The sequence below is a fragment of the Poecile atricapillus genome, chromosome 3 (genome assembly GCF_030490865.1).
Source record: "Poecile atricapillus isolate bPoeAtr1 chromosome 3, bPoeAtr1.hap1, whole genome shotgun sequence".
Taxonomy (NCBI): Eukaryota; Metazoa; Chordata; class Aves; order Passeriformes; family Paridae; genus Poecile; species Poecile atricapillus.
This window is the reverse complement of record NC_081251.1, coordinates 3446323-3516140: the sequence shown is the minus strand read 5'-3', so window position 1 is coordinate 3516140 and position 69818 is coordinate 3446323. Positions and strand designations below refer to the sequence as shown.

At 49.1% G+C, this 69818-nt stretch overlaps 3 protein-coding genes across 4 annotated transcripts; 1 reads left to right on the top strand and 2 right to left on the bottom strand.

Moving 5' to 3' along the window:
• Positions 1-14809: 14809 nt before the first annotated feature.
• On the bottom strand, positions 14810-34589 carry MTMR9 (myotubularin related protein 9). 2 transcript variants are annotated; one of them, XM_058835646.1, is made up of 10 exons: positions 33929-34583; positions 32330-32438; positions 31895-32020; positions 26749-26922; positions 24902-25119; positions 23839-24000; positions 21943-22084; positions 20573-20793; positions 18982-19133; positions 14810-18538 (listed from the first exon to the last, which is right to left on the bottom strand). In XM_058835646.1, exons 1-10 carry the CDS (start codon positions 34111-34113, stop codon positions 18375-18377), a joined length of 1653 nt encoding a protein of 550 aa, XP_058691629.1. In that variant the 5' UTR covers positions 34114-34583; the 3' UTR covers positions 14810-18374. The 2 variants fall into 2 exon arrangements, with proteins under 2 accessions (XP_058691629.1, XP_058691630.1); XM_058835647.1 differs by lacking the exon at positions 18982-19133 and having other exon boundaries at positions 33929-34589.
• Positions 34590-57763: 23174 nt separating this feature from the next.
• On the bottom strand, positions 57764-58371 carry LOC131577629 (small basic protein 1-like). Its single transcript, XM_058835650.1, has 2 exons — positions 58314-58371; positions 57764-57894 (listed from the first exon to the last, which is right to left on the bottom strand). The coding sequence occupies exons 1-2, from the start codon at positions 58369-58371 to the stop codon at positions 57764-57766; spliced, it is 189 nt and encodes a 62-aa protein (XP_058691633.1).
• Positions 58372-67679: 9308 nt separating this feature from the next.
• LOC131577630 (small basic protein 1-like) lies at positions 67680-68345 on the top strand. Its single transcript, XM_058835651.1, has 2 exons — positions 67680-67746; positions 68193-68345. Exons 1-2 carry the CDS (start codon positions 67689-67691, stop codon positions 68318-68320), a joined length of 186 nt encoding a protein of 61 aa, XP_058691634.1. The 5' UTR covers positions 67680-67688; the 3' UTR covers positions 68321-68345.
• The last annotated feature ends 1473 nt before the right edge of the window (positions 68346-69818 follow it).

Here is a 69818-nt window from a genome sequence, read left to right as displayed (position 1 = left end):
CTGCTGCTGGAAACAAAGGAGCAGGATTAGGAGAATCTCGCCTTGATTTGCTGGGGTTGCTTTTATGTTCTGAATTGGGTTCCCTGAGTGATGATCAATTCCTGCCTCAGCACAGCAAGGAGCAGAGGAGGAGCTCAGCAAACCAACCACTCTCTATAAAAATGCTGGTTTTCAAGGCCATTTATTATAAGCAGGGCATTGAGCCATGAGGCAGCCAAGTGCAGTAATTATATTTGTGAAGCACGGGTCATTTCTGTTTGCTGGACCCATTTGATTGTTATTCACACAATGGAGTCATTTTTATGTGGTGTTCAGCTTATCAGCCTCTATTTTAAAAACTACTTGCACTTGAGTCATATTTACCCTCCCTCTGAGCAGTACTCTGTATTTGAAGGTGCTGCTGAAGGTAAACAAACCTCCTCCTTTGACATGGAGTTTGCATTTAAACATATTTTTTGGAACACTGCTTATCTTTTCTGAAGACTGTTGAATTTCACGGTGTTCTGCAGATAATGGTGTTTCCATCTTGCCTAATTTCTGCCCATAAACAGGTCTTAAACTGTTCACAGTGGGGAAGACAGGAGCTAAAACACCTTCCAGATTTTGCTTTTTCATCTTCCTCCACATAAAAAGGCAAATATCCAATACTTTGTTTATTCTTGAGGGGATGTCTTCCCTGTCTCTGTCTGCAGGGAGGACTCGGAGCAGGGATCAGTTCTATTATCCAGCAATAGGATGAAAGGAATGGGCAGGAACTGATGCCCAGCAAGTTCCACCTGGACATGAGGAAGATCTTTTTCCCTGTGCAGTGACCGAGCCCTGAGCAGATTGTCCAGAGAGGCAGTGGAGTCTCCTCACTGGAGATATTCCAGAATGATCTGGACACAACCCTGTGCCCTGGGATGGCCCTGCTGGAGCTGGGAGGTGGGACCTGATGACCTCCAGTGGTCCTTTCCAGCCTGACCCAACCTGGGATTCTGGGATGGGCTGCAGTCCTGACCAGGAACACGGATACTGCACAGCAGCCCTCGAGCACACGGACTGAACCAGACATGAGAAACAGAGAGAACAGCTGGAGGTTTCCTGCAGGAACCACTTCCAGGCCACACAGGAAAGGTGGCAGCAGATAATTCCTGGAGCAGATCCCTCGCTTGGGTAAACCTAGAGAGCCCCACGGAGCTGCAGTCACTTGAGAAGGGCAGGGATCCAGCACCATTCTTAGAACCATGGAATGGTTTAGCTGGGAAGGGACTTAAAAGCTCATCTTGTTCCACCCCTTCCACAGGTTTGGACATCTTCCACTATTCCAGGCTGCTCCAAGCCCCATCCAACCTGGCCTTGGACACTTCCAGGGATCCAGGGGCAGCCAAGGCTTCTCTGGACAACCTGTGCTGGGACCTCACCACCCTCACAGGGAAGAATTTTGTCCATATATCTCACCTATATTTTTCTTCTTTCAATTTGACCCCATTACTCCTTGTCTTACCACTACAGTTCCCGAAGGAGAACCCCCTCTCCACCTTTCCCATTGCAAGGGGGGCCTACAAATCTATACCAGGTCATTTTCCCATGGTTTTTCCACAAGCCTTTGCTGCTGCTCAGAGATAGATTAGTAAGGAAGTGGAATTTTGCCTGGATTTTGTGTGGCTCTCTGTCGCCCAGACCCGAGCAAAGTTTCAGTTCCTGAAAGGATCTCCTGCTGTGTCCACATGTGCCACAGCAGCCCCAAAGAGTCACCAAGGAGAACACTGAGCTGGGCCTTGGTGACAGCTCAGCCACACAGGATGTGAAAAGAAGAAACATTTTCTCCCTGTGGTGCTGAACTGGTTTGACCCTGACGCTCATCATGCCCAGAAGATGTGACACGGGCTGTGCCCGGGCACAGGGAGGTGTCACATCGTGTTGGCAGCACAGGACAAGCTCACACTGATCACAGTCAGGTCTCATCTTCCCTCTGTGAGTGAAAGCGTCATTTTTGCACCCAAACGTGTGTCACACTGCATTGCTGCCTGCTTGGAGAAGGAAAAAAGGGAAGATTTTATTTAGAAATCGTTCTTTTTTATTAAAAGGATGCACTGGATAATCTTTGTTTCAATTAGATTTGCCTTGTCTTCTTATTTCATTTATTTATATATATTTTTTTAATGAAAGGTGAAATCACAGTGTGAGCCACAGATGCCTTGTTTTTCAACACATTCTCTGGCCTCACTCCCCTCCCTGTGAGCTCCTGCAAAGGGAAAACACAGGTGTTCCCCCTCCAGGTAGGCTGTGAGGGAGGGAAGTCTTTGCTTGTGGCATCTTCCACCTGGCTCTTCCACACTGGGTGTGAGATCCCTGTCTGAAAGGAGCCTCTCTTCAGGGCTAATTCCCACTCACAGCTCGGGGACAGCGCTGGCTGCAGCCACATTTCCTTGTGCAAAGGGACCTTGTGGCATCCTGCACTGCAATGGACCAGGATCAAACCCTCAGTGCCCCCCAGATGCTGCTGTGCTGCTTTCTTAAAATTAGCATTTCTTCTGTGACCATGGGGCAGCAATCCTGCAAGGATCTGCAATAATCTGCACCCCAATACTGCTCATGCACTGATGGCAGATAAAGGATCTGGTTTCCTTTACATCCACAGTTTTAACTTCCTCATGGTGATTGGTTTTGCACTCACAGAATCATTAAGGTTGGAAAAGACCTTCAAGAACACCGAGTCCAAGCTGTGACCAATCCCCACCTTGTCAATGAGACCAGGGCACGTCCAGGTGTTGAAGACAGATGAAACACAATTAAGGACAGCCCACAGCAACAAGAGTTATCAAAAAAAAAAAAAAAAAAAAAATAAAGGGAAAAGGTGGAGAAAACAGACCTGTGAAGAGCAGAGGGGGACAAGAGGCCAATCTCACAGCATGAAGCACCATCAAAAGAAGAAAACCTCCAAATAAATCAATCTTGAAGGCATGTGCTCCAATAGTAGCCAGATTAGTCCTTGGGACAAACCTCTAGCTGTAAGGAAGTCCCAGAAAAGATCACCCTGGGGAGGGAGAAGTTTGTGTTGCTGAGAGATTTAGGAGCAGGTTAGGTAAGAACCATCAGCAGAGATGTGTGTTCAGTGGATCCTGTGTCAGGGCAGAGACAGAGGCTCACAAACCTCCCCTCTTCACATTCAGCACCTGAATCTCTCCCCTTTGCTTGCTGCCTCTCCAGTAAAGACATAAAATAACGAGTTGTTTTTCCTGGGAATATAAAAAAAGGTCAGGGATACAAGTTCTGAGGTTACATAATCCTCAAGAAGCCTCAGCCTGCAGAGCAACCAGCCAGGAGGAATTCCTAGACAGATATATTGTTATTTTGGGGAAGGAAACAGCTCCCTTTGCTCCCTGAAGGCTTTCCTGGACTTACCCATCCATCCACTGCCTTGCAGCCTCACATCTCAGCAAACAGGATGGATGGAGGGTGTGTCACAAATATAACAATGGTTTGAGATGGGTGACAGAAAGGAGGGATTTTTGAGGAAAAAATCAGGCCCTGTGTCTTACCCTTCATGAACATCTGCCTGCAGAGAGGCCCTGATGCTGCTGAAGAAAATGCAGCAGCTGTCACTTGCCCTTGAGCAGGAATTTCACACCTTGGAGTGGATGCAGAGAGCTCACAAGGGACAGTGCTGTAGTTTAAAATGACTTTCAGTTTTCTTTTGCTGATAAGGCCAGGTTGGACGAGGCTGTGAGCAGCCTGGAAGGTGTCCCTGCCCACGGCAGGGGATGGAACTGGATGAGCTTTAAGGTTTTTCCAACCCAAACCCGTCTGTGACCATTTCCCAGTTTTCCAGTGGGGCTCCTGCAGCACATTGGGAAAACCACCTGGAAGTCTCTCAGCAGAAACAACCCAAGAAATCTTTCTGCCTTTCACAGCTTGGTCATCAAAAGCTGAAACCGTTCACCCTGAAACAAACATGAGTAACCACAGGCAGAAACAAAGGCAGAAGGGCAGTGTTATAAACCCTCAGCAGCTGCTATTGCAGAGCTGGATTCACTAAGGGTGTCTGGAGTGTAAACAGAATCCATTTTTCCTCCTTCCTTACTGGCCCTGGCAGCACAAGTTTCCACACAGGGATTCATTTCAAGCAGGCTGTGGGAAGAAGATGCATAATTAGTGCAGCTAATGACAAGGATGAGTTACCAGAGTAAGCAGGAGCAGCACATCAAACACTGTCGGGCAGGCAGAAGAGAGATCGCTCACTGTAAGCCTTCCCTGCCCACTGAATCCTGGCCTGCTTTCCCAAAGGTCTGTGTCCTTCAGAGCAACACAAACCCGTGTGGAAACAAGATCAGTCAGGGCTCTGAGGTGAGCAGATATAAAATAAGGGCTAAGGAATGTACTCTGTGAAAACCAAACTGTTCAAAAATCCAGACAAAGCCTCACACCAAGTTTATCGCACACCACAAAGAGCAATGGAAGATCACCGCCCTCCTTTGGAAGTGGAGTTCAAGGATCCTTGTGGGATATTCTGTGGTTCAGCTCCATCTGTCCAAGAGATGGAAACCCATAGAACACCAGGAATCAGTCTTGGAACACTGAATACTCAGAAAAGAGTTCACAGGGAAATGGAGGTGATGATCATCGGATGTGGGAACCCCAAGCACAGAAAGTTCTCAAAATCCTGTAAATACAAGCTCAGACACAGACGTGAACACAAGGTTTAAGACCTTGGAGAAGGCTTCCAGATTTAGAATTATAAGTAAGAATGTGAGTTTAGATAGAAAGACATTAAGCTAAGTAGTGGAAAGTTTTAAAGTTAAGCTATAGATGTAGTTATAAAGGTAATAAGAAGTTTAAGGTAGAACAAGTAGTTTTATGTGTCATTTTATGATTGGTTAAGAATGTCCGCACTGCGGCAAAGATGCATAAAACAAAATAATTAACTATTGGTGTGAAAGTAGAAACATTCTTTGGTGGCATTAGTTTATTGGCTAATTAACCTTTAAAAACCTCTGTAACCTGTGGTGCTGTGACCACTGAATAAGAACATCTGGTGAATAAGGTGAAGATGCTCTCATTCCTTTATGAGACTGTGGACGAGGAATAACAAATCATGCTTTAAAATGTCTTTAAGTGGTCCTGTATCTCTCACAAAATCCCCACAATCAGGGTCATTTTCTGCCAGGAACAAGGTGGAAAAAAACCCTGTGACCAGTGATAAACCACTTTCTCTCTTCTCTTTACTGAGCACATTTGTTAATGAGACTTTGGAGAGTAAATAGTTTATGAAGAGGACTCAGGTTTCACCTGATAATGTTACATAAAGCTTCTCTGTCAGGGGCTCAGTCCCTTTGAAATGTGGGAATAGAGACACAGCTGCTCAGTGGGGAATCCCAGAATGATTTGGGTTTGGAGAGACCTTAAAACCCATCCAGCTCCACCCCCTGCCATGGGCAGGGACACCTTCCACTATCCCAGGTTGCTCCAAGCCTCATCAAACCTGGCCTTGAATATTTCCAGGGATGGGGCAGCCACAGCTTCCTTGAGAAACCTGTGCCAGGGCCTCACAGCCAGGACATTTTCCCCCAGTATCTCATCTAAATCTCCCTTCTTTCATTTTAAGATCATTCCCCCTTGTGGTACCACTCCATGCCCTTGTAAAAGTCCCTCCCCTGCCTTGGAGCCCCCTTCAGGCACTGGAAGCTTGTAATTCCAGGGAAACACCGGATTTCATTTGGCTTGAAGAATGCAATGACCCAACCTGAGAAAAGCTTGCAAAAAACATATCCATGCATTCCATGAAATCTGCGAGGTCTCACAGACCCAAACCTCTCATTCCCCAAGTGCTTTGTTCAATTAACCTCAAAAAACCACTCTAAAATAAAGCTGACTTTTGGCCAAAGACCTCAGGGGGAGACTTTGGGACAGAGAAGTTGAGATGAATTTAAAATTAAATCTAAACTGGCCACCTCTGAAAAACAGAGCTGCTACCACCGCTGTAAAGTCGTTTATCAAGGGCTGGGAGCATTCTGGATGCCTCCAGGAACAGGCAGCACCTTTCCCACAGCCTCCCCAGCCTCTCACAGCTGTGCAGGAGCAGAGCAGCCACAGCAGGACTGAAAAATCAGCTTAAGAATTCCTTGCCTTTGCTGGAGGGAATAAGGCATCGTGTTACGAGCCAGGGAGAGGCAAAGGCTTTGGAGAATTCCATTTTCCATCCAGTGTTATTAGATAATCACTGCAATTTAGCGTGATGAGGCTGCAGACTTTGCTCTTGAAGTTTAACAGTCCTCTGCTTGAAATAAAGGCAGGTTATTTACTCCTTCTCACACGGCATTTCTCAGACAGTGGGTGCTGCAGGTCAGCTTTTCTGGATCTTTCTTCATTTCATAGAATCATTCAGGTTGGAAAAGACCTTTGAGACCATTGAGTCCAACCTGTGCCCAATCCCCACCTTGTCACCAGCCCAGAGCACTGAGTGCCACATCCAGACATTCCTTGTGCACCTCCAGAGATGGGGACTCCAAACCTCCCTGGGCAGCGCCTTCCAATGCCTGACAGCCCTTTCCATGGAAAAATTCTTCCTGAATTTACAGGGAAGTGTCCTGTAGGGCAGGTGAGAGAACTGGAATCGTATTTTATTAAATTTTGCTGCCATATTTCCACAGACTGAACTGTAATGGACATTTTTCCACCCACCCCCTGCTGGCAACATGAGGACTGTTGGAATGGGGAAGGGAAATGCCTTCAGCTCCCGATTTATCCACAGTTTTTGTTGGAGCAGGATATAAACACACATCAGCATCTGCTTTAGCTGAAAACCAGAGCTTGCCAACTCACACGGGTTGGGAATTTTCCATCTGCAAAAAGAGCAATCTCAGCAAATTAAAAATTGTCCTTGGGGACAAAAAGGGGGTTTTGCCTAAATAATTCCGTCTTAAATCAAAATCAGAAGTTGCTGGAGTCTGGGAAATCCCTGGAATCCTGGAATGGTTTGGCTTGGAAAGGACTTTAAAGCTCACCTCGTTCCACCCCCATGGGCAGGGACACCTCCCACCAGACCAGGTTGCTCTGGTCCCATTCCCTACATTTTCTCCTTTATTATCCATGGATTGTGGATGCTGGAGACCAAGCATGGAGGTGCTGGCACCTTTGCTCTGACCAGCCTGGTCCTCTTTCCACATCTGCATGAAGCCAGCTCAGCTCAGTGTGCCCTGGAAGCTCTTGAGAAGGAGCCCAGAGCATGAAATTGTGACACGTAAAATATCCCAGGCCCCTGAGAGCACACAGCTCAGTGAGCTGGAACCTTTAGCTCAGCAGCCCAAAAAGGAATCCTGAAATATTAAAATGCTTTTGTTAAAAGCACAGGAAACACTCGGAGGAGCTTAACTAAATCAAGGAAAAAAAAAAAAAAAAGTCATCCAAAAAAAATAGATATATTTAGGTCATCATTTTCATTCAGGACAAAGATGAACATTAAAGCAATTTCCTGAGAGGGGAAAACCTTTCCCAGAGCTCTGCTAAGCAAAATCCAACTCTGCAGTGCACACACAGAGATATCCCCGGCCTTGGAGATCAGAGGCAGAGCCAACCACGTCTGACAGCGATTAATCCCATCCCTCCCGCCTGGCTGGGCAGGAGGAGACCCTACAAAAACCCCTCTGCCCTGAGATGCACCTCCACAGAGGGGAAAGAAACACTCTCAGGTTTCACCATTTCAAATGCAAGAATGGTTTTGTTCTCAAGCCTAAAAAAAAATTTATATATATATATAATTATAATATATATAATTATTATATATTATATAATTATTATATTATATTATATTATATTATATTATATTATATTATATTATATTATATTATATTATATTATATTATATTATATTATATTATATTATATTATATTATATTATATTATAGTATATTATATTATATTATAGTATATTATAGTATAGTATATTATATTATAGTATATTATAGTATAGTATAGTATATATATATTTATTATATATAAATAAATCCCTGTTATTTGTTGTGGATCTAAGATTTGACTCAGTTCAGGGTGGGGGCAGAGACTGATTATTTGGGTTTTTTTAGTTTTATTTTTCTCCCTCTTCAAAAGCACCGAATGCAATTGTTCAGAGGGCAAACAAAGCAGGAATGGCCATTTTTTGCAAGCATTCCAGACTAAGGAATGGCCAGTTATTAAAAAGTCTTGGAAAATCCTGGTGTTACAGGAGCTGGCTGGGGAAGCTGCGCAGCTCCTGCCTCTCGAGTGCCTAATTGGGTTTGAAAGGCCTGTTAAGTACCATTGACCAGAGCAGATGTCTCTCTTGAAAAGAGGGAAAGCTCCAGGAGAAAAAGAAACACAAAGAACCCTCTTGTTCCACTGCAGGGCCTGGGAAAAAAAAATACTCAAAGTCCCTGGGGAGGCAAAGATGTGGGAGAGTCAGCAGAACTGATCCACCTGCTGCAGACTGAGCAGGAGCTTCCAAAAGGTCAAATTTAAGGGTCATTAAATCCCATCTCAAAGCCACCAGCAGCCAGGCTGGACTACATGGGATCATGGAAAGGTTTGGGCTGGAATGGACCTTGAAGCTCATCTCATCCCACCTGCCATGGGCAGGGACACCTCCCACTGTCCCAGGCTGCTCCAAGCCCTGTCCAGCCCAGCCTTGGACACTTCCAGGGATCCAGGAGCAGCCACAGCTTCTCTGGGCACCCTGTGCCAGGGCCTCCCCACCCTCATAGGGAAGAATTTCTTACAGTGAAATGATCTCTGTGGTCATTTCCAAGCTTACCCATGCTGTGATTCCATGCCAGTTACCTTAGACCTGAATCATGGCACGTCCTCAGCAATCCCTGCTCCAGCCTGAGGAGTCTGCACCAAATGGAAGGAAAGCAGGAGCCTCCAGCACAGCTCCATGGCTGCTCTCACCAGGGCACTGTGGATCCAGCCTTGCAGGGAGGGCAAACAGAGCTTGTTGGAGTCTGAGATACAGAGGGTGTGCCCTTGTTTCTGATACTTAGTTCTAGGATTCAAAGAAACACTGAATTTCATATAACATGAAATTCATGAGCGTGTTTTCATGGTGATACATGAAAACAAATGTTAAAGTTAAATAGGAAAAGTGTAAGTCTGTAGATTAGAAAGTTTCTTAAATCACTGGGTGAAAAAGTTAGTTTAGAGAACAAAAGATGGAGGATTTAGGGTGTTGTCTCTTGTCTCTTTTTCTTCCTTCTTCATGTTCTTCTCCTAGAGGTTTTTAGGTAATAGCAAGTGATTGGGTAAAAAATGCTGCAGTGCAGTGCACAGGTGTTGGGTCATTGGGTCACTAAGAAAAATAATTTAGTTGGCATCTGTTAATTGGGTAAATGGACATATAAAAGACCTTGAAAAGGATCTTTGTTAGCCATTTTACCCCTTTCTATCATAGTGCACATAGCTCCTTGTACCTTGTAAGGCTGGTAAGAAAAGAATAAACAACTGAGACTGAATAAGAGAAAACTGCCTCCATCTCATCAATCTTCAGTTCAAAGGGAGAAAGAACCTAAACCAAAGGTCCCTAACGAGACAAGGGCTCACCTGGAATTCTGCAGAGGGAACAAGAGAAGATCCTGTTGTTCCCAGAGCACTGATGATGAGCAGTTGAGCAAAAGGGATTTTTCTGCTCAGGAAAGGGAGTGCATGGAGCACTGGTGGTTTCACTGTATCTGATCACTTGACTCAGTGTAAATTACAGAATTATTTAGGCTTGAAAAGAGATCCAGAATCATCAGGTCCAACCTGTGGCCCATCCCCACCTTGTCTCCAGCCCTGAGCACTGAGTGCCACATCCAGTCACTCCTTGGACAGCTTCAGGGATGGGGGCTCCAAACCTCCCTGGGCAGCCCATTCCAATGCCTGACCACCCTTTCCATGGAGAAATTCCTCCTGATGTCCAACCTGAGCCTCCCCTGGCACAGCTTGAGGCCAATTCCCCTTGTCCTGTCCCTGTTCCCTGGGAGCAGAGCCCGACCCCCCCGGCTGTCCCCTCCTGTCAGGGAGTTGTGCAGAGCCAGAAGGGCCCCCCTGAACCTCCTTTTCTCCAGGCTGAGCCCCTTTCCCAGCTCCCTCAGCTGCTCCTGGTGCTCCAGCCCCTTTCCCAGCTCCGTTCCCTTCCCTGGACACAAAGTAAAGCTCTCTCCCAGACCCAGATCACTCCAGGCTGGCAGAGCCCCCAGACTGACAGGGAAGCAGGAGTGATTCCATAAACCAGCTCCCTCCTCCAGCACTGAGCCAAACACCTGGAGCACCAAACTGGCACAAAATCTGCAAAATGGAACTTCCAGCAAAGCTGCCCCTGAACTGCCTGATCCTCCAGGTTCAGCTGCAATCCAAGGCCTCCCAGATACAGCCCAGCTGGAAAACCCTCCTCCCTGAGCCCAGGAGGCTGCCAGCCTGTGAGAAAGAGCACAGAGCCCTCTGAGATAAGCAAGGTAAAACCGAGGACAGAGGCTGGATTGTCAGGATGTGATAGACAGCAGCTCAAGAGGAAAAACATCAATGTGGGAAAGCAGAAAATCCAAAAGGGGAGAAGGCTGCATCCCAGTGGGATGATGGCATCTGAGCAGTGTGGAATGCCAAGAGCTGAAGCTGACACTCCCACCTTATGAACCCCCCTTGGGCAGCACAGACACCTTGGGTGTCTTTCTCTGTGGGCAGCACAGACTTGCAGCTCACTAGGTCAGGTTGGACAGAGCTTGGAGAAGCCTGGGATAGTGGAAAGTGTCCCTGTCCATGGCAGAGGGTGGAATCAGATGATCTTTATTGTCTTTTCCCGCCCAATTTGTGATTCTGTGACAGTCCTCGCCTGTGTGTGTCCTCAAATTATTTAAATTGGAAAAGCCCTTAAGATCATCAAGTCCAACCATTCCCCAGCACTGCCAAATCCACCACTAAACCATGTGTCACATCCACACACCTTTGGAATACTTCCAAGGGTAATAATTCCACTGACTCCTTGGGCAGCCTGTTCCAGTCCTGCTCACAGAACCTCCATGTGTGTCAACAGATGCCCCCAAGAATGCTCCAGGGGGAGAGGGAGGGGCACAGGCTACCGAGGAGTTTGTATGTTCTATATTTTCCATGTTATCTGGATTTTAAGGTTTTGTGGGTTGGTTTGTTGCCTGATCTATGACATTTTTTAAATATAGATCCCTGTCCAAACAAGACAGAGGTCCATGTCTGCAAACATGAAAAGCCAGCCTGAGGTTCAGAGACAGACAAATGGGTGAATATTGGAAATATAAACCAAGGGGAGGGAAGCAGAAGACATTCCAACATCCTTTCTCTCAGAGGCAGCGCGGTGCCATGGCTCCAGGGGCTCCACGAGTGCTCTTCTCACTCTCCCCACTCTCCACCACTGCCTCCTTTCTCTCCCTTGCCATGCAGAAGCGCTGCTCCTTCAAAGCTTTCTGCAGCAGCCCCTCCCAGAGCCTGGGGCTTGATGTCCCTCCCATCCCTTCCCACACGCGGGGGTTTTGTGGTCTCCTCCTCTGCCCTCTGCCCTGCTGAACCTGCAAACCCTCACCACCCACTGTGCTTGGAGAGCTCAGGGCAAGGAGCTCTTCCCAGTGGAGACACATCAGGGATGTGCTGTCCCTTTGGTTCCCTGCTCTGCAGGGGACAAGGCTCTGCCCACGGAGTGGGATTGGTGCAGAGCAGCTGCCTTTGGTCCCTCTGACAGTGCCAGAGGTGCTGAGTGCAGGGTTCCTGTAACCCTGAGTGCAGGGTTCCTGTAACGTGGCAGTGGGGAAAGGATCAAGGTGTGTTTGCTCTCCTTCTAGCTCACAGCTTCTCTGGGCACCCTGTGCCAGGGCCTGCCCACCCTCACAGGGAACAATTCCTTCCCAATATCCCATCCATCCCTGCCCTCTGGCAGTGGGAAGCCATTCCCTGTGTCCTGTCCCTCCATCCCTTGTCCCCAGTCCCTCTCCAGCTCTCCTGGAGCCCCTTTAGGCCCTGCAAGGGGCTCTGAGCTCTCCCTGGATCCTTCTCTTCTCCAGGTGAGCACCCCCAGCTCTCCCAGCCTGGCTCCAGAGCAGAGGGGCTCCAGCCCTTGGAACATCTCCATGGCCTCCTCTGGACTCTCTCCAGCAGCTCCACATGGGTTTTCACCTTACAAATCCATCCTGTGACTTAATTTACTCCGAGCATCGATGCCACGTTTAACACCCCCAATGCTGACTCAGCCTGCAGGGCTCTTCCCTCCTGGCTGTGTCAGCTCCAGACATTTCTCCAATCCCCTGTGCCACGTGGAATCAGAAAGAGCTGGACCAGCACAAGGCAGGAGGGAAAAAGGAGGCGGAGGAGACCAGAACAGAGCTTTAATTCAGGATTGCCTCAGCCTTCCCCATTGTGAAATGACAGCATTGCCAACTGCTGGCAGCACAGCCAGGACACTCCGTGTGCTTGACGTTGCACAAGTGGCTTTTAAGGATCTCTGGAAGAAAATCTTTTTCCCAGCAAGGCACAGGTTTGTGGGTTTTTTGGTTTTATTCCCTAACTGAGGGAAATGTAGACACCAGAGACCTGTACTTACCCCACTGTAGTACAAATTGCTGCTTTGTCCCCAAAACAACTGATGGATGTGTCTGCCCCATCCCTAGAAGTGTTCGAGCTGGACCCCAAAAAAATGGAGCACAGTACAAAGAAGCTAAGTAGTTCTCTGTTAAAAAAACAAACAAAAAACAAAACCAAAAATACCCCAAAAATGAACCAACTCAAACTCTGGAACAACTTTTATTCCTGCCATAAATGTTTTATTTTGTTCTGCCAAGTACTTAGAAGCCAAACCCAGAAGAATCCCTGTAGAAATGCTGCACTTACCTTGCTGGGGCATCCCAACAATTGGTTTCCATGTTAGGAAAGAATAGCAGGAAGCAGATTTCCTTTATCTCTTGTACATTTGAATGAGCCACTTGCCAAAAGAGCCTTTTTCCTTCACACAGTGACCACAGACTCCACCTTTCAAACCTGAAACCATCCCCCAAGCAGAACCAGAACCAACTGGGATGTGCAAACTGCTCATGTCAATGGTTCCAACCAACTGCCCAAGCTATAAAAAACACTATTTTAGTGACTACACTGGGGTTTTCAGTGGTTTAACATCTGTGCAGTTCCCAGGTTGTCTGCCAGTATTTTAAGATCCTGAGGGAGCGGATTTGGAGCTTTAAGAGCAAACCCTCCATGAGCTGACCTGCAGCATCAGATAAAGCACCCAAAGCCATCAGCAACACCCTCCCTAGAGAACATTGGAGGCTCATCAGCTCAGCTCGGCAATACAAACACCAGGGGCTCCTGGTGACATTTCCAGGGCAGGGGAAGCTGCGAGCAGCCCAGCACAGCCCAGGATCTCGAGTTCCAGCCAGTGCAATGGGAATTCCTCCTCATTGTTTCCCCTCTCACTGTTCAGAGGAAAATGGGCAGCATGGAAGAGATTCCTACAGTGGCACTGAGCAAAACCACCTGGGATTTTCAAGAGAAAAATCCAACAGACTCCAGAAAAAGTTAAAGAAATATTTCAGCACTTGCTCGGATGGATTCCCCAGCCCTGGAAGTGTCCAAGGTCAGGCTGGATAGGCTTGGAGCAGCCTGGGATAGTGGAAGCTGTCCCTGCCCATGGCAGGGGGTGGGACAGGATGAGCTTTAAGGTCCCTTCCAACACAACCCACTCAGTGATTTTTTAGTTATTCACCCCCCCCCCCCCCCCCCAAAAATCAAGTTTAACCCAAATCAGACTGCCTGATCATTGCTGAAAATATTTTAAAACTGACCTATTCTGTTTCAGCTGTGACTTTTTGCACAAATAGTAGCTGGATATCAATCTTTTCACATCAAAACCTTCAGCACCCATCCCTGTGTTATCTCAGGGGCTGCACAGGCTGCAGGGCAGCACAAACACCCCCAGCCTCCATCTGCTCCAACCCCAAAAGCCACAAAAACTCATCACCTTCCCCAGGAGCTGCAGAGACCACAGGGAAACAGATGGCCCAGAAGTTCCCAGGCTCCTGACTCACCAGCCAGGAGAGATCCAGGAGTTCCCACAGTTCCCAGCCTCCATTTCCCAGGAGCTGTTTGTTCTTTTTGTGTTCCTTCCCCTGGCACCAATGTACCCCCCCTGCCCTAAAACCAACCCCAGCCACTGATGGAGCTCAGAGTCACACCTTGGGTTGGGTTGGAAGGGACCTTGAAGATCATCCAGTCCCACCCCTCCCATGGGCAGGGACACCTTCCACTATCCCAGGCTGATCCAAGCCCCATCCAACCTGGCCTTGGACACTGCCAGGGATCCAGGGGCAGCCACAGCTTCTCTGGGAACCTGTGCCAGGGCCTCACCACCCTCACAGGGAACAATTCACTCTAAATATCTCATCCAAATCTCTCCTGTTTTTGTTTAAAGCCACTCCCCCTTGTCCATTCTCCATCCATCTTCTTGCAAGGCTTTGCTGCACTCCAAACCCTTCTCCCTGTGAACACCCCTGCCCTTCTTCTTTTGGAGAGATCAACACCAGGATAAAAAGATCAATACCAATATAAAACCTTGGCTAATCAAACTGTTTATCCAACATGTGCAGAGCTGCTGTCCAGGGCCCGAAGCCATTGGAGCTGAGCTCTGCAAGCCCCTCACACCCTCAGGGTCTCATCCTTCCTTCATCTCCCTGCCACCACACAGCTGTTCAGCTGTAAAATAAAACACAGTTGAGCTGAAAGGAGCTAAAATTTCAAGCAAAAGCTTAATCCAAGTCACACCCACCCACATCCCTCCAGTGGGAAGCAAAGGACACAGGAATAAAGAAGATTCAGAGGTGTAATTAAAGAACTTTTTAGTCTTCAAGGTTTTAATTTAAACAGACACATCTACTATGCTCTCAATGTATCTACAGCAAAGTTTACAGCCACTTAGTATCTGTTTTGTTCCCCTCAAATGGCTGAACCTTGAGCCATCATCTTCTTTTTCCACAGATTTGTTACTTTTTTGTTGTTGCTGTTGCCATAAATTCCACAGGGCAGCAGCTGGGATTCTGTACACAGACAGCAAATACCTAACACCAGCACACAGCTCCCAGCCCCGGCATTTCAAATTGTACAGGAAAACAAAACCAAGACTGATGCAGCAGCCAAGTCCAAGTAGCAGTTCCAGATGTTGGGCCAGCGGTGCACTCATCACTTGAACGGGCAGCAGTGAACACACAGCTCACGTCACACAGTGCTGCCGTGACAGAACACAGGCGGTGCTGGGAGAAACCTCACCCCTCACACGACCACAGCACCGCCCAAGGCTTGAGCAAAGCACACATGAGACACCAAAAATGCAGTACAGTGCAATTTTAAGTTAGATCCTATGCAACAGGGACAATAGTGCACGTCAAAACCAGCGCCACATTCAAGAGTTAATCGATACAATCAAAATATTGAAGGTACGTGTTTTGTATTTCCCTTATGAAAACTGTGCAAGTTAGCTCCTTTTCCCTTCTTTTTTTTTTTGGTAAATGGCAGAGTGTCCTCGTGGATTGCCCCCAAAATTTGGAGATGGGGCTTTCAGTGTCCAGCTTGTTACACAGAGTGTGTGCAAAAGAGCAGGAGCAGGGTGGCAGCGAGGGCGTAAGGCAGTGGCACAGGGAGGAGCCAGAGCTGGGCACTGCCCCAGCTCAGGAAGACACAGGGAATCTGCAAACTGGGGGTCAGGGATCCCCCTCTGAGGGAGAAAACCCATCACTGATAGTAAACGTGATTTAACAGGGGAGGCAAGCAGCAAAGCAAAGAATGGGAGAGATCTGCTGTCAATCTGGAGCCTGGGAGGCTCTGGGAATGGAAAAGTTGCAAGGGAATGTGGGAGCAGCGTGGCAGAAGAGCTCTGGGAAGTGTCCTGTCCCAGGAGAACCCACACCACCGCACAGCTTGTCCCCACTCCATCTCCTGCCAGCCCTCCCAGGCCTGTGCCACAGGGACAAGGTGCTGCACGGCCCAGGAACTGTGGAATAAACTGCTCAGAAGGACACCAGCACTGCCACAGGAAGGCACATTCCCAGGATCCACCTTCCCAAGGCACACACAGAGCTTGGGTGTGGATTCAACACAAGTGGAGGTTGAAATTGATGCCAGCTCAGAGGGAACGTGCTGCCTTTTGTTGGCTGTCACAGCTGGTTTCCCAATTTCCTCGGATGCCTGCAGTTTGCAGGAGAGGCTGGAGCAGCCAGGCAATTAGATCCAAAAAAACCCTCTCTGCCTCTCTATTATTTAGCTCAATCTATAATTACTGTGTTATGCAATTCTCTAACCTTTAGGAGTGTTTTATGTATAGTCTATTAGAGGGAAAACAGTGCCTTCTGAATCCTTCCCATCTGGCTGGGGATAATGGATTTCAGATGGAGAAATTCGGAATGGGGTTGGGAAACGCCACCCAGGCAGGTGCAGATCCCAAAGACATCATTTCAATGGGTGAACAATCATTTTAGGGGCTTATATGAGCAACATTCCCAGAGGAATCTCTGGGTTTGGAGGAGGCAACAGCCTGATTCTGCCTCCCCTGCTATGCAGAGATCCCCAGCCACCCTGAGCAGCATTCCATGTCAGACTGGATTTAGGGAACAAGGCTCCAAACCTAAAAAGAAATTGGCATTGCAAGCAGGAGGAATCACTCTTCTGCCTTAAGTGAGCAGTGTTTTAAAAGGGATTATGTTATTTTTTTAAGCCAGAGGACTTCAGGGCTAAGTTTAGCTTAGGCAAGAAGGAAATAATTAAGGAAATAAGGACTGAACAAAAGGCATTAAGGAGCACTTGACCACTATCACATAATTTTATATCATTTCCTTGGTTATAGGATTTTCTTAGACTGCATTTAGTGGCTACATGATTTTTGCAGGTTCCTGCCCAGATACAACTACAGATCCTGCATTTTCACACATACCTATGTGAAGTGGCTTTTAAATAAAGGCAGCTTTATTCCATGAACTTGGAAGCTCAACAGTTTCCAGAGGGATCCCACTGCTGACCTACTGCAGCTCTGTTCACTCCAGCAGATACAGGCTAACAGGAAGCTCTTTTCTGGATAATCCCAGCCTCATGTGCTGCTGTCAATTCAACTTTTCCCAGTCCTGTGGAGCTACCCATGGAATCAAGCTGAAAAAAATGCCTCAGGGAGTATTTCAGACCTACCCCTACCTGTCTTTTTAAAGAAGAAAAAAATCACAAGAGAGTACTCCGATTTTATAAAAAGCAGATTGAAGCCACTGAAATGGAAGGAGCAGCTACAAAGTTAAATGGGAAAAAGCTTATGCCTAAAGTCTTTAAGCAGTTTTAGCAGCTACAAATCATCTGAACTCTTTTTTGTAGTGTGATGGCCCCTTCATCTGCAGCAGATCTGTGAGGTCACCTGAACTTCCAGCTTCTGCCTTTGAGGTTCCACAAGATGGGCATAAGAGCACAAGAAGGAAAAGCACACCAGGTGCAACAAAAGTGTTTTGTGGAGATCTGAATGAAGTGCTGCTCTTGCACCCTGGCAATGCTGTGAACCTGGCCAGGTGTCCAAACCCAGCCAGGGGGGATGGAATTTCCAAGAAGGCAGCTTGGCTCTGGTTTAAAGGACAGCTCTGAGCCCTGTTCTGCAAGTGAACACCCCCAGCAACTACTAAACCTTTCTGTTTTCCAGGTAGAATTAAAAAAAAAAGTTTGTTCCTCCTTAGGAAATCCTTGTCCACGAGGGACAATTCCACCTGAAGGTAATGGCTTAAACATTAGCAGCAGAATCTCTCCTTCAATTCTGTATTGCACTGAAATGTCTTGCTCTGGTTTGGTGCTTAACTTCCTGCTCCCAATCCAATGCTGAACACAAAAACCCAAGTGTGAGATGTGAAGGTTACTAAGAGTATTGTGTAGACTGGCAGAACCTGTAATTTCATTTGAACAATTTCTAGATTTCCTAGGAAATTAAAGAACTAAGCTGCCTTACCTACTCTTGGAGAGAAAAGGTGCTTCCAGACAAAATGCCTTTACCTATCTATATAGAACTCTGTATTTTCATCCTGTGAGTGTTCAAGAAAACCAGAAAAAGTCTAAAATAAATTGGAGACATCCTGTCTCTTGGCCCATTCTGGTCATCCATGCAGTTGGAGGTAAAGAGTTCCAGCTTCTGCTGACACTGTACCCAATTCTGAGACAGAAAAGCTGCCAAGAGGGGACATTGTGCCCAGATGTGTCTTCTGTAAACAAAACGAAAACCCCTCCCAGAAAAGCAGGGAGGGTCATGGAGTGAAGGGTTCAGCAGTGGGAGGGTCAGCTGTACCCAAGGGCTCAGCAGAACATGCACTTTCCATGTTTCTTCCTCAATGTAAAGGGGAAAGCAAAGGCCTGAGGCAAAGCCCAGCTCAGGGCTCCTCCTGCACCTCCTCATCCGCCTCCAGCTCCGCCAGCTGCCGCCTCAGCGCGTTCACCTTGGCCTGCAGCTCCTTGTTGTACTTGATAATGTTGATCCTTTCTTCTTCGGCTTCCTCCAGGAATTTGGAAGGCCTGTTCCACCGCAGGAAGACACCTGGAAGCCCAGAGACACCCAGGTCACAAGGGGTTCTTGAAACAAGGAGGAATTCATCAAGACTGTTTGCATTCCAGCAGCTCTCAAGCAGGGTGCACACAGTTCACATTTTCTTCCCTTTCCCTCCCCGCTAAATGGCTTTCCCCCTCCTCTCCAAGCTCACCATCCCATTCAACAAGGTTAATAAAACAAAAATGAAAAATGAGGGGGGGGTTCATTCCTTTTTTCCTCCCACACTTCTCAGACCACACCATTTTCAGTCTCCAGCCTGCCATCAGAGCCTGCTTGTGTCGCTGTCATGAACTCTTCAGCACCCATGGGATGGGGAAAGTTTCTGCAGCAGGGAACCCACTGCACATGGATCCTCCAGAATGAGGCAATGAAGCCTGACAAAAATCACAAAAGAGAGATTGCCTGCAACAGGGAAAGCAAACCTGGCTCACCTTCCCAGAGCTGCAGGCTCTGTGGGGCCACGGAGGGCCAGATGACAAGGCTGTTGGCCTCATAAAGAGGGTTCTGGAACCTGCTCAGCTCTTCAGGCCTGTTCACCCAGGACCAGAGGGACATGGTCTTCTGAGGCAGCTTCAGTTTAGCCCTAAGAAACCCACAGGAACAGGTCAGTTTTATACACTTGGATCTGTAAGGCTCTGGTTAGAACTACACAGACAAGGCCGCAAGTTTTCCCACATGCTATTGCCCCAGATAATTCAAGTTAATCCCTTCATCATCATGGCACAGGGTGTAAACCTAAAGCAATTTACTCAGCCTGGCTGATTACAATTAGTTTTGAATAAAAGATGGGGAAATAACACTTGTAAGTTGGCTGCCTGTTGTCCAGGTGAAGAATCAGTCACCTGCCCACTGTGGTTTGAGTGCCAGGTTTGGAAAGGGATCAGGCTCCTGTGTTAAGGTAGAGCTGGGAGGTGGGGCAGGGCTGCATCAGGGAAGAATGGAAATGGAATTCTCGAGCACATAAAAGCAGTTTTGTTGCTGGAATGAGCACGTCTGACAGGTCCCTCTGGTGGCAGGAAGGAACTGAGCACACACAGTTGTTTTCCTGGGGCAATCCCACCTCCAGCAGTTACAGGGATCCCTATGCCTCAGACTCCAGCAAATCTCATTCTGCCTGCACTGGCAAATTGAGCTGCCAGCCAGGCAGGAGATTCACCACTCCTGTGAATGCTTCAGACAGCACAAGCTTAACATCAGACTTCAAGCCCTGCCTGTGCTCCCAGGCTGACGTGCTCAGATGTGACAGGAGGTTATTACACGTAACATTCAATACTCCTCCGAATTTCAGCTTATTGGTTCCGAGTCTAACCTGCTTTTGCAGATGACTGACTCAGCAGCCCTGCAGAAGGCAGCAGAGTCTCTTATAGGCCCACATTACTTTAAGGACAGGGAGGTTTACGGGAAGCTTTAAATTGCCTTCCTCCTCTGGAGTATCACTTCTGCTTTTCTCTTCCTGTGCAGTGGCCTTCAGTCCAGCAGGAGACCCTCAGCCATGGCCTTACTGCAGCCAGGAGTCCTGAGGGCAGAACTGCCAAGCTCCAAACAGGAATCCAAACCTCCCTGGCAGCTGTGAGCAGCTCCAGTCCTTCTCCCTGTTTCTACTCCCGGGGGGGGGGGGTCTCAGGACCACCAGGCTAGAGAGTCACATTCCTCCCTCACAGGTGAGGGACAGAATTGTCAACTGTGGCCTTTGCCTGCCTCAACCTCCTCCTCCAGGCCTGCATGGACAAGTCTGCTTCCCACAGCTGTGACTCACATCAAACTCCAGCTGGTTCATCTTTTATGGAAGAGTTGCTGTGTGAGAAGCTAAATAAACTGGTGATGGGTGGAGATTTTTGGCCAGGTTGGACAGGGTTAGGAGCAACCTGGGATAGTGGAAGGTGTCCCTGCCCACAGCAGGGGGTTGGAACGAGATGATCTTTAAGGTTTCTTCCAACCCAAACCATTCCATGATTCTGGGACCTTCTTTTAGTCAAATTCAGCCCAACATTTGAAGGATTCAAGTCAAGCCTCCTTACCAACCTTTCGTTTTCGTTGTTTCCCAGGAAAGTCCCGAACTGGGAAGCGTAGGCGTGTTCAAAGAGCATGATGAGGAACTGCTCGTTGAACTCGAAGGAGCAGGGGAACTGCCGATGGATTTGCCACACACACTCCAAAAAAAGCAGGAACACCGGGGCCTCCCACTTCTGTTTGCTGTTGGAATAGGCTGACTGGGCACAGCGCTGCTGGAAAGGGTGGCCAGCCTGGAGGGAATCAGGGACACACACCAAGGAATGGGATGTGAGGACATGTGGAAAAACCACTTCAGAGCGAGTTCTGTCCATGCAACTGCTCAGGCAGCCAGGACCAAGCTGTTAGAAACCTCTGCTGGCACTGCTGGGACACCTCAAATCTGGGATTCAGTTTTGGGACCCTCCTGACAAGAAAGACATTGAGGGGCTGGAGCATGTCCAGGGCAGGGAACGGAGCTGGGAAAGGGGCTGGAGCACCAGGAGAGGCTGAGGGAGCTGGGAAAGGGGCTCAGCCTGGAGAAAAGGAGGCTCAGGGGGGCCCTTCTGGCTCTGCACAACTCCCTGACAGGAGGGGACAGCCGGGGGGGTCGGGCTCTGCTCCCAGGGAACAGGGACAGGAGGAGAGGGAACAGCCTCAAGTCACACCAGGGGAGGTTTAGATTGGATATTAGGGAAAATTTCTTCATGGAAAGGTTTGTTCAGCCCTGGCTCAACTGCCTGGGGCAATGGTGGATTCCCTATCCCTGGAGGGATTAAAATGCCACATGGATGTGGCACTTGGGGACACAGATCAGTGGCGGCCTTGGCAGTGCTGGGGGACAGTTGGACTCAACAATCTTACAGATACTTTCCAGCCTAAATGGCTCTGTGAATCTATGACTGATTTCCCTGCCTTTCTCAGGCTGTGTTTGATCAGAGAATGTGAGCAGGAACAAGCTGGGGTGGGTGCACTGGAGGTCCAGACTGCCAAGGTACAAAGAGCACAACTCAGGTGTTGTGGTTTGGTCTGAACAGTTTTCTCTAATGAGATGGAAGAGGTGAAACCTGGTCCAGGGGAAGGTGTCCCTGCCCATGGCAGAAGGTTGGAATCAGAGGAGTTTTAATGTCCCTTCCAACCCAAACCATTCTTGGTAAGAGATGTTCACTCTGAACACACAAAACAGGCAGTTCCCCAAAATCAAAAACCTGCCATGAGAGGCAGAGGCCCCAGGAGTGCCAGAGGGACAAATGACTCAGGTAATGTTGCTGCTCTTTAGGACAAAGGACACTCACACTCAGCAGGGCTGCAACAAGGCCCAACCTGTTGGCTGCCTCTCAGGCTATTTCCCAACCCCAGTGTCTCTGGAACTGGTTGCTGTTCTGTCCAGAGGAATTTCTTACCTGCAGCCACTCCCTCACTACAAGAGCCTCGAAGCCACGGATGGTCCTGCACCTTGGATCCAGGATGATCTGTGCCAGGGAAGTGACCTGGAGTGTGGAATCAGTTCCTTCACTGCCATGGACTAACACTGAAGCACCTTCCCTGGGAAAGGAGAAGGTGGGAAGGTATCAGAGCATGAATGAGCAGAATCCATCCCAGTGGATGTGATTACATCCCATAGACATTGGGATTTTACACAACATCCCATGTTGCCAGTGTTGAGGTTCTGCTGCCTCTTCACCACCACTGCAGCCCCATCCCACATGGATCCCACATGGATCTCACCTGGATACTCATCAACAGCGACCTGAGCTCTGCACCACTAAAGGCTCAGTGTCTTGCTGAGCATTCTGGAACTCCAGATCCTTTCCCACATTCACAGAAGGTGCACAGTGAGACCTCCCTTGTGGTTCTCACTCTTTGGGATTAGCATCCCTTTGAGTTACAGCTTGGAAGGGGAACTCATCCCATTCCACCCCTGCCATGGCCAGGGACACCTTCCACTATTCCAGGCTGATCCAAGTCCCACCAGCCTGGCCTTGGACACTGCCAGCAATGGGGCAGCCACAGCTTCTCTGGGCATCCTGTGCCAGGCCCTCACCATTGTTATAACGCAGAGTTTCTCCCTAATATTTAATCAAAACCTTCCTTCCCTACCTAATCTTCCCCTTCCTCTACACTAATTTTCTAACACTATTTCCCCCTTTTTCAGACTTTTAAGATACTGAAAGATCTGTCCCAGCCATTCCCTCCCCATGGAAAACACAACAGAACTCTCTGTCAGCCCAGCTCCGACCTCCAGGCTCCGAGTGAGGCAGGACAGGCACCTGGAACTGACCTGCCATGGCTCCAGGTAAACACAAAAAGCAAAGCTGAGATTAAAAATGATGAAATCAGCCACTGTCCCAACAAGCCAGAAAGGTTTCATCACTGTTCTTTCCCATTACATGCTTGCAGGAAAGAATTTCAGATAAAACTATTGATCCAGAGCAATCTTTTCCTGGCACAGCCAGTAATGAAAGCAGCACTGTCAGAGCTTTTAAAAAGCAGAGCTCACATTTTAATGCAGCAGTGCTGTTTCACCACTGAGCCTGCATTTCAGCTGCTTGTGTGCCTGCAGAACACATTCCCCAGCTCCTATGAAAAGCCAGGTTTTACCTGGATTTTGGGATGGGCTTTTCCCACCCAAAGCCACAGATAAAACCAATTTAGATTCCTGCATCTGGCCTTAGAAACCCTGGCACCTGGCAGCAAGCGTTGGCTCTGCAGCCTGAGGTATGAGTCAGCTGAGTCAGCAGCATTTGTGAAAGAAATGTCAGGTTAAAAGAGGTCACAGGCACTTAAAAGGGATGAGCAGGATTGCCTGGATAGGGCTGTGGGGATAAAAATATAAAAGGGGAAAAGCACTGGACCAGTTCCTGGGGAAAACAAGGAGATGACATTGTTTTAACCTTTAGAAATGAGGTGTGGTATTGGACATTTGCAGCTGAAAAGAAAAAAAGACTTCTTAAAAAAAGAAAAAAGACATCTCTGTGTCCCCTTTTCCAGGCCATCAAATAGCATTTCAGGTGGACCCATTTTAAACCAAACCTTAAATAAAACTGTCTAAATTAGCTTGGCTGCAACAGACACAGGAATACACCTTAAACACATGATCCAAAACCTTTTCTTAGCTGAGATTTCCTCCCTCCTCCTGATTTACTGGAGGAACATTCCTTCACCATGAAGAAACAGAATCTTCCATGGGTACAAGTGAGCCTGACCACACTGGGCAGTTACTGATACTGCCAGAGGTATTTAATGAGCAATCTGTAACCAGTGAATGAGCAACCCAAGACTTTCTGCAGGAGATTTACCTGTCAATGCACTGAGCAGCCAGACAAGCTGCAGTCAGCAGCTCCTTGATGTGACTGAGCCAATTGGAAGCTTCCAGTTTACTGAGCCAGCGGTCCATGTTGTGTGACTGGTCATTGCAAGCCTCCACCAGCTTGATGAAGCTCTCCTGCAGGATATGAAACCTTTGGGAAAAGGGAAATATTGTTGAAAGCACAAGCAGTAACACAGGAAAAAGAGGACATGCATTATTTAGCGATTGTATATTCTGTTTATTCACTCTTTGATGCTGTAAATAATCAATAACAAATGTAAGTTCACATAAAATCTTTAGAAACAAAACCAAACACTTGAAGTACTTGCCAGGAAATTCCTTATTTAAACTGCTCAAGAGCTGGCCTGCATCTCTGTGTAGAAGGATTCCCCCCAAATTAAAGCTTTGAGAAAAGTTGAACAAGGCCAGACTAAATCTAATTTAGTAACTTGTCTCCAAATGGCTGAACAGTATCAGATGTCCAGAGAAAAGCACTGGATCACAGAACTATGGAATGGTTTGGGTTGGAAGGAAACTTAAAGATCATCTCAATTCCACCCCCTGCCATAGGCAGGGACACCTTCCACTAACCCAGGATGCTCCAAGCCCTGTCCAGCCTGGCCTTGGACACTTCCAGGGCTGGGGCAGCCACAGCTTTTCAGGACAAATCCTTTGGATAAGAGGAGTGTGACAGCCACAGAACAAACCCTCCCCACCCCAGCAGAAGTTTTCTGGCAAGGTACCTGCTCCTTCCTGTGCAGAGGGGAACACAGGAAGGCTGGAGTGTGGCTGAAGATGGTCATGAAAAGAAACAGCACAGGGAGATGCCTGATGGCTGAAACCTGCAGCAGGTTGCTCAGAACAAGGAACCAAACCAAAAACCCCCTTATCATCCACATAGCCTGGTTCTGACACAGAAGGAACACGACCCTGCTGCCAGGAACCAGGATACACCACTCTTCTTACAGGAGCAAATACTTTGTGGAGGTATCACTGCTCTGCCAGTGCGACCTGACACAGCCGAGCTCAGGGCAGAGCCTGATCTCACCCACCTCTCGATGTATTTGTGAATCCTCCTCCACTGGGGGTAGTGGACTTCTTGCTCAAAGCCCCCTCCCTTGGCCCTGGCCTGCTGGGCAAGAGCCAAAGGCCGGGTGTCGATGACGAAGCCGCGCCGGCCGGAGCGGAGCGTGGAGTTCACCAGCTTCTCGTCCTCCTTGCAGCGCCGCCCGTTGGTGCCTGTCAGGGGCTGGCTGCTCCTCATCATCGCCTGGGGAGACACAAAACCATGGATGAGGCACTGCCAGTGGAGAGAATTCTGACTGAAAGGCACCAGAGCTCCAAGCCTTGCCCTGAATCCTTCAGTTGTTTCAAGTTCGATCCTTCTCAAGGATTGAATGGATCTAAAACTGAAGTAGAAATCCTCAAATCCAGCACTCATTTGGCTGGGCAAGTTTTAAATGCCAGGCATCATCTTAGAGGCTGTATCCCTTCAGTTATGCCTCAAGTACCATCTTTGTGAACTGCTGAGCTGCCTTCCTGCTGATGGCTCCTTTACAAACCCTGGCAGTGTTATAAATCCCTGGAAGTAATAAATAATAATAAGCAATAAATCCAGGGCCAGGCTGGATGGGGCCCTGAGCAGCCTGACCTGGTAAGGGGCATCCCTGCCCATGGCAGAAGGTTAGAACTAGATGGCCCCTAAGGATCCTTCCAACCAAAACCATCCTGTGATTCCATGAAATCAACTTTTTCAGGATTGTCATTTTCAAGGTCTATTCCCAACTCTGTTCTTAAAACACTCAAATTGGTCATGTGTTAGAGGTGACATTTTTACCCTGTGGATGGACTAATAAACCTCAAGTCCACAGACTGATGAGCTGAGATTTCTCTTCAGCAAGTGCCTTTCAATCCAGAAGCACCCCAGCAGCTCAAATCATAACAGAAATGTGAGGGCAGCCAGTCAGCACCCCCAGGTACAGCTGAGAACTCAGAGCCAGGAGGGCAGTGAGAGTGACAGCATTACTGTCACAACTACAACACTCTGAGCCAAATACTGTTGTACTCCTCACATGAAACATGCACAATTTGGAGAGAAAACTGAGCAAAAATATTCCTTCAATGGTTTTCAGATAAGCTGAGAAAAAGCAAAAAGCACAACTGATGTGGAGTAGGTGGCTGGCTGCTTTTAAAGCAAAGAAAATCCCAAGGTGCTTCTGAGTCAGAGTAGACAGCTTCAAATCAAAGGTTTACAAATCTTGGCCACAGGAGGTGAGAAGGCATTAGAACATTTGAGGAGACTGCATCAAGTTTAAAAGCTGCAGGTTGGAAATCCCAGCGTCCTCAAACTGGTTACATCAGCAAGGGACACAATTACACAACACTTTCATGCCCTGCATTCCTTAATTATAATGTAACAGTCACTCCATTAGATTCTGGATTGTCAAAGTCTGCAAGACCAAGACTTTGCTACTCCTGAATTGAGTTTTCCTGCCAGGCTCGGAGAACAGATCGTTCTGATCCTCCTTGCACAGTCACACAGCGTTGGCTCTGCTGTCACCAGGGCTGTGACGAAGGCCCACCGCTTGCAGACAGGACAATGTGGCTCCTGCCATCCTTCCCATGAAAACTCTTGGCAGACACAACCAGCCAGGGTGCCAGCAGTGCCTTTACAAGCCTCATCTTGTTCTTACTGCTGTAAGCGAGCTCCTGCCATGCACATTCCCAACCAAGCAGATTAATGGCTATTTCTAGGATGGAGATTACTCCTTCCATCACCCAAAAACAGCTCCACTGAGGAAGCTGGAAAATAAACCAGGAGCTCTGTTAATTCCAGAGCACGAAATCAAGAGATTCCCACACTTCCTTCAGGCACAAGCACCCCCCAAACCCAGCTCACCATCCCATTTTTCTTGTGGTAGTAGCTCAGCACTGGGAAGCGGCCGCCGTGGCGGAACAGGGCGACTTTGCGGAGTGCTTCATCATCGATGGACTTGGGGACAATGGCAACTGGAGGGTAGGAGGGACACACAGAGAATTCCTTGTTCACATAGCTCAGGCGCCATTCATTGGTCTGAAAAACACCAGAACACAGCTTTGGGTCAGAAAAGACATTATATGGGAGAGGTAACAGGGAAGAAAGACTTCCATGCACAGGATAAGGCACACACACAGAGCCACCTGTTCCATTTGCACAAATTGTCCACAAATTGTCCTTTAAGTAGCCATTTACAGGGTTGTTAACTCATTAGTTTTTCCAGCAGATCCCTTTCTGCTCCCTGCAATCATCTCCTTGCAGCAGCTCCCAAAAGCTCAGTCCCCAGAGTGCAGATAAAGCTCGGAAGCAATGGAAGAATGATCAGGTGCCTCTGGGTCTTGAGCAACAGTTCCCCCTCTGGTTTATCCACATCCTCAAACAGCACCAAATAAGCCCATGTGGGCAGAAATGGGTGACTGTGGCTGTAAATAATTTCACAGGCACAGCAGACAGCAAGGGGAGAGCCCATAGAGAAACGTATTCCCACAAAAGGGAAAAGTTAAAAAGGGGAAAAAGTTAATTTAGACACAGAGAATATGGGCCCAACCCTCTATCTGTGCTGAAAGAAGAGCTCAGAAGACAAAGGTGGTCAAGAAAGGCAAGAATTTCCACCCACTCCAGATGCTGCAGCTGCTTTGAGGTTAACATTTCAATTTAAACATTTCCAGATTGATTCTTTTCTGTGGGCTCAGCAGCAGTTCTTCCTCCTAAAGCACCTCCTGGAAGCAGCCCAGCACCGAGGGCTCATCATGAGCTCCTGTGATGTAACTTCTCCAGCTCCCAACAGCCTGGGAAAGAAGTGCTGAGTGTGGCACCTCACAGGCACTTGGCATGGGAATTCCAGCTACCTGATACCAGGGTCACACACAGGCCTTGGCTCCAGCTCAGGGAAAAAGGTCAACGAGGAGTTTCTGCAGCAGGGAGAGACCTCAGAGATCCATCAAACCTCTGCTCATCTGGGTTCAAGGAGAGTTTGAGGCAGACAAAAAGGCAGAGGGATAAGGTAGGCAGGACAAAGTAAGAGAAGAGCACCACAGCTGAACTAGGCTGTGACAAAACACATGAAGTCCACATCAATTCAGGTCTGTTGACTTAATGAATTAATTGACATGAATTAACTGCACATCTCTGATTAGAATCCCTTTCTTCCAGATCCTTACTACTACCTCTTGCCACACACCTCCTGACAGCTACCTGCTTATCTAAACCCACCTGACTGGCTCACTGGTCCAGTGGAAAACAGGGATAAATTCAGGAATGTCCTCTGGCAGTGAAGCCTTTCTATCCACTGAACAAGCTGATCTGACTCACACCACTATTTCAGCAGCAGCAGCTCCAAGGCTTGGGATGTGTGGCTTAGGAGACAGGAAAATAGTCCTTTTTGGTGGCAGCCTAAAAAAGATGCTGGGAAAAAATAAATATCAGCATCAAGAGCAGCAACTGCTGCCTGTTTGCAGCAGCCCAGCTGGACAGTTCTGCACCATCCCTGCTATAACCTTATTTCATTATTCATTAGCCTCAAAACAGCTCCTCTGAACAGCTCCATTTTATAAAAAGAAGAGCTTCTCCCGGATGCAAAGTCAAACTGCCTCTGGGCATCGTGTTATGAGCAGAGATGAAAACTTCTGGGACACAAAAGGGATGTAGCTGGTCACAGCTCCAGCTTTTAATGAACCAGCAATGGGATTTTTAATAAGGATTTTGGGGTGTCTGTGTTAATTTACATAGGAGGGCGTGCAGTTTGATTCCCATGAAAAAAATATGCACGGATCTGGAATATCAAACTGATAAAAACCTCACTGTGACACAGGATGTGGAGAAGGCAAAAGCAGAACTCTGGGGAAGGTGTGGACGAGTGGCTGCCACTGGCACCACCAGTATGGAAAGGAATGGAGGAGCAGAACCTGACTGAGCCCCCACTCTGGTAATTTAACCCTGCCCACAACCTGCTCTCCTCCCCACCTACACCAGAGACAGCATCCTGATCCCCTTATGTCATCCCGGTGTAATTTCCATGGCAAGGAGGAGGAGCCTGGCAGCACTTGGCACCACTTGTCTTCCCTCCAACAGCTCCTGCTGCAGAGATCCCATTAACCTCTGCACTGCCAGCTCCAGACTGCCCAAATCAGCTCCTTTAGATTCAGCCTGGCTGGGATTTGGAAGCAGAAAGGGCCATCGGTAATTGGAAGAGCGAGGCAGCAGCAGAGGAAGAGGAAGGACTGCAAGGAAAGGGATGAAGATCTCATCATCTCATGAGATCTCACTTTCAACCAGGTAATTGTGCTGTCTGAAACTCAGGGAGTGCAAAGTGAACCCTTAGCTCTCCCAGCAAGACATCTGAGCTTTTAGGAATCAAAAAAAGTTAAGGATAAAAGCAGCAAAGGGATGAGGGCAGAGCAGAAAGGAGAGAGAACCCCAGAGAAAAAAGAATGCAGTGATTTTTAAACCCAGCTCAGGATCAACTCTTGGATTTCTACTTTTCTTGTCCTAACACCTGTTTATAGAGACATTGATTCCTAAATGTCCAAGCTATCATTCCTCCTAAAACTTAAAATTGCCAGGAGAGGTCGTTTTCCACAAAACATTGGGAAACAAGTCAAGCTCCACCAATAGACCTTAAAAAAAGGTCAAGAACCCAGCATGGATGTTGGGAGATCCTGCACAGCAGCAGAGCCAGAGGCCATTCCCAAGGAACAAGCCCTGCTGGGATCAGATTGTGCATGGGCAGGGAGCAGAACAGATATAAAGACTGAGGCTTGTCTGAAAAGAACAAAATATGGTTCACAATTACCATTTAACCTGAGCCCAAACCCAGAAAATTCTGATTATTAAAAAGAGCTCTGACACAAAGATGAGCAACTTCTGAGTTGTTCAGAACCTTGAGATTGTTCCTGCTAAAATGGGAAAGAAAAGAGAGAAAAAAGGGGAAAGAAAAGAGAGAAAAAAGGGGAAAGAAAAATGAGAAAAAAGGGGAAAGAAAAGAGAGAAAAAAGGGGAAAGAAAAGAGAGAAAAAAGGGGAAAGAGAGAAAAAAGGGGAAAGAAAAAAGAGAAAAAAGGGGAAAGAAAAAAGACAAAAAAGGGGAAAGAAAGAGGGTAAAGAAAAAGAACAAAGAAGGGAAAGAAAAGAGGAAAGAAAAAGGAAGACAAGGGGGAAACAAAAGGAGAATTAAGCAAGTGATTTTCTTGGCAATAAAACAGCTTTATGTTAATTATACAGTCAGTGTACAAACTTCTCAGGCCTCTTCACTTCATTTTAGGAAACTGAATTTCCAGAGTTAGCTTGAAGCATCCTGCAGTTCTGGAATGTGACAGAAGAGAAACATCTTGGCTCTCTTCTGACTGCTCAGAGAAAACATGAACCCCTGCACATACTCTGAATTCCATTCAGCCCCTCACTGTGCAGTGAAGAATACAAATTACATATCATATTATCTAAATATTTAATGTATTACCTAACTTTTTAAAAAAGTATTAACTTTTACTCTGCACTTTGCCATTAGAGGGTGTTGAAAACAACTCTCCTGTAGCAGATAAATGTGGAATTAATAAATTACTAAGGCTGTAGGGTGGGTGAAGTAGTTTTTGACTTGTTATCCTGCTGGAGAAGGTACAGATCCAGATGGATGATTTGGCAGAGGCAGGAACCTTTGGAATTCTACTCATCTGACTTCTGGGAGAAAGATTTAAATCAGCCATTTCCTTTTTCCAGCCTGTCACATTTAGCAGTGTCATTACACAGCAAGAATTATTTGGTCAACAAGACATTTATCTGTTGTTCAGGAGATGTGAATCATTGGAAGGTGACTTTTGACACCATTTTGTTCCAAATCTGAAGTTTTGGGTTAAAAGCCAAGAATTAATCAACAGCTGTCAGACTGGAGATTTTAAAGCAATGAATGATTGCCCTGGAAATGTGGTGCTAAAAAGTAATGAGGTTTTTAAACGTAATTCTTACACAGAGAATATGTTCAGAAAGGCAAGAGATTGACAAATGAAGTTTTAATCCCCTGAAAAAATAAGGAAAAAAAGCACATCAATGGATCCATGTGCTGGATATGATAACAGTTGTTCTGTCTTTGGATGGCAGAGGAAGATAAGACACATGAGAGTGCTTTAATCATGAGACAAAAATAGCAAGGCCTCTGAACCCCTTTAATTTTCTGGTGATTTCATCAACTGAATTTGGTCAAGCTGATCACATTATTCAGTTGTTACTCATAGGCAGGAAGTGATACAGGCTGCAGAGAAAAGAAAAATCAATGTTCTTGGATGCTGCACTAATGGATGTGGGCTCAGAAACCTGAGCTGATGGAGTGAGAGCAGACTGGATGGGAAACAAAGCCCTGGAACACAAAGATGCAAATCCAAGGAATTATTAAAACAGGTTCCTGCACCCAAGATAGTTCACACACTACCAAATTCAGCATCTTAAAAGGAAATTTGAGTAAGAGACACAGCAGGCAATGACACAAGAACAGCTCCTACCCAAAACAAAACCAACGTGCTCAGCAGCACCTGGAAAAAGCAAACTGGAAGTTTCCTGCTTTTTGTACCCCCTGAATATTTCCCCAGCATCAATTAAAGGAAAAAGTGTTTCAAACCAGGCATCTTCATTGTCATCCTAAAGAGGAATTTTTTTAAACCAGTGTCATTTCAATGAAGGGTTTGACAAAGATTCATCTCATTCTATTCCAGACCAAAATTAAGAACAACAAAGCCAGGACAAAGGATTTCAATTTGTTCTCCCAATTAGAGAACCATCCCCGAAGGCCAAAAGCATTTCCTACCTTTGTGATTTCCTGAAAATGGCCTCAAATCTCCACTTGCACAAGGTGAAGCAGCAAACAAATGTCTGATGCTACAGAGGGAATATTTCAACAACAGTCACTGCTCACCCAAGCACCAAATGGATTTTTAACCATCCAGGATTTCCACTCCAGCCACTGCTGGGTGAAACAGCTCACAGAATATCCCAGTGCCTGGGTAAATCCCTCAGATCCCACTCACCACTGAGCTGAGGTGCTCAAACTCTTGTTCCAGCAGAAAGGAGGACCATCCATCCTCCAGGACCTCAAACATGGGCCGGTAGAAGAAGGGATACATGAGGGTGACTGAATCCAGGGTGGAAAGAACCTGTGTGGGCAAGAGAAATCATGGTGTGGGTTGGAAGAACCTTAAAGCTGATCCCCTTCCACCCCCTGCCATGGGCAGGGACACCTTCCACTATCCCAGGCTGCTCCAAGCCCCATCCAACCTGGCCTTGGACACTTCCAGGGATGGGGAGTCCAAAACCTCTGGGAAATACCCCACAACCCTATGTGAAACATTCCAGATTCTACTTTGCCTTTCAAAATATGAAAACCTAATGGGAAAAAAAAAAAAGCTCTAAGGCTGAGGTGAGCTCAAGACCTGCAGGTTCTCTGGCTGATGGTAACTGCTCACCTCGATGGAGCTGGCGATGTTCAGACACTCCTCCATCCCTGGGATGTCCAGCTGGATAATCCTCAGGTCTTTGCATTTTATGACAATGGTTCCCAAGGAGCCCACAAACCTACAGCAAGACAGGAAATAAGAGTGCCATAAAACCAGGATCCTCTAAGGCAGGATGAGTGTCACAGCTCTTCCCACAATGCAAATCTCCATTAGTGGCAATTTGTCTGCAGGGGCACCTTTCAAACAAATAAAGAAACAATCACATTTCATTATTTGCTATTTGCAAATCTGGTTTTATTTTAGTTTATTCCATCCTTTTGCTGTGGCAGGGAGTGGAGGTGTTACATGACAAATATTACACTGCTGGGAGGGTGGGCAGGGCCTGGCACAGGGTGCCCAGAGAAGCTGTGGCTGCCCCTGGATCCCTGGAAGTGTCCAAGGCCAGGTGGAGGACTGAGCATGGGAAGAAATTCCCTGAGGTTTCCATCCCTCTGCTCCTTTCCTCTCCCAGACACACACAGGGAAATCAGGAACAAACTTAGTCAGCAACAAATTTCATCAGCACCCAGCAATTCCCCCACCCCAGGCTCTGGGCTTTTTTTAATCTGCTGCCTGATTTCTCCAGTCTTGCTGGCAGAAGGGAACCCTGTTCTACCAGATTTCCTTAAAAGGCTTTAAAACCAGGGGAAGGATTTTGTAATTAATATAAAAATGAAGCATTAGCATCAAGCTGGAAAAGGTGAGGGAGCAGAAGACAAGGACCAGGTGAGATGGGGCAGACACTCAATGAGGGGCAATGGTGCAGGTAAAGAAGAAATGAGGGGAAAAAGAGAAATCTCTGAATTCTCTGTAGTTAAAAGGGGATGGGCAAGAAAAGATATGGAGCTCTGCATCTCCAGCTGAGCTGTACCCCAAAAAGCACACTGCTAAAGGGTCACTGATTCCCACAAGCAGCTGCAGAAGTGAGGGATGATGTTGTTGAGCAGCAGGAGATGATCTGGGGCTGAGCAAGTCCAGAGTCCAATTCTGCCACCAGTTTTGGAGGGTGACACAAGGCAAATCGCCTCAGCAGTGCTCTGATGCCCCTCTCTGTGCACACTGGGGAAGCTGCATCGTTTATAAAGTGCTTCAAGGGTGGATGAACCCACTGAGCAATAAACAGAGAGCAAAAGGGGTTAAACACAAAAATTCTGACTTTCTACAGGACCAAAAGCTCAACCTCTGAGAAGCAACATCAAACATGAATATCCAAACAGGAAGGGAACCCTGCCCTGGGCCCTGAGAGAACCATTAAGGTTGGAAAAGGATCATCGAGTCCAACCTGTGACCCATCCCCACCTTGTCACCAGCCCAGAGCACCGCCTGCCACCTCCAGTCATTCCTTAGACACCTCCAGGCATGGGGACTCCAAAGCTCCCCGGGTGTTCCGAGGGTTTAAGCACCCGTTCTGGGGAGAAATTCCTCGTCATGCCCAACCTCAACCTCCCCTGCCACAGCTTAAGACAACGTCTATGCCCAGAGCATCGTTCCCTCAATCCTGAGGTGCCAGCCAGCTTCCCAGCCGCGAGGCATTAGGGATGGGCAGGCAGGGACAAAAGGAGGCATCACCTTTTCTCGATGGAGTCGATGTTGGAGTGGAGCAGCCACAGCTCCTCGGCGTTGTCCTGCCGCCGTGAAGAGAAGATGAGGTGGTGTCCGGTGAGGCACAGCGTGCCCTCCACGGCCAGGTGGAACGGGCAGTGCAGCACCACGTTATCCGCTCGGGGCGTCTTGATCAGCTCGGCGAACTCCATGCTGCAGGGAGGGCGGGGGAAACCCAGCGGGGAAAGTCACCGGGGAAACGGGGGCGAGCCTCGGGAACACCGGCAGGGCCGGGCTGGGAAAGCCGGGGAGGGTCTGTGCGGTGCCACCCGGGCAGGCGGGGGCATAACCCGCGGCGGCGGCGGCTCCCTGGGGACCGAGAGCGCCGCGGGGAGCGGGACAGGCCCGCACAGGGTGCCCCCTTCTCCCTCAGGGCCGGACCGGGGGTGTCGGGGGAGGGCGGCGAGGGGAGACCCTCGGTGCCGACTCGGGGAGGGTCAGGGCGCCGGGGGAGCCCCAGGACCCCCGGGCCCCACAAGATTCCCGGGATTCCCGGGATTCCCAGGAGCCGCGAACGGAGCGGGATGGGCCGGAAGCGCCGGCCGCGAGCCCCGGGTCACGTGATGCGCGCCTGGACCAATCCGCGCTCGCCATCCTCACGGAGCCAGCGAGCAGGTTTAATGGGTCCGGCGGGCGGCATTGCCCCGCCACAATCGTTCCGCGGCGCTTAACGGCAGGGGCGGGGCTCCGGGCGGGGCTCGCGGGAGGGGGCGTGGCCTGCAGGGAGCCAATGGGGAGCGGAGAGGCCGGGAGGGGGCGGGGCCAGGGGCGAGGGGCGGGGCTTGGGGAAAGCGGCGAGAGTGGAACGGGAATAGGAACAGGGAATGGGGACGGGAATGGGAACAGGGAATGGGAACAGGGAATGGAGCGGGAATGGAGCGGGAATGGGAACAGGGAATGGGGACGGGAATGGGAACAGGGAATGGGAACAGGGAATGGGAACAGGGAATGGAGCGGGAATGGGAACAGGGAATGGGAACAGGGAATGGGAACAGGGAATGGGAACAGGGAATGGAGCGGAAATGGGAACAGGGAATGGGAACAGGGAATGGGAACAGGGAATGGAGCGGGAATGGGAACAGGGAATGGGAACAGGGAATGGAGCGGGAATGGGAACAGGGAATGGAGCGGGAATGGGGACAGGAATGGGAACAGGGAATGGGAACAGGGAATGGAGCGGGAATGGAGCGGGAATGGGAACAGGGAATGGGAACAGGGAATGGAGCGGGAATGGGAACAGGGAATGGAGCGGGAATGGGGGCGGGCGGGGATTGGGAATGGAGCGGGAATGGGAAGAGGGAAGGAATGCAGGGCAGGGATTGGGAACGGAGTGGAAAATGAGTGGGAAGGGATTGAAAATGGAGCGGAAAGCGAGTGGATGGGGGAAATGGAACGGGAAGGGAAGGCGTAGGAATTGGGAACGAAACCGGCGGGGATTGGGAATGGAATGAGCACGGATTGGGAATGGAACGGGAGGGATTGGAATGGAATGGAGCCAGCAGGGATTGGGAATGGGACCACGCAGCTGTGGCAGGGGAACGATCCCCTCAGGCAGCCCCAGCAGAGCCCCCCTGACCTGGGGTCATCACTGGCATTTGTGTTTCCATCATGGAATTACTGAGTGCTTTGGATTGGAAGGGACGCTATGGATCATCCAATTCCACCCCCTGCCATGGGCAGGGACACCTTCCACTGTCCCAGGCTGCTCCAAGCCCTGTCCAGTCTGGCCTTGGACACTTCCAGGGATCCAGGGGCAGCCCCAGCTGCTCTGGGCACCCTGTGCCAGGGCCTGCCCACCCTCACAGGAAACAATTCCTTCCCAATATCCCATCCATCCCTGCCCTCTGGCACTGGGAAGCCATTCCCTGTGTCCTGTCCCTCCATCCCTTGTCCCCAGTCCCTCTCCTGGAGCCCCTTTAGGTCCTGGAAGTTGTGACACTGCCAACATCCCCCAGAGAGGCTGCAGGACCAGGGGTGCATAATCTCAAGTGCTTTTCCATGGTTTATTCCTGTAAAGTTCAGCCCTGTCAGGAAGAGTTTGGGCACAGTTAAAACCCGAACCTTACCACTAAATTTATCAGCAGAGGTGTGAGCAGGAATGAGGATCTCTGAAAGTGTCCAAGGTTGGACGGGGCTTGGAGCAACCTGGGGTAGTGGAAGATGTCCCTGCCCATGGCTGGGGGTGGATCTGGGTGATCTATAGGGTCCCTTCCAACCAAAATTATCCTGTGATTCCAAACCAAATTGAAGGCTGGTAACACTGAAATCCAGCATTTACCCTGACAGTATCTGTGAGAGTGAGAAGGTCTGGCCACAAACCCGTGTACTCCCAGGAAAAGTGAAGTTCTAGGGAGTGGGGAAAAGACGAAGGACTCTCCAGATTTTCAGGGGAAAAAAACCCAAATAAAATCCAGCTTTTTCCTGAAGAGGGGCTCAGCTGTGTGCACTGACCATTGGGGTTGCTGGAAGGGAGGGTGGATCCAGTCTCTGCTCTAGAGCCACAGATCTCACAGATCTCACAGATCTCACTCACCCAGAGAGGCTCCGGCTCCTCAGCCTCCACCCGCCTTATCTCTGCCAGAGAACAAAGCCAAAGCCTGGAAATCGGGTCATCAGCCACTCCTGGGGCTCCCTCTGGAGGGGATGGATGGCTCCTGGTGCCGTTCTGCCCGGAATTGCTTCAGTTCCAGGTTGTTCAGCCCCTGCCCGATGGAATCAGCCCGAGTGGGTGCCAGCCTGTTCTGGGCAATTGCCCCCGGGAAGGATTGCAGGTGTTTGGATTTGGGTGACCTGAATTTTAATCCTCGCCCCGGTGCCGAGTTCAGCCCGAGTTTGTCCAGTTTGTTGCCCGCCTGTCTCGTTAATGCTGGCAGTTTTGGTGGTTCCAGTGTCTGAGAATGATTTGAAAGTCTAATTAATGACATTTTAATCTCATAGATAGACGCAAATATTCATAATAAGGATGATTAATTCTCCTCTTATGGGGGTTTGCACTGATCCGCATCATCAGAGAGAAGAGGGGGTCTCTGGGTGTACCTTGATAGTTTGAGCTGGAAGAGGTCTTAAAACTCATCCAGTTCCACTCCTGCCATGGGCAGAGACACCTTCCACTATCCCAGGCTTCTCCAAGCCCCATCCAACCTGGCCTTGGACACTACCAGGGGTGGGGAAGCCACAGCTGGAGTGGCTGCAAAGGAGAACAAAGGATTTCAGCCCCACAGACAGTGGGGAAACAGCACTGCTGCCTCTTTGAAGGAGGGAAAAGGCAAATTTGGGCTGTGGCTGCACGTGGAGGGACTGATTGTTACCCCCGTGTTTGTCCTGACAACTCTGCAATCCCCAGGGGATGTGTGGGAGGGGATCATCACCCAGCTCAGAGAAAATCCCACCACAAACAGCCCTCAAATGAGGGATATATCGGATATTACACAGAGAAAATGGAGTTTGAGGTGCACTGGGAATGTCCTTAAGAGGAGGAGTGGCTGCACCGAGATGGGATTCACTGCCTGCCTTTTTCTCTCCTCATGCCTCGTGCTTGAGGGAAAGTGAGGTTCATAACTCAAAAGAATTTTGTTTAAACGTCACCTCTCCCAGAACATGGCAGGGAGACCCATCCTGCCTTGATTTTAGTCCTGTAAAATCAGGAGCAGCAACATTTGGAGCTGCTCCCTGCCTCGTGACACCGCCTGGCACAGCTGAGCCCTGATCCCGGTCAGCAAACATTGTCCCAGGAACCACTGGGGATGTACAGGACATGGGGAAGGGAATGACACAGCTCTTGTGCAATAAAACACCACTCCCTGGCCCCCCTTTCCTCTGTTTCCTGCACATACCATCCTGCCCTGCATTCCCCCTCCATGGGAGAGATCCCAACCCACGGGCTGGGCTGTGAACAACAGTTTCAGGATAATCTCATGGCTGGGGTACAGACTCACCCTGAATGACTCTGGAGCACAACTGGGATGATGAGGAGCGGCTGAGGGAGCTGGGAAAGGGGCTCAGACTGGAGAAAAGGAGGCTCAGGGGGACCTTCTGGCCCTGCACAACTCCCTGACAGGACAGGGTGGCTGGCTGGGGGTTGGTCTCTCCTCCCGAGTAAAAACGATGAGGGGAAACAGCCTCAAGTTGTTCCAGGGGAGGTTTGAGTTGGATATTAGGGAATATTTCTTTATGGAAAAGGCCCTGAGCCCTGAGACAGGGCAGTGGTGGAGTCCCCAGCCCTGGAGAGGTTTCAAAGCCATGGCTGTGGCACTTGGGGACACGGCTCTCTGGTGGCCTTGGCAGTGCTGGGGAGCAATTGGACTCATCCATCTCAGAGGGCTTTTCCAGTGCCAATATTCTGTGGTTTATGGGTTGTAAAGTATTTGTGAGGATGCTTTTGGGTCCTAATAACTGATAGTGGGTCAAGGAGGCCTCTCCAGCTGCCGGAAGCTGGTGGTTCCAGGAACCAGCTGCTTTTCCTTGCTCTGACAAAGCCTCCTAAGAAACCCCACGAGCGGGAGAAGCACAAACAGAAATTGTCCAAGCAGAAGGAAATGCAGCTAAATCAGTTCCCTCTGCCAAAAGCCCAGAGATTCCTCCTGCCAGAGCCCTAAATGCCCGGCCATCTGCTTCCCTCTGCCCCAGAACGTGGACTGGAGAGCTCTGCCAAGGAGCTTGTCTGTCCTCAGCAGGAGTCAGGGCTCTTCCCATGCCTTCCTCCTGCCTGGAGAGCGGGATCATGAACTGTCTGGGTCTGTTCCTGAAAAACCCCAGGGCACGGGGCAGACCCTGGGGAGCAGATGTTCCTCTCCCTGCTCTGGAGTCACCCTTGAGGCCACATGTCCCAAATCTGGAGCAATTCCCAGGATTTTAGGCTTTCCAGGGAGGGAGTTCTCCTCCAGCACGTGTGCACTGACACCAGCAGGGGTTTGCTGGTGGAATCCAAGGAGTAATTGGCTGCAGGATGGCAGAGGATCACCCTCCATATGCTGCAGCCCCGTGACCATTTGCCTCTTGGATGAGCAATGGTGTTTTTTAGGGCTCTCTCTGTGCTGGTTCTCATTTCTGGAATAGATTGTGATCCCGTTATCCCAACACCCAGCTGCTTCACCCTCTGATGTTTTCCTAGGAAGAGCAGCAAGCACGAGGTAAAGGAGGTTTGTGGCTGCTGAGAATCCTCTGTGAGTGCAGTGATCACATCCATGGGGATAAATCCAAGGCAGCCACGAGCCCAGCTGGCAGGGCCAAGCCACAGCCAGGACATTCAGATCTCCTGGCTGCCCAAAAAAGGGATCCACAGTGGGCAGCTTGCTGGGGATTGGTGTCTGTGCTAACTCCTGAGCCCTGCCTCGCAGCCAGTTTGCCCAGACCAAAAGTCTGCCAGGGGCAGGAGGAAATTTTATGTCTGAGCCTGATCCTGGCATTGCTTCACTCACTGGTGTGCATCCAGCCAAGGGTCTGGAGGAGAAGGAGGCAGAGATAAAACCCCTTCCACGAAGAAGCAGAAAAATCCTCCCGTTTATATGAAATTTGCTCAAATAGCAGGAAGGTCAGCTGGAGCTGAGAAAAACCAAAAAAAATATAAAGTTTTCCACTTTACATCCACTGGCATGTCTGAACTCCCAGCTTGTCTGGGAGCTGCCATCCACAATTCCTCCCTGAACCCCTGGTCCATCCTCCTGGCAGCTGGGAGGAGGCAGCCTGCAGTGTGGCACACATTCCCAGCCAGCATTCCCAGCAGCACAGCAAGGCCACCTCGGGGATTTGGCAAGCAGAGAGAGAGTGGGCAGCTCTGAAGGGAGACTGCAGGAGGAAGGAGGGTGGCAGGACAGACAGGCAGACAGACTCCACACCACACACACGAGTGTCCCTCAGGGCTCAGGTTCCATATTTAATTATTTTTAGCCAATTTCCTTTTTTTTTTTTTCCCCCCCCTCCAGGGAATAATGAGTTTCTGGTGAAGCTTTTCCATTTTGTCATAAGAAATGAGGGGACACTTTGTAATGCTCCTGAGGAAAAGGGGTTGGGGTGCTGGTAGGTGAGAGCTGGAGAAAAGGAGGCTCCAGGGAGACCTCAGAGCCTCTTCTGGTGCCCAAAGGGGCTCCAGGAGAGCTGGAGAGGGACTGGGGACAAGGGATGGAGGGACAGGACACAGGGAATGGCTTCCCACTGCCAGAGGGCAGGGATGGATGGGATATTGGGAAGGAATTGTTCCCTGGGAGGGTGGGGAGGCCCTGGCACAGGGTGCCCAGAGATGCTGTGGCTGCCCCTGGATCCCTGGCAGTGTCCAAGGCCAGGCTGGACGGGGCTTGGAGCAGCCTGGGATAGTGGAAGGTGTCCCTGCCCATGGAAGGTGTGGGAATGGGATGAGCTTTAAGGTCCCTTTCCACCCACACCATTCTGGGATTCTAAATTTAACATTTTTCCGTTAAGCTTTTTGTCTTTTTCTTTTTTCTTTTTATACTTTTTTGTTTGTTTTCCCTCCTCACCTTATGAAAACCTTTTCTTGCCATAGAAATCTCCAGGCACTCCCCAGGGACAAACCTCCAGGTCTCTGTGCTCCTGGAGTAGACAGAGTACACAGCCTGGTGCCAGAGTTGTTTGGAATTTCTCTGAGTCAGTGAGAACAATTGTTCAGGTACAAACAGTGCCCAAAACCTTCCCTTTATCAGGACCTGAGTAGAAAGGGTGGGATATCTGATATATCATCTGTACTTGGCTTGTTCAGATTTTCAGAGGGTAGAATTCCAACCTTTTCATAGATCCAAAAAACATTGAATTCTGGGGAAACCAGCCAGGCCACTGCAGAGGGGTCTGATACATATTTCATGTGTTGATGTGCCACAATCTGATTTTTTAGGTCAGTGGCTTTGGGAATTTTGCTTTGGATATGATTTGACTTTGGGGGCTCAGAGACCCCTGGAGGGAGAAAAATAAAAAGAGAGAGAATTTGGTGACAGAGGAGAGAAACCACTGTGGTTACAAAGGCTTTCCATGGGACAGGGGTGTGAAATAAGGGGCATTAACAAAATTATCTTCACCTGCACTTGGGTTTAAGTTGAAAGGTAATGGAACAGATATTTATACAGTGACTACAGGTTGCAATAGAGACAACTGTGATTTCTTTGGAGGCTACAAGGAAGCATTATTAAAAGTTTCCCATGGCAGGGGGGCTGGAACTGGATGATCTTCAAGGTCCTTCCCAACCCAAACCATTCCATGTTTCTCTGATTCTGTCATTCGAGAACAGGATTGTTCCTGTTCCTGAAAGGGAAATGAGAATAATGTGAAGTGATAAATTGTTTATGAACTATATTTTTATTATTACTATTTAGAAGCTGTGGTGCTTTGAAAACATCATTTGAGCTGCATTTCTGTGAGACTTGGCTCAGGTTCTCTCTGTCCTGGGAGCTGCATGTTTGGGTAATTATTTACAACTCCAAAACGGGGTTCTTGGGGTGTGACCCACTTTGGGGAATTGCCATTCCTGAGAAAGCTTAATTCTGAATTGCCTCTTGAGGAGCATAAACCAATATATCTTCAAAACCAAGCCCTTCCAGAGTTGATGAAGCTTAGAAAATTTTGTTTTAGTGGGCAGGGAGAGGCTTGGGTTGGAAGGGACCCTTAAGTTCATCCTGTTTCACCCCTCTGCCATGGGCAGGGACACCTTCCACTATTCCAGGTTGTTCCAAGCCCTGTCCAGCCTGGCCTCACAACCAGGGAAAATGGTTTTAAATGGAGCTGGAACCACCCTCTGGTGTTGTCAGTTCAGCAGTGACTGCTGAGGCTGTGCTGAGTGTTTAAGATCAAATACAAACAGGCTGAGTTAGGATTTGTTAGGCTGAGTCTCCTGAGTAGCTTGAGGTATGAACCATTGTTATTGGGGGAAAAAAGGGTTCTCAGTGTGGGAGTAAATGTTCTCTCTGTTGGATGCAGAGAACTGAAAAATCTTTTCTTCCAGAATCCAATTAATGACCCCAGTTAATAAAGAACAAGTGGCCAGAGTACCAGTGACAAAGAGATGAGAGCCAGGGCAGCCCAGCAGAGTCAGAGATGCTCCCACCAGCTGAAATAGCTGAAATGCCTTTTGTTCCACTCCCTGTTGCAGGCAGTGGGATAAATTTAGAGCCGTGACTTGTCATTCCAGAAATCAAACAGGACACGGAGACAGTGAGCGCTGGAAAAACGTCCAGCTGTGCTGGAACTCAGCAGCAGTGCTGGAAAGTCTCTTTTACTCTAAGATCAGAGACAAAGCAGAGCTGCTATTGCAGCCCTGGGGCCTTTTTTTTTTTTGCTTTTAATGGAATCAGAGAATCATTAAGGTTAAAAAAGCCCTTTAAGATCAAGTCCAAGCATTGACCCAGCCCCACGTGTTCACCACCAAACCCAGCACCTGGGTGGCCTCCCAGTGCCTGAAGGGAGCCCACAGGGAATGTGGAGGGGGAAAATTTACAGGAGCCTGGAATGACAGGACAAGAGGGAATGGCTTAAACAGAAGGAAAGTTGGTTTGGATTGGAAGTCAGGAAAAATTCTTCCCTGTGAGGGTGGGGAGGCACAGGGTGACCAGAGAAGCTGTGGCTGCCCCTGGATCTCTGGGAGTGTCCAAGGCCAGGCTGGACAGGGCTTGGAGCAACCTGGGATAGTGGAAGGTGTCCCTGCCCATGGCAGGGGGTTGGACTGGATGTCCTTTGAGGTCCCTTCCAACCCAAACCATTCTATGATTCTATTCTGTGATTGTATAAAGAAACTTTAGTTATTAAAAGTGAGGTTCAATAATAATAGAAGTGGTGATATCTTCATTGCCTGGAGACTTTCAGCTCATGACTGGATATTCCTCACCAGGGAAAATTTCCAGCACAAACACAACTCCAGAGATTCTGAACTCCAGGAGTTCTGATTCCATTTATTCCTCTTTCTCCCTGTAACCCTGAGAGCTCCTGTGGTCTGGAGCTGCCCTAGGGAGCATCCACACTCAAATTTAAACCGTGCCACTTTCCCAAAGGGTTGGCACAGCCCCAGGGGCTGCTGTGCCCCAGGACAGCCAGCAGATCCACCAGATCCCAAGTGCAAGTTCTGGACCAAACACCACAGCCAGGATTTGGGTAGAAAAGCACAGTTTTGGAAGCTGGGAGCAATTTAATCCCATGGGGACAGCCAAAGCAGGCCATGCTTGTGCCATCTTCCTGCTGCCCAGCACAGAGCTCACCTGAGAGACATGCCAAGGGCTTGGCTGCAAATTTTTAACTGGAAAGAGCCAGAGGAGAGTGAAGAGATCACAGTTCCTTTGCTGTTTCCCTGTCTGAGCCATTCACCCCTTTGTCTTTCCCTTTTCTGAACAAATCAAGAGCAGTGGGAAGGGGAGGTCCCTGAGGCACCATAATTTCAAGATGAAAAATGAGGGAAAATAACCCCAGATTTACATCAGGAGGATAGACTGGATATTTATTGTTTATAATATTTGAAAATATTTCATTTTCTGGTGCAGGGTTCAGCTCGTGTCAATAACACAAGGACCACAGAGGTCACTGTGTGCACCAGGAAAAGAAATGAGCCCGATCAAAACATCTGTGCAAAGCCACAGATCTGCCTGGGGACAAAGGGAATTTCTGAGATTAAAAATCTAGAATTTCTGGGATTAAAAATACCCAAATTACAGCAAGGCTGGACCATATAATATTAAAAAATACAGTATTTTTTTATTTGTTTGTTTGTTTGTTTTTTGTTGGTTTTGGTTTTTTTGTTGTGAAGGAACATAGAAGATCCTTCCTCTCCTCTGCTGGATTTTCTCCATCTCTGCTCTTTTCCCCATGGTGCAAAAAGTTTCAGCATCTCCCAGCACTGGCTTTTTTTGGGTGTTTCTCAGCTGGGCCAGACTCATCCTTCCTGCTCCTTGTGCCTTAACTCAGAGCAGAATATTTCAGCTGTTGGTTTTGCATCCAGAAAAGATGAATTCAGAAAAGGTGAAACAACACCAGCAACTATTGGTGGTGTTTGTTTCAATTTAAAAGTGAAGATCTGGAATGAAGGATTCCCTGCTGAACATTTTGGAACAAACACATTCAATATCTACAAAACAAACTCTGCATCTTAAAAAAACACACCCAATTTCTTGTCAAGAAGAAAAAGAAAAAAACACTGCTGAATTGCAGTGTAATGATCACTGTAATGATTTCTTTTCCTTCAGAATTGCAGTAAATAAAATTATTCTTTCTAAACCTTTAAACCTTCTAAAAGGTTGTGAATGGTCAACAGCAGAAATGAGCAGGGTTATTTCCCTGTGGTGCTCATGGAAAACAGAAAAATATAAAGTGGAAAGAAAAAGGAAAAAGCAAAGAATGAAGAAGGAAGCTGAGAGGGTGTGAACATGTAGCTACAATAACTGGATATGAACAATAGCTGGATGGAGGCATAAAAAGGAGAGAAGGAATAGAGAAATCTGGAAAGGGGATAAAGGGGTGACAGGGGACAGGGTGGGAAGAGACTTTCTCCAGTTTTCTCTTCAGCAATTGGACCATACAGAGTTTCTGGCTGTTTGAAGGATGTCTCACTGCAGGCTGTCCCAACAGGACGACTCCCAAAAGTGGTAATTCCTAATTTGGTCCTTCCAAGTCTCTCCATCCCCTCCAGCTCCCCAGCTGCTGGGTTACCAGGGTGGGCATGGAGGGAAACGAGGGAAAAGCAGAGCAGTGTAATAAACAGAGCCATGGAATGACTGAGGATGGAAAATCCCTCTAAAGCCGTCCTGAGTCCAAGCTTTCCCCAGCACTGCCAAGGCCGCCACTGTCCCATGTCCATAAGCACCACCTTTCCATGCTTTGTTTTGGACACTTCCAGGGGTGGTGATTCCCCCACTTCCTTGGGCAACCCTGGCCACCCTTTCAGTGAAAGCATTTCCCCAATATCCAATCCAGGGCCTGCAAGGCCAGGGGAGCTCTTGCTGTGCCAGGAGCAGGGGACAATGCTCATGAAACAACAAAACCAGAAACATTTGTGCCTGGAGACGGCTCGAGCCATGTTCCAGGAGCTGTTGTTTGCTCTCCAGGCCGTGTAGTGTCACCCTGACCCGCTGGTTCCCCTCACAAAGGCACCTGGCAGCCAGGCCCGAGCTCCACGGGCACGTGGGGGCCGTTCCCGCTCTCCAGATCCGGCTGTTGGGCACGGCCGCGCTCCGGCAGCGCCAGCCGGGGCTGCCACAGCACAGCTGCTCCCAGGACAGCTGAAATTCCCTCTGGGATGGCTCCTGATAAGCTCTGGGCACTGTCTGCAAGGCACACACACAATGGGGTATCAGATCCACGCTGGGAGATGGTTTTGTGGAGCATCCATGCCTGACCGGTGCTCTGGCACTGAGGATCCTCAAGGCCCTCTCCCAAATGTGATTCTCTACAATGTTTTCATCACATTCATGTGTTGTCTCAATTTTTAGTTTGTTTATTTTTTTTTTTGGGTATTGATCATGGCCTAAAGGAAATGAAGGAAAAAATGGTTTATGAGCAGGAGTTAATAAATTTCCAGTTACCATGGTGATGGTAGAAGGATGTCTCAGAAGGCTGTTCTACGTCCTGAACATTTCAGGGTCTCCATTAAAAAATTCCATAATGGAATAAAGCTTCTCTTTTCTGAATTTGCAAATAGGCTTAAAGGGGCTGCTCTGCTCTGGAGGGCACTGGGGATTGGCTTTTCTTTTTTGGAAAAGACAATTGGTGGAGAAGCTGGAATAAGCAATATCTGGCAGTTCAGGGATTCTGCAGGAAAGATGTGGGGCTGCAGAGGGCACCAAGGTGCACACACTGAGACATCCTCTTCTGGAAAAGGCAGGAATTATTCTTTCTATAAAAATAACTACCATGTTTATCACGTGGCAGGCACGACAGTTAATTAATTTATTATTCTGAATTAGAATTCAAGGTGGTGCTGTTTCCTGCTGAGAGGACCAGGCTTCAACAGGAGGTGGAAGAGCTGGAGAGAGCTCAGGGCTGAGACAGTTACAGGACCAAGAAAATGTGATCTACAGCAAAAATCTGGAGGAATTCAGATTGTGATCACAGAATCACAGAATGGTTTGGGTGGGAAGGGACCTGAAAGACCATTAAGTTCCACCCCTTGCCATGGGCAGGGACACCTCCCACCATCCCAGGTTGCTCCAAGCCCTGTCCAACCTGGTCTTGAACACTTCCAGGGATCCAGGGGCAGCCGCAGCTTCTCTGCAAAACCTCTGCCAGGGCCTCACCACCCTCATAGCCATAAATTTCTTCCTAATTATCCAATCTAAACCCATAATCCTTCAGTTTAAGCCATTAGCCCTTGTCATGTCCCTCCATCCCTTGTCCCCAGTCCCTCTCCAGCTCTCCTGGAGCCCCTTTAGGCCCTGGAAGGGGCTCTGAGCTCTCCCTGGATCCTTCTCTTCTCCAGGTGAGCACCCCCAGCTCTCCCATCCTGGCTCCAGAGCAGAGGGGCTCCAGCCCTTGGAGCACCTTTGTGGCATTCCTTGGACACTGTGGTTCCATTCATTTTTGATAACCCACAGCATTTCCACGCTGGCAGCTGGACAGTTCCATGCCCCGTCACACCCTGCTGGCATCCATAATATTAAACTCTCTTCCACCCCAAGCAGGGTGACCAGCTCCAGTCCCACTGGAAATCATGGAGGCACAGGAAGGGCAGTGGGAAATGTGTTTGCAAGTGTGGCCTTGGGAAAAATAAAAAACCATGGCCAAGGTTGTGTTAAAATCTTACCAATGGGGAGAGGCAGCTCCTTGTGCCAGGACAGTTGATTTGTTTGTAAGTCACTCACAGAAGGGTCAGCCAGGCCATGGAATCACAGACTCACAGGATCTTAGAATCATCTAGATTTGGAAAAGACCTATAAGACCACTGAATCCAACCATCCCCCAGCACTGCCAAGGCCACCTCTGAGCCGTGTCCCCAAGTGCCACAACCACATGGCTTTGAAATCCCTGCAGGGATGGGGACTCCTCCACTGCCCTGGGCAGCTGTGCCAGGGCTGGACAACCCTTCCCATGAATGAATTGTTCCCAATGTCCAACCTAAACCTCACCTGGAGCAACTTGAGGCCATTTCCCCTTGTCCTGTCCCTGTTCCCTGGGAGCAGAGCTGACCCCTGGCTGTCCCCTCCTGTCAGGGAGTTGTGCAGAGCCAGAAGGGCCCCCCTGAGCCTCCTTTTCTCCAGGCTGAGCCCCTTTCCCAGCTCCCTCAGCCTCTCCTGGTGCTCCAGCCCCTTCCCAGTTCTGTTGCTGTCCTTGTAGCAGGTCCCCATCCAGCCAGGTGTCCTCAGTGTGACAGTGACAAACAGCTGATGCTGTGTTGAGAGCACAGCCACACAGAGCAGCATTAGACTGGAAACCCACCCAATTCCAGCAATTCTGGGGTTGTTGAGTTGGATAGGGATGAATATTCTAGTGCTGAGTGCCCCTCAGTGGATGTTATGGGTTTCATAGAATCACAGAATAACACAGGGTGGGAGGGAGTTCTGGAGATCACCTGGTCCAGCCTGCCCAGCTGCTCAGAGCAGAGCGATCTTCAGAGTCAGATTGGCTGCCCCAGCTGCCTTCTGAAGACATTTATAACTCCCTGTTCCACAATATCTATGGCAGCCATGGAATAATTTAGGTTGGGAAAGCCCTCTGAGGTCACCAAGTCCAACCATTCCCCCAGCAGTGCCAAAGCCACCACTGCCCCATGTCCCCAAGTGCCACATGCACACAACTTTTAAATCCCTGCAGAGATGGGGACTCCACCACTGCCCTCACCACCATTTTAGTGAACAAATCTTTCTTGATATCCAATCTAAACCTCCCCTGGTGCAACTTGAGGCTGTTTCCTTTCATGCTGTCAGTGGCACAGTGAGTTGCAGCACTGTGGGCAGCAGGAAGGAACAATTCCTTTGCTCAGTGCCTCAAACTCCCGTGTGTCATCTGCTTCCCTGGTTATGGAAAGGGAAAACCAGAGTTCTCTCTTTTTTAGGGCACGTTTTTACAGTGCAGTCACACATTCCCACATACTCCTCTCCTTCTACAGTGGAAGTTCCCAGTCTAATTACAGTCTTAGTGCCTGGGGATAAGTCCCCAGCTCTCACCATCCTCCCAGATGTCTTTTGTACCTCATTTCTTGCTCTGCATGTGCAGAGACTGGGACACCAGCACAGTCTGCAGCATGAGGCACCCTCAAAACTATCACAAGACCACCCCAATTTCTATCAGCACCCATTCCAGCAAACCCAAGCACTCAGCTTTTGTGCTTCTGGGCACTGGGTTTTGGTTTTTTTTTTCTGAGTGCTCCTTGGGAATGTCTCATTCCTGGAAGGTGAAAATCAGTTTGCCATCACTGAGCCAGTCTCGTTTGCCATCTGCTGAAGCTGCCACTCAGTGCTGAGATCCTTCTACCTCCAGACTCCCTGCAGTCAGTTCCCATTTCCCTGCTCTGAACAACCTTCTGTTGGCATCAGAGCACCCCTGACAGCCGGGATCAGGCCGTGTCCACCCCAGGAACTGGACACACTCGAGCCCCCGGAGCTGTCTGGAGGGTTTGTGAGGAAGAGGGGCTGATCAAAGTGTCTGCAAGTGGTCAGCTCCTCCTGGCAAAAGGCTCTCAGCTCCTTGGCTCCTGCCCTTCGGAGGGGTGAGAGGGCACAACAGGTCAAGCTGTGGGGAATGTGGTGTTTGCTGAATTTCCCAGAGGGGTTTGCAGTCATGGTTCCCAAGAGGGGGACAGAAGGACGCCGGCTCCTCTCAGCGCGTCCAGCCCGTGTGGAGACAGCTCTAGACAGCAGAGGCAGAGCTGTCAGTGCATCCTGGCCACATCCCAGCCCTGCTGCATCCCTGCCAAAGGTTGGGAAAGGCCTGTGATACTGATCTTGTTCCCTGCAAGGTCCCTCTGCCCCAAGACATCTGTTCCATCTGCTCGCCCTCCGCTCCTGTCACACTCCACGGTTTTCCTTTGAATCGGGGGCTGACACCAGGTCTGGGGAGAGCAGGGTTTTGCCAGCAGGGTGGAGGGGTCGGTGGCTGTGCCATGCAGTGACCCATGAGAGCTGCCCTGAGCATCAGGACCTCCCCCAGACCCTCCTCTCTGCCCTATAAATCCGAGGATGCCCGGCCGTGCCACTCACAGCGCCCAGCTCCGGCTCCCTGCGACCCTCCTGCTCCAGCCTTGCTGAGACCCCGGCTCTGCTCCAGCCATGAGGTTCCTCTGCCTTGTCTTTGCTGTCTTCCTCCTGGTCTCCCTGGCTGCCCCAGGTAAGGGGGAATTGTGTGGGAATGTGAGCTGGATAAGGGGAAAGGCGGGATGAGGAGGCAGCTGGAGAAAAGGTGGGCCCTGCTGGCTTGAGGGCTGTGACTTTGATGCCCATGTAAATGTCCCTGATCCTTTGGGATCAATCCTTTTGGATTTGCTTATCCCAGGTTTTCTTATATGGGGATCTATTTTTATACAGATGAGTCTTTACAAAATAAAATCACTTTAAAGTACTGTAAGAGGCACATTCAGGGTGTTTTGGATGTTTTCAACACCTAAGTTAGGGTGAGCTGGGCCCTGGTGTAATTATTTTAATCATGAAGCACCAAGTGAGTGCTGGATGTCCTTTTCAGAGACACCAGCCTTCTGGAACTTTCCTCTGCTTGAGGCCACCTTTTGTACCAGACTATTCTGGAAATACCTTCATTTTTACCTCCCTCACATTTCTAATGTGCAGTGTTCAGACATCCATTCTGTTCTGGTTCCCACCTCCCTCTTCAACGATTGAAAGGGAGATTTGGGGTTCAGAAAGATTCCCATTCCAATATTCCTTCACTTTGGACATCATTCCCAGCTATTTCAGGCCAGCAGCTTCTCACCCTGGTGCCTGGCACTTGATGAAGCCTCACTCTGAGGAACATGCTTATGAGTTTTGGTTTTGGGGTGTTTTGAGATGCTCTCCCATCTTTCCCAAAGTGCACCAGGGTCACAAGGAGCTGCTCAGGGCCCTTCAAGGTCCCTTCAAGATTTGGGGTTGGGCTTGGACAAGAATGTTGGACATCTGGGGGGATGGACAGGGTCTGATCCTGCTGCCCACTGTGACTGGGAGGGGATGGGAGGGTGTGGAAATGGGGAACAGAGATGGGGAAATGGAGAACAGAGATGGGGAAATGGGGAACAGAAATGGGGAAATGGGGAAATGGGGAAATGAGGAACAGGAATGAGGAACAACCACTCTCCCTCCCCTCTTCCAGGCTATGGGAAGTTCAGGAAGACCTGTGCTCCTGTGGGGTACTGCTCCCCAAAGTGTCGCGTGATGGATTTGAAATACACCTCTGCCGACTGCAAGTACTCGTGCTGCATCCCAACCACCTGGAAGGGGAAATAGGAGCTGAAACGGGAGCACCTGGGGAAGAGGAGGCACCACGGTGGCCTTGGGAGCAGATTCCCAGCTGTCTGACCCCATTGTCATCCCCTCCTCTCAAAAAATAAAACAAAGGAAAAAAAGGAGATGTCATTTGTTGTGTGCTCATTATCCCATTTAAAGCGTTAGGACAGGTTTCCCAAGCCCAGCCACAATTACCTGCTGGCATCATGTCTCATTGTCCTTTTCCACAAATTTCACAGTGGAAGTGTTCAAGAGATGGAGTTTTCCCCTCTGATTCCCACAGGGAATTCAGGCAAGGCTGGGTGACAAAGATGTGGTTGGAACAACACCCTCCTGGCTGTCCCTTTCCCCACGGAGCCTCACAGCAAACCCCACGGGTGGGAGGGGGCCTGGTTCAGTCCTGGGGCTCAAAACATCAGTGTTCATTTGGGATCCTGGCAGAAGGGCTCTGCCCATGGCTGGGGAATGAGAGGGAAGGATGGGGGAAGCTCTCAAACTCTCTTCATCATCTTCTTCATTTAGAAGGGGATAAAAGGGCCACAGGCTGGAGAAACCCAAGAATTGTAAGGAAACATGATGGAATAAAGCAGGGATTGGTGAAAGGGAAAAATGTAAATAGAGGAACCTTCAAGGGAGCACAGAGAGACCACCCAGGGATGACCAGAAGGTGCTCAGGAGCCTCCTGAAAATGGGATTAACCCTCTCTGGCCACGGGGCAGATCCCATCTTCTTGTCCTCCAGCAAACACATGGAGTAAAGCCAATACCATTTCCAGGCTGGTCTTGAATGGGGGCTGGATACTGGGAAAGATGAAGAGAAACACAGAACTCTACAGCAGATGAGGAAAGGGGCTGAAAACCAGGTTTGGGTTTCCCTCTCGGTGATTCCTAAAAAAGGAATTTAAAACAGGGAATGCACCACATCTGTGGCAGCAGCAGCAGCTCTGTCTTCCCAGTGGTTCCAGTGTTGCCAAAATCCATTCTCACCAACTCTGGAGGAATTTTAGAATTGTAGAATTAGGGCACTGTTAACAAACCCTTTTAGGATGTTCTCTATGCCGCTGATCCAGGACTGGATTTGGTGTGTTTGAGCCCAGGTATTTGAAAGATTTTTGTGTCCTGGTACCCTGAAGTCACTGCAGAAATTTCAGCAGAGAAATCAGAAATTTCCCTTCTAATACATTTTCTTTGACCACTGAAAAAGAAAGGAAAGGAAAGGAAAGGAAAGGAAAGGAAAGGAAAGGAAAGGAAAGGAAAGGAAAGGAAAGGAAAGGAAAGGAAAGGAAAGGAAAGGAAAGGAAAGGAAAGGAAAGGAAAGGAAAGGAAAGGAAAGGAAAGGAAAGGAAAGGAAAGGAAAGGAAAGGAAAGGAAAGGAAAGGAAAGGAAAGGAAAGGAAAGGAAAGGAAAGGAAAGGAAAGGAAAGGAAAGGAAAGGAAAGGAAAGGAAAGGAAAGGAAAGGAAAGGAAAGGAAAGGAAAGTTGGAAAACATAAAATAAAATAAAAAAAGCCTTAAGACTTGGGGTTCAAGAGGGTCCAAATAAATCTGGAAAATAAACCATATTTTTCCAGTGGGAAAGCAGAAATACCCTCATGTTCACAGACATCAGTAGAATCACAGAATTGTTCAGGTTGGAAAAGCCCTCTGAGATCCCTGAGTCCAACCATCCCCCAGCACTGCCACAGCCACCACTGCCCCATGTCCCCAAGTGCCACATGCACATGGCTTTTAAATCCCTGCAGGGATGGGAATTCCAGCACTGCTGTGGGCAGCTGTGCCTGGGCTGGACAACTTTTGGTGAAGAAATTGTCCCAATATCCAGTCTAAACCTCTCCTGGCCCAGCCTGAGGCTGTTCCCTCTCCTCCTGTCCCTGTTCCCTGGGAGCAGAGCCCGACCCCCCTGGCTGTCCCCTCCTGTCAGGGAGTTGTGCAGAGCAATGGAAGAAGCGCAGCAGCAGAATAATGAAGTGACCCTGAACTGCTCTGGGGTTTCAGCTAAAATGACACCACTTTAAAGCAGTCATTCCCTCACTCCTCTCACTTTCATGATGTTTACATCTGGAAAGGACAGGTATTTCAGAAAAAAAAACCAAAACCAAACCTTCTTTGTCTTTCCTATATGACATAAAGAAAGTAAATTAGCAAATGTTCATAAAGTCACAGGCTATCCTGAGCTGGAAGGGACCCATAAGTATCATCCAGTCCAACTGCTGGCCCTGCACAGAACACCACCAAAAATCCCACCTGGTGCCTGAGATGTGATGAATATCAATTAAAACAGCCCCAAAAATTGCAGCTCCAGAAGAAGGGGTGTTTTGCTGAGTCTTGCTTCTAGAAGCTGAAGGCCCTGGTGCCCAGAGAAGCTGGGGCTGCCTCTGGATCCCTGGAAGTGTCCAAGGCCAGATTGGATGGGGCTTGGAGCAACCTGGGATAGTGGAAAGTGTCCTTGCACATGGCAGGGGGTGGAAGGGGATGAACTTTTAGGTCCTTCCCAACCCAAACTGTTCCAGGATTTTCTGACAATTAATTGAATCTTGGTTGTAAGATCCCTTCCCCCCCCTGTTTTCCTCTGTATTTTATTTTCAGTGAAATAGGACTTCAACAGAAACATTTTTAAATGAACAAGCCACACAGAGCAGCAAAAAAAACCACCAAAAAACCTACTTTCCCCACAAATCTGGAGTTCCCATATTGCCTGGTGCTATACATTTTAAAGATGTGTCTTTCCTTGTAGTGACAGTCAGTGCATCTGCCCCGGGAGAGAGAGGAATGGGAACGTCTGGCCCTGTGATTCCTGTTAATGCGCCCATCTGCTTCCCTGTCACTGCCACCCACACACAGCCACAGCCAGGGAGCGGGGCAGAGCCTGCTCTGCCTCTTTTTAAACATTGGGACCTTTATGATGAGTGTAGTTTGTGTAAACAGAAAAAAAAAAAGTAATATGTGTCCCTTTCAGCAGGGCTTTTTCCAGCTGATCCTTCCTCGGTGAGACGGAGGCTGAAGGCTCAGCAGATCCCAGATTTCACTCCCTGAGGGGTCAAAAGGTGCCTCCAGCTCTTCCCTCTCCTCTCACAGGGATATTCACTGTCATGGGTACGGCACACACATGGGAAAATTTAAAAAAATAAAAAAGGAGAGCAAGTGAAGAGTCCCGAAATGTCTGGCTGGAATTCCTAGGGTTGAGCAAACAACTCAGTGTGCTGCTGCTGCTGCTCCCTGCTCTCTCTTGCTCCTGCATCCCCAGTATCCACAATCAGATAACCCACATGGAGCCATTCACTCGACATAGAGAATGGCCTGGAGTTTTCCTCACAGCATCCTCCTGGATTTCAGCAGCCAGGGGAGGAGTCACACCCCAAACCCAAACCCAAACCCAAACCCAAACCCAAACCCAAACCCAAACCCAAACCCAAACCCAAACCCAAACCCAAATCCAAACCCAAACCCAAACCCAAACCAGGTCCTTCCTCAGCTGTCACCTTTATTACCCCCAACAATGCATCTTTCCATTCCCTCCCATCCTTTTTCCAGATTTTTCATGATCAAATTTCCTTCTGTAGCTCCACCAGCGATTCCCCCCTCAATTCTCCTCCTAACCCCCTCTCCTGCATCTCAGCCCCAAAATGCTGGGCCCTGTCCTTTGGTTTAGGGACAGGATTTTCCTGATTTCCTGTTTTTCCCCCTTGTTGTTATGTTTAAAACTGGTGCAATCCTGGCTTGCAATCCCATGGAACACTTTAAGATTTTTTTTCCTTATCAAGTTACCATCTCCCACCTCTGCACAGCAAAACTTCCTTGAGCAGCAGATCACGGAATCATGGAATGGTTGGGGTGGAAGGGACCTTAAGGATCATCCAATTCCACCCCCTGCCATGGGCAGGGACACCTTCCACTGTCCCAGGTTGATCCAAGCCCCATCCAGCCTGGCCTTGGACATTTCTAGGGATCCAGGGACAGCCACAGCTTCTCTGGGCACCCTGTGCCAGGGCCTCCCCACCCTCACAGGGAACAATTCCTTCCCAATATCCCATCCATCCCTGCCCTCTGGCAGTGGGAAGCCATTCCCTGTGTCCTGTCCCTCCATCCCTTGTCCCCAGTCTCTCTCCAGCTCTCCTGGAGCCCCTTTAGGCCCTGGAAGGAACTCTGAGGTTTCCCTGGATCCTTCCCTTCTCCAGGCTGCAGAGATCACACACTGAAGTCAGAAGTGGCTGTTTCATCCTTGAATTCCCTTCAGACATATTTTTTCAGAGGGAAAAGATCCAGGTGCCAGTGATTTGTTGCTGCTTTTTCTTCTCTTCCACTGCTTTTACATTTGAGACAAGCCCTTTGATGAGTCTCCACAAAGGAGGGCTCAGCATCAAGGCCTCCCTTCTTTCTTCCCAGGTGAGAACCAATGCAAATATTTCATTCAGCTCCTGTGGAGTGGCCTTAGCTTTAATTAACTTTATTTCCCGGACCATGCTGTTTGTCAGGCTTCAGGTTTCCAATGTGTTTGGAAAAAGAGAAATAAAAGACTGATTTGAAGAGGTTTTCCTCACATTTTTCAAGCTCTTCCTGCAATTCTCTGCTGAGCTGCCTTATTGTGTTTTATACTTTGTCAGGCCCAGTTTATTATCTTTTCTATTTTCCATGTCTGGACACAATTTCAGCTTTTCCTCTCTAACAACCTCCCTCATCCCACTGTTCTCCTGTGACCTTTTCCTTCCTGCTCTTTCTCAGGGCCTTTTTTTTTTTAATACCTGCCATAGATTTTCCCTGAGTCTCCTCCTTAGCAGCCTTAAACATCTCCCCAGGTGCTTGCAAAGAATCTATTTGCAAGCATTTAACTCTTTTAGCTGCACCCTTTGTCTCCCTTTTTAATAATTCCCCCATTTTTATATCACTTCCTTATTGAAATTGAGTGTAGAAGCAGTGGCCTTTCCATCCCCTGCTGCCCCTGGAAAGCTGTGGAGTGTAAATTCTGTGTGTTCTGAGTTGCAGGGGCTCTCCCAGGGGACAACTTTGAACCAAGGCCAGTGACTGATTCTTTTCTCCCTCTAAATATGAGAAACCTTTGTAATCCAGTAATTTATCGGTATAACAAATAGATTTCTCCTATGAAAGGTTCTTTCCAGGATATGAATCTGCTTCTTGGCATAGTTGGAATTTATAATATCATGGAATCACAGAATAGTTTGGGTTGTAAGTGACATTTTTAGGCTGTCTCATCCCACCCCCTGCCATGGGCAGGGACAAATTCCACTATCCCAGGCTACTCCAAACACTATTTTGGAGTTCATTCACTTCCACGTGACTTTTCTTTTCTTCTCACAATTCTCAGGGAAAAAGAAAAAATAAATGAAACAGCAAAGGAGTTTTTAATTTTTGTTCTATGTTTCCTTCTGGAATTTTTATCCTTTAATCAAACTTTCAGCCTTGTGTGTCTGTGAAGTGTCACCAGCTCAGGACTAGTTTAGGTGAATTTTCTGTCTTTCATGTCCTCTTGTCTGGGCTATGGTGAATTGAACCTTGGCAAAGTCTGTGGCTCTTGATGGGCCATCCTGTATCAAATGTGATTTTTACCTGCTGCCAGCCCTCAGCCTCTGTCAACTGGTTCTTAAACCCCTCACACCCAGCATCCCACCCAGCCTGTGAAGAGACTCAGTCCTCTTGTCTAAGGAATCCTACAGGATTCCCTATCAGGGTTCCTGTATCCCTGGCCAGTCTTTAAACTGATTAAGAGTTTCAGGTTACCACATCTCACATTTATCCTAAGGATGAAAATTTTGTCCTAAAAGGGACAAAAAAAAAAAAAAAAAAAAAAGTAAAAAAAAGTAAAATTAAGGAGCATAATCTTGGCCTCCTTTTTTTTTTTTTTTTTTTTTTTTTTTCTGTTATTCTTTTTTTTCTACCTGTCTGCCCCAAAATTTCCAGGGACATTCATATAGAAACTGTACTTTTAAAATTTTCAGATGATGCAAAGTTTGAGAAAGGCAGAAAAACTGGTCTTTCCTCCATGGGATACACCAAAAGTAATAATAAATAAATAAAACAAATAAATAAAAAGAAAAAATAAAAAAAAAATTCAAAGATGCACACATATGGAAATATATTTTAACCCTTTTGAGGAGCTATTAGGAACTGTAAGTTCTGAAGTAGCTGAACTCACAATTACACCAAACCCCTTGTAAAATACATAATCAGATTTCATGTTTTTCCTAAGGATGAAAATTTTGTCCTAAAGGTAAAATAAAGGGGCATAATCTTTCCCCAGCCCCCCCCCCCTTTTTTTTTTTTTTTTTTCTTGTTATTCCTTTTTTTTCTACCTATCTGCCCCAAAATTTCCAGGGACACTCATTCAGACCAGGGTGGTCACAAACCCCTTGGAGCACCTCATGTTGCATGTTCAGATGCACCAGCACCGTGTGTCTTGGAAGATGGGAGTTTTGGACAAATATATAAATTATTCTGAGGAAGAAATTACTTTTGCCTTCAGCTCCATGTGCCAAAACCTCTGCTGATCACAAAGGATGCTGCTGAGGAGAGGAGACACAGCCCGTCCTCCTGCAGAAATTAGGAGTCATCCCACAGGAGGGAGAGGTCTGTACCCCCTCTCTTCTCTTGCAGAACCTTCCAGTCCTACAAATCCCCATACAAAGCCTTTTTCTGTGTTTGCAAGGCCCCAGGGCTGGAGAGTTCCTTTATTTCCTGCAGGGTTTCAGAGGAACAGGGCTGATTTCTGCCCTGTGGCCCTTTAGGGCACGAACATCCCAGCCCCCAGCACTGCTGGGGTGTTTGTGGGGTGTTCTGAGCCAGCCTACACTGGATCAGCCCATGTCCCCCTGCAGAATACCTGGAGTGGCTGGGTTATCCCACAGTGGGTGGGGTGGGGAAAGGGACACTGGAGAAATCCTCGTCTGTTCTTCTCGATGATCCCCATGGAACAATCTGGTCACAGACTCTGCTGAGAAGGCACCTGGTGAGGGTGTCCAGGACAAGCCTGGGGCCCAAAGCCTCAGTGGCTGCATTGGTGGCTCTGTGGGCACCCCAGGAATGGGATTTTGGGGTGCAAGGGGAGGGTGGTTCTGTTTGTCTTCCATTCCTACCTCTCCATGGGACTGAGAACCCCGGTGCAAAAGCTGAACGGGACTGATGGGGCTGTTGTGAGCCCTCCAAACAAACGGGGATTCAACTGGTGGAGAAGGGAGGCTCAAGCAATGAGCTCTCTCCCAGCCACCACTCTGCTTTGAAAATCTCAAAGCCCTCGCTTTTCCTGGGTGGCATTTTGGTGCCAGAGCTTTGGGGCTGCCAGGGCTGTGTCGTGACCACTCTGTGGCTGCCACCCTCTCCCTGCTGTCCCCTCCCGGGAGGTGAATGAACCTCACAGCACACAGGAATCATCTTATCTGCCCATCTTTACTTCAAAGCACTGAGCACAGCCTGGAGAGTGCTGCTCTTGCTCCGGGGCTGTGCTCCTGCAGGCTCATTTCCCCTTTTTGGGAGAGGGGATGCAGCAGTGCAGCTCCTCGCAGTAGGGGCTGAAGGACCACTCCTCGGTTTCGCCGCACGCGTGGGAGCAGTACCCGTCACAAAAACCCTTGGGCTGCCCGTGCCCTGCCGTGGGGAGAGACAGAGGGGGGGTTACAGAGAAAATCATGGATATGTAGAGGGGCAGAGCCCCAGGAGTTGTGTCCTTGCTGGTTCCAGGGTGGTACTGATGCTCTGGGTACCTCTGGGGTTAGACACACCTAGGACAGGATGCGTTTCATGTCCCCACTGAGCTGGAGGACAACTGGGCACTTACAAACCATCCCTCTACTCATGTTGGATCCCTCTCCCTGGGGGTGAGAGAAGGGATTTGCAGTGTGGCATTCATCCCATCCCAAACCCATTGTGCCTGCCAGGCTGGGTAAATCACCAGGGACCTGATCCCCACTGCCCAGAGATGAACCCCCTCCCTCACCCTGAGGCACAGAGGCTGGAGAGGACACAGGTCACCCCGATTTCTCCACCTCCACACGTTCCTGTCTTACCTGAGGTGGCCAGGGAGAACAGCAGGAGCACAGCAAAGACCACGCAGAGCACCCTCATGGCTGGAGGCCGGGGGGGATCTTGGCACACAGGGACAAAAGCGTGTCCGAGGTGTCTGAGGGCGGAGGTTTTATAGAGGGACTCCGGCCATGAGCGGCACAGCCAGAGGAGAACCTTGGTCAAAGCCATGTCCCAGGAGCTGTTGTTTGCTCTCCAGGCCGTGCAGTGTCACCCTGACCCGCTGGTTCCCCTCACAAAGGCACCTGGCAGCCAGGCCCGAGCTCCACGGGCACGTGGGGGCCGTTCCCGCTCTCCAGATCCGGCTGTTGGGCACGGCCGCGCTCCGGCAGCGCCAGCCGGGGCTGCCACAGCACAGCTGCTCCCAGGACAGCTGAAATTCCCTCTGGGATGGCTCCTGATAAGCTCTGGGCACTGTCTGCAAGGCACACACACAATGGGGTATCAGATCCACGCTGGGAGATGGTTTTGTGGAGCATCCATGCCTGACCGGTGCTCTGGCAGAAGCTCTGGCAGGATCAAAGACCCATGGAACAGAATCCCAGAACAGTTTGGGCTGGAAGAGATCTTAAAGACCATCCAGTCCCACCCCCTGCCATGGGCAGGGACACCTTCCACTATCCCAGGCTGCTCCAAGCCACGTCCAGCCTGGCCTTGGATGCTTCCAGGGATATTGGGATATTAAGAGAGGAGGGAGCCCTGGGAGATGTCTTGAAACATGATTTATTCCTCTCCCTTTATGGTCTCTTGAAGGAGTGAGAACGTCACCACTGCATAAGCCAGAAGTTCGTGGTCAGTGGTCACAACACCACAGGTTACAGCGGTTTTTAAAGGTTAATTATCCAATAAACTAATGCCACCAAAGAATGTTTCTACTTTCACACCAATAGTTAATTATTTTGTTTTATGTGACTTTGCCGCAGTGCGGACATTCTTAACCAATCATAAAATGACACATAAAACTACTTGTTCTACCTTAAACTTCTTATTACCTTTATAACTACATCTATAGCTTAACTTTAAAACTTTAAAACTTTCCACTCCCTAGCTTAATGTCTTTCTATCTAAACTACAAACACATATTTTTGATCATGATCTCTAAATCCAGAAGCCTTTTCCAAGGTCTCGGGTTGAACCCTGTTCTCATCTCCATGCTTGGGCCTGCATGCACAAGATTTTGAGAATTTTCTGGGCTTGGAATTCCCACACAGGGGCAGCCACAGCTTCTCTGGGCAACCTGTGCCTCACAAGTAGCAATTCCTTCCCAATATCCCATCTAAATATTCCCTCCTTCAGCTATAGGACATTGCCCCTTGTCCTGTCCCTCCATGCCTTGTCCCCAGTCCCTCTCCAGCTCTCCTGGAGCCCCTTTAGGCCCTGGAAGGGGCTCTGAGCTCTCCCTGGGTCCTTCTCTTCTCCAGGTGAGCACCCCCAGCTCTCCCAGCCTGGCTCCAGAGCAGAGGGGCTCCAGCTCTGTGACCAATTTTGTGGCTCTCTTTGTGACTCTGCCCAACAGGTCCACATCCTTCTTATTGAATCAAAGAGTCACTAGGGTGGGAAAATACCACTGAGATCCTTGAGTGAGGTGAACCTGGCACCACTGTGTTCCTCACTAAACAAATCCCCACATGTCATATCCACATCCCTTTGGGACACTTCCAGGGATGGGGACACCACCACAGCCCTGGGCAGCTGTGCCAGGGCCTGATCACTTTTTCAGTATCCAATCTAAAACTTTCCTAGTGCAGTCTGAGGCCGTTCCCTCTCCTCCTGTCCCTGTTCCCTGGGAGCAGAGCCCGACCCCCCCGGCTGTCCCCTCCTGTCAGGGAGTTGTGCAGAGCCAGAAGGGCCCCCCTGAGCCTCCTTTTCTCCAGGCTGAGCCCCTTTCCCAGCTTCCTCAGCCTCTCCTGGTGCTCCAGCCCCTTCCCCAGCTCCGTTCCCTTCCCTGGACACGCTCCAGCCCCTCCAGGTCTCTCTTGTCAGGAGGGTCCCAGAGCTGTCCCCAGCACTGGAGGTGTCCCAGCAGTGCCAGCACAGGGGACAGGCACTGCCCTGCTCCTGCTTGGTGACCTCGAGGCATTTTCTGAGCCCCCCTGAGCCCCTTCCCTGCTTCCCTGGAGCGTGGAGCCCACGGCTGGATGGATGCACTCCCCGAGGGCTGTGCTGTGGGTACATCCTGTGTTTTCCAGAGCCAGCTCCTGTTTGCACTTGCAGGACAATCGGTGCTGCTTTCCCAACAGCCTGACTTGGCTCTTTGCTGCCTGCCTGTGAGCTACTGCCACACAAATGATCCTGCAGAACTGCCCACAGCCAGGAACTCCTTGTTCTGTGCTCTCCAGCTCATTATCCTCGTCTGTATAGACAAGGTAGCTTCCACTATTCCTTCATTTTTTTTCTAATGGTTTTAGCACGAGAAGATCCACTGGGTTTCTAATCCTGTCCCCTAATGCTTTGCAGCCATTTTCAACCTCCTTATTTGTGATTTTTTGAAGCATTCTTTCCATACAACTGTGAAAATGATTAGGCAGGATAGCACTGGAATCACTAGAGACTTCTGATCAGATGTAGTGTGGCAATTAATTTCCTTAGCTTCGTTTACATATTTGCCTACATCCCTTTTAATCAGCATCATAGTCCTTTTAGAAAGATTTCAGGAAAAACACCCAAAAAGAGCTGGGAGCAAATCAATGTGATGAAAAGCAGGCCAAGAGCAGGGTCCTGCCCGTGGGTTGGGGCTGTCCCCAGGATCAATCCAGGCCTGGGAGAAGGACTTGGGGGTGCTGCTGGTGACCCATCCCTGAGCTCCCCATGCCCTGGGCTGATCCCCCAGCTGGAGCGTGTCCAGGGCAGGGAATGGAGCTGGGGAAGGGGCTGGAGCACCAGGGGAGGCTGAGGGAGCTGGGAAAGGGGCTCAGCCTGGAGAAAAGGAGGCTCAGGGGGGCCCTTGTGGCTCTGCACAACTCCCTGACAGGAGGGGACAGCCGGGGGGGTCGGGCTCTGCTCCCAGGGAACAGGGACAGGAGGAGAGGACAAACCTCAAACTGCACCAGGGAGGTTTAGATTGGATATTGGGAAAAATTTATTCACCCAAAGTGTGATCAGGCCCTGGCACAGCTGCCCAGGGTGGAGTCCTCATCCCTGCAGGGATTTAAAAGCCATGTGGATGTGACACTTGGGGACAGGGCAGTGGTGGCCTTGGCAGTGCTGAGGGAACACTTGGACTCCGCCTCAGAGGTCTTTTCCCACCGAAATGATTCTGAAATTCTGTGATGTGACCTGCCAGAAAAAATAGAAATGGATCAAGTGGGAAGGTTATGATCAGGAAAGAGAAGACATGGAAAATGTGGCAGCCCTCAAATCCAGGGAAGGGGATCTGTTGGTGGCCAGAATGAGAAGTCAGTGACATAAACTTTGGCACATTCCACAAGAAGATTTTCACATAATTTTTAAATTTACACCTGCTACATTAATTTATAAACTGTTTTTTTCAGTACGTCTGTCCTTTCAGTGCAATTTAACTTCTCATTTCTTGTTCAAGTTCCACATTTCAGCTATCCTCAGTTTGAAAGAGGACTTTTTTTTACTTTTATGATAAATACACAATTTCTCTTCATATCCCACCTATTTCTCGGGTTAGGAAAACTGCACAACTGTAGTTCTGTCCTGCTTAGGCCTCTAAAATGTTTGCAGCTTAATGAAACACCTTCATTAAGTTTCTACCCTGAGCTGGTAAGTTCCAGTATATTGAATTTTGTGAAAACAAGTCCCCAGCTCTGCCACCTTTCTTTAACCTCTTCTTTCCCTACCAAAGGCCAGCAGGGATGGGGAAATGAGCAGTGCACATCCCACAGGGTGATGCAGGATGCCAAAACCTCCTTCCTGACTTGTTTTAGGTAATTCAGACCCCACATTTGTAGAGTTCATAGATTTTTCCAAATTCTCACTGATTTGGGCATTTTGCTGTTTGTTGTGCTGTAAGATTTAATCTGCTGCACTCTGAGGACTCAGGTTTGATGATATTGAGTAATTCTGAAGCAGCTTCTTGTCCCTTCAGCCTCTCTCTCTCTTCCTGGCTGTTTATCAAGTTATTAAACAGCCCAGTGAGCTGGGGCTGGAAAAGTTCCCTCGCAGAGCTCGGCTCTAGTTTGAAAGCCCAGGACTGTCTGGAGGGTCTGTGGGGACAAGGTGGTGATCAAAATGTCTCCTCCAGGCTCCCAGAGCTGCCAGCCCCAGAGCTCCCATCCATCCATCCATCCATCCATCCATCCATCCATCCATCCATCCATGCATCCATCGGGACAACCAAAGGCATTCACTGAATTTACCAGGGAGATTTTGCAGACACGGTTCAGGGGTGGGAGCAGGGATCCTTTCCAGGCCATCAGATCCCACAGGATCAGCCTGGACAATGCAGGGAGAGTTATCAGTGCATGGTGGCCCTGTTGCACCCCTCTGCATCCCTGGCAGAGGTTGGGAAAGGCCTGGAATTCAGTGATACCGATCTTGTTCTCCTCCCCTCACTGCACCTGCAGATCTCCATCAGGTGCCTGTGACCCACAGCCCCATCCTGAGGACCCAGATATCGACATCCCCTGTTCCTTTGTGTTCCCATCAGTGCTGGGATCCTATCTGATGTTGGGCAACAGCTTCTGGGGCAGACAGGAGGTGCCTGCCAGCACAATTAGGGAATTCTTGTGCCATCACTGCATGCCCAGCCCCAAACAGCACGACTTGGATGAATTCCTGCGTGTCCCCAGCATCCTCTGCTCCTCAGGGGAATTCTCTATAAAACCCAGCAGCTCCAGCCTGCCTCTACATCACCTCCTCCCTCTGAGGTCTCTGGCTCTCCTCTCTCCAGCCTCACTGAGACCCCAGCTCTGCTCCAGCCATGAAATTCCTCTACCTTGTCTTCGCTCTTTTCCTCCTCTTCTCCCTGGCCACTCCAGGTAAGATGGGAAATGGGGTGGGATGGGCTTTTTACTGGTGGGGATTCTTTTAAAGTAACTTTAGCTCAGTTCTTACCCTCTGAGGTGAAGTACCTGCTATAACCTGGGCAGGTTAATCACTTCTTTCAAGGGACAATAAAATGAGAACCACCTCGGGGAGATTTGTACAGGAATAATTGATTTTAATACCTTGTACTCTGGAATAATTGAGGTTAAAACATCAGTGTCCAGTTTAAGAGGGAGCCCATGACAGACAATTCCAAACAGTCTGAATGTGGCCACTTCTCCCAGGGATTTGATGAATTTTGTGGTGCTGGGGGGGATTTTCAGGCAGCTCAGTGTCTCTGTCAAAGCTCAGTCCTGGGTGTGTTTAATGGCTTAAGCTGAAAAAGGGTAGGTTTAGTTTAGATATGAGGAAGGAATTGTTCCCTGGGAGGGTGGGGAGGCCCTGGCACAGGGTGCCCAGAGAAGCTGTGGCTGCCCCTGGATCCCTGGAAGTGTCCAAGGCCAAGCTGGATGGGACTTGGAGCAACCTGGGATAGAGGAAGGTGTCCCTGCCCATGGCAGGGGGGTGGAACAAGGTGATCTTTAAGGTCTCTTCCAACCTAAACCACTCCATGATTCCGTGATTCTATGTTTGGTTTACTGATGTGACACAGCTGTTGCTGCTATTCCATTTCTCAGACTCTAAAGCTCTCTGGTTCCTCTCCAGGAATCAAGAGGGGATTTTGGGCTGAGATCTCCTAAAGGGGTATTAGAAACCTCCCTCAGATATCAATTCTCACCCACCTGGGGCAAGCCTTTCCCTTGGCCCTCTTTTAACCTTTTAATGGTGAATATTTGGTGCCAGGCTGCTGTGGGACCAATTTTTAAGACCTTTGCAGCATCCTTGATGTGGTTTTTGCTGCTTTGCTCTGAGAACACTGATCCCCTCAGGAGAGGCACAAGGGAAGGAAACACCTACGGGCACAGGGGGACATATTTAGGAACTTGGCTTTTGGGGCATCTCTCAGGAGAGAAATGGATCTGCTTCCCTTGGGAGCATCTTTTCCAAAGATGAGGGGGAGGGAGGTGTGCAAGGAGCTACTCAGGCGTGTGCCCTTCAAGGTCCCTTCAAGTTTTGGGGTTGGGCTTGGACAGGAATGTTTGACATGTGGGGGGATGCAGCAGGACATGGCTATGGACAGGGCCTGATCCTGCTGCCCATTGTGACTGGGAGGGGATGGGAGGGTGTGGAAATGGGGAACAGAGATGGGGAGATGTGGAACAGAGATGGGGAGATGTGGAACAGAGATGGGGAAATGGGGAACAGAAATGGGGAAATGGGGAAATGGGGAACAGAGATGAGGAAATGGGGAAATGGGGAAATACAGAAATGGGGAAATGGGGAACAGAAATGGGGAAATGGGGAAATGGGAAAATGGGGAAATGGGGAAATGGGGAAATGGGGAAATGGGGAAATGGGGAAATGGGGAAATGGGGAAATGGGGAAATGGGGAACAGAAATGGGGAACAGAGATGGGGAACAGAAATGGGGAAATGGGGAACAGAGATGGGGAAATGGGGAACAGAAATGGGGAAATGGGGAAATGAGGAACAGGAATGAGGAACAACCACTCTCCCTCCCCTCTTCCAGGCTATGGGAAGTTCAGGAAGACCTGTGCTCCTGTGGGGTACTGCTCCCCAAAGTGTCGCGTGATGGATTTGAAATACACCTCTGCTGACTGCAAGTACTCGTGCTGCATCCCAACCACCTGGAAGGGGAAATAGGAGCTGAAACGGGAGCACCTGGGGAAGAAGAGGCACCACAGTGGCCTTGGGAGCAGATTCCCAGCTGTCTGACCCCATTGTCATCCCCTCCTCTCAAAAAATAAAATGAAGAAAAAAGGGAGATGTAACTCTGGTGTGTGTGGTGTGGTTACTGGTGTCCCCATGGTCCCTGCATTAAAACAGGTTCCCCAAGGCCAGCCCAAAGGCTCAGCAGCACCAAAAACAGCCTGAGCATCTTCTGACAATGAGCTGTAGGACTGTCAGTGGTCTGACAGGGTGGGGATTTGGGAATAAGGTGCTACTTTTCCTCTTGACTTCTCCGTGGCCCTTAATACAGCCCTCTGGAGACAGGAGAGGCTCTTTTAGCTCCTTGCTGCTTTTCAGGTCACAGGTTATCTGCAAATGTCTTTAAAAATGTCTGTGGCTCAGCAATGTCTCCTCCCAAACATAAGACAGACCTCTTTCCGTGAAAATTTCATCAGGTGGGAAACAGAGAAGGCCCTCACAGACCCCATGCAATGGACTGGACAGGGGGAGATCCCTCAGCAATTACCACCATGGGAAAAACAGACTCCACTTAGGAAAAGGAATATAATTTATTGAAAATCAAAGTCAGAGGAGGGAAATTAGGAAGGAAAAAAATCTTAAAATTCTTCCCTCCCTGCCTGCTGCTTCCCATTCTGGGTGTCACTCCTGAATTCTCTCCCTCCTCCCTTCAGCAGGGGAATGGGGGCTGTGGTCAGTTGTCTCTGCTGCTCCTTCTCCCTCAGGGGTTGGGCTCCTCACACACTTCCCCTGCTCCAGTGTGGGTCCTTTCCATGGTGTCATTCAGGAATAGGCTGCTCCATGTGGGTTCCCCATGGAGCCACAAGTCCAAGGGCTCTGCTCCAGTGTGGGTTTCCCAGGGGCTCACAGCCTCCTTCAGGCATCCCCCTGCTCCAGAGTGGGGTCTCCAGGGGCTGCAGGTGGATTTCTGCACCCTCCTGGGCCCCCTTGGGCTGCAGGGACACAGCTGCCTCTTCCTGGGCTGGAATCTCAGCTCTGGTGCCTGGAGCAGCTCCTGCTCCTCCTTCTGCACTGGCCTTGGAGCAGGGCTGTTCTCACATACTCTCACTCCTGTCTCCAGGTGCTGTTTTACACTTTATTCCCTCTTTTCTTACCTCTGTTATCCCAGAGGTGCTGCCACTGTCACTGATGGGCTCAGCCTTATCCAGCAGCACATCCATCCTGAAACAAACTGGAATTTGTAGAGGAGTCAGGGAGCAGAAGAGCCATGGGCCCTGAGGGATCATTTCCCATCTAAAAAAAGGGCAGCTAGAGGGGTGCACTGGGAAAATTTGGGGCAGTTTAATCCCCTGTTTATCTTCTGTGCTTCTTCTCCTGCTTTTACCTTGCAATGCAATGGGAAGCAATCAGTGTAGAGGGAGAGAACAGCAAATCCACAGGGCTTGGGATGTGTTCAGCACCTTAGAGCTGTGATGTCCAGCTGGATGTGGAAAGGAACCCCTTGTTCCCAATCCCTTCACGTGGACACACATGGAGCAAGAGCTTTTCCAGTTTCTGCTCCCCAGGGCAGGCAGCCCCAGGCTGCTGTCAGGCCATTCCAGAGGGAACAGCATCGTGCAGTGCCAACATTGTTCAGATTCAAACATCCATTCTTTGCCAGGAACACAACCTGCAGTGTCTCTGCTTGGGCTCAGCCTCTTCTTGGACTGGAGGTGCTGGAGGAGACTTTTTGTGGGAAATGTGGGAAGGAACACATCAGTCACAGTCTGATATAAATGTAAATGCCAGGACTCCTGTTTCTCCTGCCAGTAACCTGCTCTAGTGAAAAGTGTCCCTGCCCTGTCCTGTCCCCGTCCCTGCCCATGGCAGGGGCTTGGAAACAGATGAGCTTTAAAGTCCCTTGCAACCCAAACCATTCTGTGGTTCCGTGACTCTTCCCAGTTTGTGGTGAGGGACGCTTTGGGGGAGCAGTAGAGGCCTGAGCCACTCTGGTCATCTCTGCCCTTGGCATTTTGCTATGTTCTGTTAATTTATGTGTAAAATAAAGATATTTCAATTTGATAACAACTTGATAACAACTTGCAAGTCCATTGCCACAGGGTTCAGGACTCTGGTGGAGGGTCTGGATTTTGACAGGCAGCTGGGAATGCCCAGAGTGGGATTGGCTGGGGTGGTACCAATCCTCTCAGGCCTCTGCTTTGGAAAGGCAGAAAAAGAGCTCTCAAACTCATTGCTTTAACACAGATCACCCCCACCATTCCTACAAGCCAGCACCAAGTCCCCTGAACACGGGGACAGTCACAATTGTCTGTGTTAAAGGTTTTGGCAGCCAGATGGGGAGGAGCCCAGTTCTCATGGGAGGGACACTGGCACAGGGCACACGAGAGCCCTTCAAAGAGCCAAATGGGCACAGGGTGGATGTCTCATGGTCAGCTGGCCACTGGGTTGGAGTGACATAAGGTCCCATTAAGCAGCAAACAATGTGTCCTAGGACACCAGGAAAGTCACACTCCTCTTAACGCTGTCCTCTCCTTCAGGAAATGTCTATAAATATCAGGGCTTCCAGCCTTTTTCTTAGCAAGATCTCCCTGCAAGGCTGCATCCCAGAGCTGCTGTGATCCTGGTGGATATCCAGCCATGAGGGTCATCTACATTGTCTTTGCTGTTTTCCTAATGGCCTTGATGGCCACCCCAGGTAAGGTGGAAAATTGTGTGGAGCAGAATGAGAGATAAGAATGGACCATAAAGGAATTAAGGTGAAAGTGTTCCCTGGAAGTGTCCAAGGCCAGGTTGGATGGGGCTTGGAGCAACCTGGGATGGTGGGAGGTGTCCCTGCCCATGGCAGGGAAGTTGGAACTGGATGATCTTTAAGGTCTCTTCCCAGCAAACCACTCTGGGATTGTATGGAAAAAAGTTTTCTGGGAAAGCAGGTGTGGGTGGATCTTGCATGGAGAATTATGCTGGGCTTGGTTCAAAAGACTTTTGGAATGGAGTTCAGCTCCAGAATCACCCCATCCTAAATTTAGACATCCAGCATCTGTGTGTCTCCACGGGAACTGGGTCCCATCATGGTCACTGGACCGTGCTGGTGACCATGAGGAATTAGTCAATGCAGATGCAGATCTTTCCTTCTCTCCACAGCCAAGAGCCAGCCAAAAAGGAGCTGCAGAGGGCACTGCTCCAGGACCTGTGGCAAAGGAGAGAGGGAGGAACACGCAGAGGACTGCGGGAGGATGCACTGCTGCCTGACACACAGGAAAAAGAAGTAGAGAGGAGGATGGAAAGTGATTTTTGCAGTGGTTTCTTCTTGTTTGGAAGAAAGTTTGTTTCTTCTTTGTTTTCTTCTTTCTTTGTGTGTTGTTTTGTTTTGTTTTGTTTTTTTTGATGGAAATAGATTTTGCTCCTTTTCATAAAAAATACCCTGAAATGTGCTGTGTGGTTCATTGTCTTCTAAAAATTTGGGTGCAGAGGGCCAGGAAAAATCTGGTCAGTCTTGCCAGAGACGTCCTTGTTCATGGAGATGATGTGGTCAAATGCAAATACTGCCAGTTGAACCCATTCCTCCTTGTCCTGTCCTCTCTTATCCCAAGGGATGCTCTCCTGGAGCCCTTTTAGGCCCTGGAAGGGGCTCTGAGCTCTCCCTGGAGCCTTCTCTTCTCCAGGTGAGCACCCCCAGGGCTCTAATCCTCACCTCCTGAGCTGCAAATAATTTGGAAACCACCATGGCTGTGTGAGCAGCTCCATGTGATGGTGCAGGAACACTTGGAAGGCACAGGATCCCTGGGATTGAGGAGGGTGGAGGGTGAAGCAGCAGGGGAGAGGCACAATCTCAGATAACAGACTGGATCCAGCCAGGGCTGGTGCAGCCTGAAAACTGCACGGTGGCTTCTGAATCTGAAAATTGCCACCAATAAATAAGATTTGTGCCCAGAAAGACTTTATCTTTGTCCTTTTATGTGTCATTGAGCCCTGTTTTGGAGTTGGCCTGATGGGGTAAACAGCCCATGGCATTCCTGCTGGAGACTCTTCCCAAGGACACAGAATGGGGAATGTTCCCTCCAGCTGCTCCTTCTCAGCTGAGGCAGCATCTCTGGGCATTGCTGGGGACAGGTGAAGGAGAAAAATCTGATGAATGAAGAAGTGATCCCTGGCCCACTGGTGGGAGCAGAGCTGCAGCTGGCACAGGGTGCCCAGAGAAGCTGTGGCTGCCCCTGGATCCCTGGAAGTGTCCAAGGCCAGGCTGGACAGAGCTGGGAGCAACCTGGGATAGTGGAAGGTGTCCCTGCCCATGGCAGAGGATTGGAACATGATGATCCTTAAGGTCCCATCCAACCCCAAAAATTCTGTGATTCCGTGATCTAGGGCTCTTCTCTTCTCACCATTTCCTTGGAAAACAAAGCATGGAAAAACCTAAATCAGCTTCATGCCTTGCTGATCCCAGTTCCCATTTCTCACTGTGACTTTCCTCCTAATGTCTCTTCCAGGAGGAGCAGTTGGAAGTCCCTGCTGCAGGGACTGTGCTGCCACTCCACCTCGCTCCTGGGGGGACTGGGTGGGTTTCCTGGAGAAGAGTTCACCATGGCTCAGGGAATTGTCTTCTGCATTTTTTTAAGGCCATTTTTTCCTTCCATTCCCATCAATGTCCTCAGCTGTGGACTCCAGTGTCACCCCCCCATGACACCTCCTAGTTATCCTAAACCCAGAGGAAAAGACTCCCCTGTCTCTCTTGGAAAGGAAGGAACTCATGCTCTGCTCAGTTTTAATGCA

Bases quoted from the DNA above. Each gene is read 5' to 3' on its own strand.
- LOC131577629 (XM_058835650.1), bottom strand. From the start codon at position 58,371: ATGAGGGTGCTCTGCGTGGTCTTTGCTGTGCTCCTGCTGTTCTCCCTG. The intron at 57,895-58,313 runs GTAAGACAGGAA...TCCCCACGGCAG, and splicing joins GTTCTCCCTGGCCACCTCAG to GGCACGGGCAGCCCAAGGGT.
- LOC131577630 (XM_058835651.1), top strand. From the start codon at position 67,689: ATGAGGGTCATCTACATTGTCTTTGCTGTTTTCCTAATGGCCTTGATG. The intron at 67,747-68,192 runs GTAAGGTGGAAA...TTCTCTCCACAG, and splicing joins GGCCTTGATGGCCACCCCAG to CCAAGAGCCAGCCAAAAAGG.
- MTMR9 (XM_058835646.1), bottom strand. From the start codon at position 34,113: ATGGAGTTCGCCGAGCTGATCAAGACGCCCCGAGCGGATAACGTGGTG. The intron at 32,021-32,329 runs GTGAGCAGTTAC...TTGCCCACACAG, and splicing joins ACATCGCCAGCTCCATCGAG to GTTCTTTCCACCCTGGATTC. The intron at 25,120-26,748 runs GTGAGCTGGGTT...GTGTCTCCCCAG, and splicing joins ACCACAAGAAAAATGGGATG to GCGATGATGAGGAGCAGCCA.